The sequence below is a fragment of the Pinus tabuliformis genome, chromosome 9 (genome assembly GCF_031772625.1).
Source record: "Pinus tabuliformis cultivar Carrire ecotype Pingquan chromosome 9, CPIR1, whole genome shotgun sequence".
NCBI classification, from domain to species: domain Eukaryota; kingdom Viridiplantae; phylum Streptophyta; class Pinopsida; order Pinales; family Pinaceae; genus Pinus; species Pinus tabuliformis.
This window is the reverse complement of record NC_142307.1, coordinates 1,278,117,567-1,278,189,655: the sequence shown is the minus strand read 5'-3', so window position 1 is coordinate 1,278,189,655 and position 72,089 is coordinate 1,278,117,567. Positions and strand designations below refer to the sequence as shown.

The 72,089-nt window shown below is 37.2% G+C and overlaps 2 protein-coding genes across 2 annotated transcripts; one reads left to right on the top strand and one right to left on the bottom strand.

Moving 5' to 3' along the window:
- The first annotated feature begins 27,068 nt into the window (after nucleotides 1–27,068).
- LOC149153224 (adenylate kinase 1, chloroplastic-like) lies at nucleotides 27,069–41,360 on the top strand. Its single transcript, XM_089438865.1, has 4 exons — nucleotides 27,069–27,558; nucleotides 37,165–37,305; nucleotides 40,346–40,615; nucleotides 40,761–41,360. Exons 1-4 carry the CDS (start codon nucleotides 27,190–27,192, stop codon nucleotides 40,920–40,922), a joined length of 942 nt encoding a protein of 313 aa, XP_089294991.1. The 5' UTR covers nucleotides 27,069–27,189; the 3' UTR covers nucleotides 40,923–41,360.
- Nucleotides 41,361–44,332: 2,972 nt separating this feature from the next.
- Nucleotides 44,333–49,259, bottom strand: LOC149153223 (uncharacterized). The gene is made up of 5 exons (XM_089443740.1): nucleotides 47,528–49,259; nucleotides 46,503–47,176; nucleotides 45,418–46,290; nucleotides 45,213–45,330; nucleotides 44,333–44,934 (listed from the first exon to the last, which is right to left on the bottom strand). Exons 1-5 carry the CDS (start codon nucleotides 49,257–49,259, stop codon nucleotides 44,333–44,335), a joined length of 3,999 nt encoding a protein of 1,332 aa, XP_089299866.1.
- Nucleotides 49,260–72,089: the final 22,830 nt, after the last annotated feature.

The following is a 72,089-nucleotide window of genomic DNA, read 5'->3' as shown; positions in this document are numbered from 1 at the left end:
TGTATATACATCATTTTTTGTGAAAACATTTCCACATTGCAACATACTTTTTAGACATTAATTGTAGTTAAATTTGTTTGTATTAGTTGCATTGTATTTCTTCGTGTATAGCTATTCATTATTTAAATGATTCATTTAATTCCTTAGCATTAGTTGTTGTTTGTTTTATAAGCAGTAGAATACACTATTTTTCTTTCATTCTTTCTATTACATGTAATTATAATTTCTTTTCAGCTATAACAAATTTTTATAGCAAGCATTACTATTGGACTTACTCTTTTTCGGAATACATAGATTTTCATAGTTTACATAGTTGTTTTCTTGTTTTTTGGTGGAATTTATTTTAGTTTAATTCGGCCATGATGACTTTTTCTTTTATTTTTTATTATAATACATGTAAACATTGGTGTATAGATTGTTAATAATCTATTCATTAGCTTAAGTTAATAACAACATAATAACTGACTAATGCATATATATTGTTGTGTGGTTTATAAAAGTAAACAATCTTGGATTGACATCAAAGTAGGTTTATATAAGAGCATTGTAGGAACTTGTCACTACCCATAGACCATGCTACTCATAGTCTCTTAGCAACAACCTACCCTCAAACTAGGGCCATGACTCCATAAGTGCCAAATATTTCCTAAGCCAACTATGGTAGATAATCAATATCAATCATAAACATGACCGACTACCAAACCCTAACATCCTCCAACCAATAGTCTCACGTCCCCCTCTAGCCATGCAACCCAACATAATGCAAACCCTTCTCTGCATCTGCAATCCATAGGGATGTCCTACTACCCTTCTAGAGTTTCTAACTCAGGCCAACTAGGGATGCCTCAAATCCTTGTGGCTTCCAAGAGTTCCAATTTCCCTCAGTAGGGGTCTACTCGTACCTCTTTGGCCTCGCACTTGAGAACCTATCTCTTGCCTCCAAATCCACCTAGGATTTTATTGGGAGTTAAACATGTCATAGGGTCATCCCTTCTTCCCTTCCAAGGAGTCCATTCACCTCCCCCCAATTAAAACGATGTAATATGCCCCCTGAAGAACATTGAAGCCCTAAATTTTATGTCCATGTCCCTTTGTTGACAAATAACACTCCATATCGTCAATTTATGGACTCTAGAATAAAAACATTTGCGCTTTTTGACATAGGATTATTTTAATAATAACTTATCCCCCTCGGATTAAGCCCTTCATCACTTATCCCTTAACTCCCTTTCACACTCGTGGAGTCTTAGCCCCCATACTCTCTTATTTGACTTGGTTTATAACAATGGTGTCTTTTACTAATATGCATGTAAATTTATAAGTAAAAAAATAGGTTCTCTAGCCTCAACACATATAAGCACATGCACACTAGCCTAAAACACATGGGCACATCAGTCCCAAAATAGTCCTTGGTTCACCAATCTAAACATGATATGTACATCACACACAAATGGGTCATCCCAAAGGTGTTACAATAATGCTCCATTCCAACCATTATGAGTTGACAAAGTAACCTCCAAACCAACATTGGGAACATCCCCTTTTTACCTAGTCTATGGTCAAGAAGCCCTTCTCCCATCTAATCTTTTTCTTCCATCTCTTTGATTAACCTAGTTTGTCCAAGATTCCCCTTCCTCGCTAATGCATAATAAAATTGATACCTTGCTCAAAAGAGACAAATCCAAGAGTAAGTTCATTGACCATCAACAAGTGGTTAAAAGACAATTTGATAAACATAAGACCACCACTAAAGAATTCAACATGGGGGAATTGGTCATTCAATGGGACAAAGCCAATGAATAAAAGGGAAAACACTCAAAATTCCAACACATGTGGTTGAGCCACTTTCAAATCGTTGAAAAGCTAGGATATGGGACCTACATGTTGTAAAATTTGGAAGGGGATCTTAATACTCTTCTTGTCAATGGATAGTTTCTGAAGAAGTACTTCGCTTAGGCGAAAACTATGTATATATTGCACCATAATTTTCTTTGTATTCTCTTCTAGTTGCTTTATGAATTTCATTTTCATTATTTCCTCTTTGTTTTATGAAGCTACAATTATATTATTTTCATTTTGCTTTTTGACATATCTCAAATTTACCTAGTTTCTCATAGAATTTGAGCCTAACATCCCATAGTTCAATTATTTGTTGTGTGGGTTTGTAAAGGTATCCATATGATCATTTACTAACTGGAATCCATACATTGAATTTTAATGTTCCAAACTCTAGCGATATGAAAGCAAGATACATTATAGAAAATAAATCAAGAAGGGTCTCATTACAAGTTATTATTGTACAACATGCAAATAACTCCCTCTCCTCAGTTCATTGGGACCTTAGAAGTCATAGTAAGGTATCAAGCAATAAATCTTTAATATCACGTGAATTTATTCGTATGCACACCAATCATCTCTTCATATATCATAGCATGCCTCGGTATACCTTGTCTAGTTTATCTAGTTCTCACTTAATGGACATCATGCTCATGGATTTTAAATGTTGCCACCCCCCTCCCAAATTGGGTGTAAAGCAACCAAGCTATCTTGCCAAAATTATCAAAAGGAATAAAAATGGTAAAGGAAGGAGGGAAAGGATGTAAACATTTGGGCCTCAAGGAAATTCATATATCTTTGCTAGGGCTCTGGACGCTTGATAGCAACGAAACAAGGATTGTCATATTGATGTGACTCCATCAGGGCTATAAACGCTCATGGGAGGTGGAGAAAAGCCAAAAGATCTAAAAGATCTGGCGAGGGAAAGAAATAAATCTCATCCTTAAAGTATGTGACATTTCACATGTGGGAAAGGACATCAATATAAGGAAACCATGTTGTATTTATAAGATGTGATGTCAACTTCTTGATTTCCAATGAATGAATTGGGTCAAGGAGTGAAAACCAAAATACTTTGATTGGTTTGAGACCCTCTTCTTCTCGTGATAGAAACACAACACTTCATAACTACAAGTAAGGAGTAGAAATAATGCGGTCATATTAAATCTAATGTGTAGAGATTGAGGGGATTTTTCCAACAAATTATCAATTGTTGAAGCTTCAATAGACCCAATAAAATTGTGTGACTTTAATGTTTTCTTGGGTACCACTTGTGTTTGTGATTTTCATTGATATTTTGAATTAACCAATAGGCTCCTAATGTGTCATTTGTAATGGGTTATCTAACCCCCGTCATGTACTTGTGATATTTATTGCTGTCTTTTCCTAGCCACAGGCAATTTCAAGTGAAAGCAACATTGGCCATCAATTTATTTAACCTTTAGCTTCACTTATTTGCTAGTTCTCCATTTGTCAACCTAGTGGTCCTTCTTAGTTCATGGATTTTTCCTACGTCCCTCTAAAGTGTTCCAACTCTCGATACTCTACTACATCATTGATCGACCATGTGTAGGGTTAATGACTCTTCCTTCATTAAAATTCTCCCCAAGTGCATGCAATTCCCAACGTTTACTTTCATTGATTTGCCACTGATCGTCCATGTGGACAACCTACAAAGTTTATAGCACCACACATTCCTCTTCCACTTGACTCTCAACCTTTTGATGCCCTCATCCCCGATTCCCCATCAATTGTCCATGTGTATGGTTGGTAGAGATTTCTATTGGAGCATTCACCCTGCTTGCATCAATTATCCTCCATTGAGCCCTTTTCTCTGATTCCCTACTAGCCATCCACGTGTACAGTTGGTAGTGCTACCATTATTAGGTGATTCTATAATACTTTGAATGGTAATTCCTAGACGTTATAACTTTTATCTCCTAATAGTCATCCATGTGTATGGACCCGTGGAACCCCAAAGGTTGGGAAGACCATTACTACTCAAAGTGGATCATACTAATGATAGTTGTCCTCATGTATAGTTGGTGGTGTTTTACAATTAGAGTTCTCAAGCAACATTTCTCCCTTTTGCCTATAATACCCCTCAATTCATCTTCCATATTTGCTCTTTCCTATGAATCATATCCACCTCTTTATCAACCATACATATTATTAGCATTCTCTTGGTGTTTTGAGCCTTCCAATGTGAAAAGTGGCTTTTGTTCCCCTTCATGGTCCTAGTGCTTTTGTTCCTAGACATGTGCCTTGTGATGTGTTGGTGATGCAATCCTTACACCTCTAGGTTTCCAGTGATATAAATTTCACCTACCCTTTCTTTGATCTTGGATGATGTGTCTCAATTACATATCCCTAGTGGTATATTTCCTCACATTCCTTGCCCTGTGAACTTGTAATGTAGGCCTACATTAGTCAAGTGACCTAGAGACCAAAAAGCTTCCTAACGACATGACATGACATTATCCCACATCCATCTAGTCCATCTCCCATGTATTAGGTATTTGTTCAGGATAATATGACCTTAGAAGCACTCAAGAGGACCAAATGACTATGCCAAGTATATTTATGGAAGTGAACAATCACATGATAAGATTTGTTTGCTAAGTATGAGGTAACATTCCATAAATTAGTGAGTGACTAGAGGCATATTTTCATCCAAGTGAAAATGTATGATAAGGTGCATCAAAATAGGAGTTATAGATCATAAGCGTGCTCTAGAAGCTTGATATCCAACCTATAAATCACCCATTGATTCTCGTATAATTTCACTTCATTCCCCCTAAAGTGTTTGATAATTATGGTGATACTCCCAATATGTCCACCTTTTCCAAATCCACAAAGCTATCCCCTAAGATGCCAAGTCTACATAGAAGGGCTACACCTAGCTCAAAATTTCTCTTGGGTAAGAAAAGGAACAAGTTCAAGTGGTGGCACATGCACTTTAGCATAATTAAAAGAAATGGGAAGAAATGGAAGGCCAAGTATGCCCCCTTGGATTTATAAATAGGTAATGGGTGATTATCACCTCATTGCGGAACAAGAGCTCCACCTTCCTGCCCAAAAAGGAGGGACATGTGCTAATTTGTCCCCCAACATGTAAAGTTAAAACACATGTTTTGAAGGCAAGTTAACCATTCATGGGTTCGACACATCTTTCACATGGAAAAGGACATGCGCCTAGGCACAAGGCATCTAATATACAAGTGCATGTTACTTAAAGCATTTCCCATAACCTGTCAAAGCTAAGAAGAGAGACACACCAACCAATCTTTTGGGATTTTTGAAAAATCATTAGCATAAGTGATTTATTGCATGATAATAACTTAAGTTAGTGGTAGAACTTTCTTTTGCATGCCCCTAACTACAAATTCTCATGCAAAAATTGAATTTTGATTGCTATTGTTCAATAAATATTAAACACAAGGATACTCTGATAATGTGCCAAAGAGTGAGAATAACTAAGCATCTAAAAGTTAGAAGCATCAATCTAGTGAGGAAAAGTAAAAAGCAAGATTGGGCAAAGACAATGACCTAAAACATGGTAGCATAAGAAAGGGAAGTTAAGGATTAGCAACAAGAGGGTTTATGGATGAACATGCTTCAACAAGGTATCACACCAAAGATCAAAGCTATTTATTTGCAACATGACAATATATTATCCAACGACACATCAAACACGCCTTCATCACGATTGAGTAGTGTAGTTGATCCAAAATAACTAAGGACGCTACATGGCCAACATTCACAACATGACCACCTGACTTCCTTTGCGCAATTGAGATTGTTTTTAAAATTTAGATGTTAGGTCTAGGAACCAAATTTTGTTTCATGATTACACCCTTAGATTCTTGAACAAGAGGTGGGGGGAAGGGATATTTTGTAATGCTATATATATGGGTTGAGTCCTAGGGTTTAGGGGTTAAGAAATTTTGTATTGAAGGGAACTTAAGTCTTCTATAACAATTATTTTGGCTTCATACTTAATACCAAGACGAGGGGGGATATTTTGTAATGCCATATATATGGATTCTATCCCAAGGTTTAGGGGCTAGGAAATTTTGTATTCAAGGGAACTTAAGTTTGATGTAAGAACTATTTAAGCTTCATGCTTAATATTGAGAAGCCATTCCTTGGCTAATCATTTTTTTGTGGAGGAATTATGTGTATCTCTTAGACTATTTTAGTAATAGTATGTTTTTCTTCTTCAATCTAGATTAGTTTAGTTTTCCATTTCATAGATTAACTACTTTGCTTAAGAGACTTTCATGTTACATGGATTATTACATGGACACTAACCTCTTATGCAGGGGATAAAGTATTTTTGTTATTTCTTTAATTAATGTTGCTCCTTGGATTCCACATAAGGACTATTTTGAACTAAGAATCCAACTGGCTTGTGTGATAAGAATTTGTGTGCTGATAGAAAATTATGTATAGACATATGTTCCTTCACATGATAAATTGACCACACTTCCTTTATCTGTTTAACGTGGATTTATTTTCAGAACAAATTAATTATTTTCCATTAATTTAGATGTGTAAGTGGTCATCTTGAGACTCAAATTAATCTTATTTGCTAAATTACATCTTTCATTTACAATTTTATATTGTCCCACTCTTTTTTTTGTTTGCTAAGTTGTGCGAGTCATGAGATGGTTGCACACTTAACCTTTGGCTTGAGAAATCGCAACCTAGGGGGATCTAAGCTGTCAAAATCACCCGAGGATTGCCCTAAACCTGGGACACACCAACCCTTAACATGACTAGATTTTTGCCCATGGAGTTTCGAACTGGTGACCTTCACATCACAAAGTGCCTTAACAATACACCCTATCACCGTTTATTCTACACCCCATGGTCCTTGTTCTACTCTTTTTAATTTAATTGTTGAATTGTGTTTTATTGATTATGGACTAATTTTGTTTTTTGAATTAAAATTCTCCCATGTAATAGTTTCTATGATAATGTCTTGGGATTTTTTCAAATTTCTTCTCATTCTTCCCCTATTGTTAAAGTCAATTGAAACTAGTTGTTGGGCCACATAATTCATATGACTCAACTATCCCAAACAAGTGAAAGTCTAATTGGATCTCTCCTCTAGATTGAGTCCCGTGAATTGCTTGGTGGTGCATTCACACCCATTAATAAGTGCACTGGCACAAGATTGATAATTTGCACAATTATTTACTGTCTTTATAAGAAATCAATATGAAATAGAGTGAGTTAATGAACTGATAAACTTAAATTTTCTACTTCTTTTTTTCCAACAAGATAACATTCCACTGTGATACACTCATTTTTCAAAATTTTAATGATTTAGATTGCCTTACAATGGGCCAAAACCTATAAGATCAAAGTTATGTGACAAAATCTCCAATCAATTATGTGTTCTTCTATTATAAGTGGAATGAGTTTGTCCACTCATTAATTTACTTGATTTGAAGTGACCTCAAACATCATATCACATAACAACTATCAAATAAAACAAGTTAGATAGCTTTTTTTAACTAATTAATTAATGTTCATTCCACATATTGGAAAACTATACATTATAATAAATATAAATGCAACCATGCTTAACAAAACCCTAAACTTGTATAAAGATAAAACCCTACATTTCACATATAATAACTAAACCCTAATTTTTAATAATTTTAATATTATATATATATATATATATATATATATAAATATATATATATATATATATATATATATATATATATATATATATATATATCTTAAATTAGGAAAATTGGTAACCCTGCCACTTGTCATTGAGAAGATCAAGTTAATGGCACTAGAATTATACTTTTGAGCTAGGGCAACTGCCACAAACCTTGCTAAATAGATAAATAGAATTTGAAACCCCATTATACTTTTGAGCCTAGTGTCACTGCCGCCAAACAAGTAAACTAAGTTTAAAATTACCTGACAAACACTTTCTTACTAGTAAATTGAGTTTGAAACCCAAGTGGGCCTCCTATATTAATTAACAAACACTTTCTTACTAGTAAATTGAGTTTGAAATCCAAGTGGGTCTCCTACATTAAATAACAAACACTTTTAAACTTTGCTAAATAGATAAACAAAGTTTAAAACCGCATTATACTTTTGAGCTTAGTGCAACTCTTGCTAAACCAACCTAGATCCATCTTAATCTTGGATCTATCAAGCGTTGAGAGGGATTCAATCTCAAAAGGTGCAAACCTATTTTTTGAGTGTGAGGCTTGAGGAAAGGATTACACCTCGAGATATTTGATCCCTCTTGACACTTGATATATCCGGGGTTAGGATGGATCTGGGTTAATTATATAATACTATATAATATTTATATTTCTATCTACGCGTCTCTTTCTTATTCCCTCTCTCTATCTCACCCCAAAAACATACATACTCTCTATATATATCTATCTATCTCTCTCCCTCCCTCTTTTTCTCCCTTTCTCTCTCTTCCCCTTCTCTCTCTCTCTCTCTCTCTCTCTCTCTCTCTCTCTCTCTTCACCTTTCTCTCCATTGCTCCCTTGTCACTCCCTTTCTCTCTCCACCTTTCTCCCTCTATGTATTTCTTCTTCCCTCCCTCTCTCTCCTTCTCTCTCTCCTTTTCTCTCTTGATTCCTCTCTCTCTTCCTTCATCTCTCTCCCTTTCTCTCCCACCTCCCTCTGTCTCTCCCCCCCATCTCTATCTCTCTCTCCAACTTTGTCACTATCTCCCTCCCTCTCTCCATCTCTCTCCCCCCTCCATCTTTGTGTGTGTCTCTCTCTTCCCCTTCTCTCCCTATCTCTCTCCTCTCCTCTTCTTTGTCTTCCCTCCTCTCCTCTCTCCCTCACTCTCTCTCTGTTTCTCTCTCCATTTCTCCCTTGTCAATCCCTCTCTCTCTCCACCTCTATCTCTCTATGTATTTGTTCTCTCTCTCTCTCTCTCTCGTAAATTTGATCCCATTGTATTGTGTTTAAGAAAGTATCTAAATAAAAAAGAACTTAATTGGTTGTAAAATATTGAACCTATATTTTGGATCAATCATGTCAACTAAAATATAATAATGAAAAACTTAAAATAATCATGCCCTCTTTTTCCTCTATTATGTTAGTCACTGTCTTTGCTCTCATTGCTTAGATCCTTAGTTAAGATGGATCTATACTAGTTCTTAACAATATTATTTATATTATATAAATTTCATGTCTTTATATATAAAAGTATTCTTTATTAAAACCTTAATTTAATTTCTATGGGAATATTTTTGGTAGTCGTGAGGATATAAGGTTTAGATATATCTCAAAAATAATTATAACGTTTTTCCTTTTAGATTCAATTAAAAAAATGCTATAGTATTAAATTAAATTAAAATATTTTAATTGTGAAATAAGTTATAATTTTTGAGCATGTGGTATCAATAAGCCATGGTATTGGCCCATGATATTGTAAAAAAACATATTTATGAGTTAATAATATCCACAGTTAAGAATTTTGTCATATTGTTATAAAATATTTTGATTGTAAAATAAGCTGGAGTCTGATATTGATAACCCATGGTATTTTAACAAAGTCTATTCACAAGTTCATAATATCGATGACAAAGTGGGGGTCAATATCTATGGTTAAGAATATTGTCATATTGTTATATGATTGACAAAGTGGGGGGTCAATATCTATGGTTAAGAATCTTGTCATATTGTTATATGATTGGCAAAGTGGGGCTCAATATCTTGGTTAAGAATCTTGTCATATTGTTATATGATTGTGAATAAGTTATGTTTTTTGGGTTAAGCCATGGTATTGTAACAAAGCCTATTTACAAGTTAATAATATCCATGGTAAAGTGGGGGTGAATATCCATGATTAAGAACATTTTTTGTATTATTATAAATATTTTGATTGTGAAATAAGTTATGTTTTTTGGGCATGTGGAATTGATAAGCCATGACATTGTAACAAAGCATATTTGCAAGTTAATTATTAATATCATTATCCAATTTTAAGGATCTTGTCATATGTTATATGATTGGCAAAGTGGGGGTCAATATCTATGGTTATGAATATTTTCATATTGTTATATGATTGTGAATAAGTTATGTTTTTTGAGCACATGGTATTGATAAGCCATGGTATTGTAACAAGGCCTATTTACAAGTTAATAATATCCATGGTAAAGTGGGGGTGAATATCCATGATTAAGAATATTTTTCGTACTGTTATAAATATTTTGATTATGAAAGTTATGTCTTTTGGGCATGTGGAATTGATAAGCCATGACATTGTAACAGAGCATATTTGTTGTTATTATCTTATCCAATTTTAAGGATCTTGTCATATTGTTATATGATTGGCAAAGTGGGGGTAAATATCTATGATTGTGAATAAGCTATGTTTTTTGGGCACGTGGTATTGATAAGCCATGGGATGTCATGTGGTATTGATAAGCCACCGTATGTTATGCTATGAATAAGTTATGTTTTTTGGGGACGTGATATTGATAAGCCATGGGATGTCATGTGATATTGATAAGCCATGGTATGTTATGTTATGAATAAGTTATGTTTTTTGGCACGTGGTATTGATAAGCCATGGTATGTTATGTTATGAATAAGTTATGTTTTTTGGGCACGTGGTATTGATAAGCCATGAGATGTCATGTTATTTTTCGTAGTGAGACTCCCTACCTGCAAGTTAATTATTATTATCAATAAGCCATAGTATGTTATGTTATGAATAAGTTATGTTTTTTTGGGCAATAAGCCATGGGATGTTATGTGGTATTGATAAGCCATGATATGTTATGTTATGAATAGGTTATGTTTTTTGGGCATTGATAAACCATGGAATGTCATGTTATGTTTGAGACCCCATGGGATGTCATGTGGTATTGATAAGCCATGGTATGTTATGTTATGAATAAGTTATGTTTTTTGGGCATTGATAAGCCATGGGATGACATGTTATGGACCCCGTACCAGCAAGTTAATTATTACTATTATCAACTCCCTATCTGCAAGTTAATTATTATTATCATTATCCAATTACCAAGCGATCTGACTACTAAGTGAGGCATACATACTCTACACCCCTCTAATTTTGATCCTGTGACAAGAAACACATGCTCTTAACCATTATGCCCTCTCAAGATGTATAATATCCATGATAAAGTGAGAGTGAATATCCATGGCTAAGAATATTTTCATAATATTTTGAATGTGAAATAAGTTATGTTTTTTGGGCATGTGGTATTGATAAGCCATGGTATTGTAACAAAGTCTATTCACAAGTTAATAACAAAATCAAAATACAACAAATTGAATTTTATTATTTTTAGTACTTTAATTTTTTATTATTAATTGAGCCAACGTTTAAATTTAACATCTTTATTGTGTGGATATGCACTCTACAACCCAGTATGGGGGTATGGGGTAGATCTCAGGTAAATGTAAATGTAAACATTAACATGTAATGTGGGTAGATCACACGTAAACATTTAACATGTAATGTTCAACATTTAACATTTTTAATTTAATTCCGACCCTATTTAAAAATCAATCTAATTATTATTATTTATAAATACAATATAAATTTAAAATATAAAGAGTTTTATTAACACTAAAAAAATTAGGTATGGTAAATAAATAAAAATAAAAATAAACTTGAGGTATGGTAAATAAGTAATACCTCTTTTTATACTTACTCGAGAGGTATGGTAAATAAATAAAAATATAAATAAGCTAGAGGTATGGTAAATAAATAAAACCACTTTTTATATTTACTCCATAAACCTCTTTATATTTAAAGAAAACTCAAAAAAGAGGTTTTATTTAGGTGAAGCCTATGGGCCAAATAACATTTTAATACAATGGGCTAAATACCATATTTATAAAAGAGGTATGGTAAATAAATAAAAATATATCAAATAGGATTAGAAATCAACATCTAATTATATACCAAGCCTATAGGCCAAATACCATGGTAAATAAAAGAGGTATGGTAAATAAATAAAAATATAAATAAACCAAAGGTATGATAGATAAATAAAATCTCTTTTTTATATTTACTCCATAATCCTTTTTATATTTACGAACACTCAAAAAAGAGGTTTTATTTATGTGGAGCCTATTGGCCAAATACCATGGGTCAAATTATTATTATTATTTTTTTAAAGACACGGGTGGCATTTTCATTATATAAACTAGAAAATGGCCAAGTCCTGTACAAAATTCAAGATTGTGCACTCTGCCATTTTCATCCATTTACATTGGAATGGGACCTTCTTGCTACAACATTATTTACATATAGTCTTTGAACATAACTATAACTGTAGACTCTCTAGAAAACACCACTATATTATATGCATCAACATAACATGTATATAATATTAAAACAAAAATCTTCTAGCTGCTACTGGGATTGCATTCTTCACCTGAAGGTTCATCCACTGTAGTTGTCAATTCCTCCGTGACATCCTCTCCATCATCTAGAACCCGCTTAGCAACAACAACTTCGACACCAACAACGTTGAAGACCGTGGCTTCCCCAACCCCGAATACTTCCTTTAAAACCCCGATAGTAGCAGTTTCCACTTTTATTTCGATGTTATCCACCTTCTATTGTACGCTCAACACATCGATACATAGGCCTTCCATTGTCTTCTGCAATAATTCCATATCTTTACCCAATCCAGATAATTGAGCATAGAGAACTGCCATATTTTCGTTAATTTCCTTAACAATATCCTTTATAACTTGTTTACATGAATTCTCTACCAAATTCTCGATGCTTCCACCACTGCCATGACCAAACCCTGAGCTATCGAACCCTGAGCCTCCACCACTACTGTTACGCACGGAGGCCATCTTCACAACAATCTGGCTCTTGGACAATAACTATCCTTTAATTAACTGACCGTAATCAACTACAATATATAATAGTCTGTTCAACCCCAACATTCCTCCCGATCTTATCCTTCATAAATGCTAGATGATTCAGAGTCTTGTCAAGGCAAATTCCCTCCATTACCTCCACCGCCAGAAATAACTAGGAACGTATCGCGATGGTGCCATCTTCCCCGACAATTATAACTATATTGTATTTCCCGGTGAGTAACCGAGACCTCGACGCCCACCTGTCCTCGTACATGATCTGCATTCCAATGGTACCACACCTGTGCCTTAACTTGAAACCTACCATCCCAACTTCCAATGAACTATAGAGGAACATGTCATGAACCTTCCCATGATACATGAAAATAAATTTTTTTAACTTATTATAACCTTTACATTTTAACCCTTACATAAACTATATGTCGCACATACTCTGCCATTACACATAGCTATTCGGATTATTAACAATTTTGGAAATATATATCACTTCCACGACAAACTATACAAATGTTTAATTCATGGTTTGCTCGTATGCATTGTTTACACGTATACTCATTTGACAACCGAAATGTGTGTTGACATAACGTTTTGTGACCGGAGGAACATTTCCGGCGATGAGTTGTTGGGTTGCTATTAATTTTATGGGCAGTTGTTTAATGCCCCCAGCACAGTTGTCCTGTCTCTCCTGCTTGGCCATGTGAACACGCCGTTCTCCGTATCCTCGTCCCTCACGCCTTTGGTTCCCGCTTCTTTTCAATGGTGTGGATCTATCGATTCAGATCCGAGGGTGGAGATCCGTCTGAGGGTTTTAGGACTCTTATTAAGCACTCTGAGTTTCCTCTCGGCTCATTTGGTCCTGAAACAGCTCCCGGATTCTGTTTGCCTCTTCGCACATCGGATTTATTTCCATTCTCACCTCCTCCGGGGTTTCATTTGCAACTCAGGGGTTTCACGCTCGATTCCCCGGAATTATTCCACACAGATAATGTTTTCTTTTCCACAGTTTAACCCATAGTTTCGCTATTATGTTATTCTTTCATTACGGGTTTCACTGATGGTTCTGCATGCGTATTAACAGTTCTTGTTTCTTGGGCGTATGAAGGTAAAGTTATGGCGATGCAACCTTCCAATTCGCAGGTCGACGGGCCTTCGGCATCCCGACCTCCTTCACTGCGTACCAGGTATGCAATATCGGCTCATAGATTCCTGGTGCGATGATTGGGGTTTCCTTTTTTTGTGCCTGAGATGGCTGTGTGATTTATACATGCTTGATTTTTCACTGGCTTTCAGATTCCTATAATCTGATCGAGGTTACCCAGGATAGGGTCCTTGTGGTTTTGCTTTCGAGGCTACCCATGTGTTTTCGTATTCTCAGATTTTTGTGTTCCCGGCTTACCCTATTGGGTTGTGAGGAACAGTCGGTTCCTTTCGCGCGGGAGGTGCCTTAGCCGTTTTCAGCAATTGAATTATCTCGAAGGCAAATTTGTTTTTCTATGAATTGTTAATCAGATGTAATTATTTGTGTACAAATAGTAAGGACTACTGTTGAACTGGTCGCGGAATATGGACCTCTCTGTTTTCAAAGGATATTTTATTTACATCTCCGATGAATATTTTGTTTATACTTCCAGTTCGTCGTTTCCTGGAATAGATACTTGCTCTGTAAATGTTGCTTTATTTCTGGGTTTCCTCGGAAGGTTTAATAGCAAGCTAACTATATTTCAGAGTGCTTGACTCCGATATTCAATGGACTTGCCACTCTGAATCGGTTAAACGTTTATAATATTATCCCTGTTATTTGTATGTAATTTCATGGTTTCATGCTACAGCGGATCTGCCATTGTCTTTTAGAAAGAAAAACTATTGTCTGCTTGCTACTCGGATTCGACTTATTATTCCTTTTTGAGCTGATAAGGAAATCTGTTCTGTTTCCGGCATATTGATTCTTACTGTTGATATGCATTGATTATAATGGGAGAATTATGGTTATTGCTGAGATTATGGGTTTAGTTAGTTTGAACATTAGATACTCCTGCTGTCGTATCTACTACCGCGGCTACGGTGAATTGTGCGGTTTGCATTTTCGTTGTTTCATTGAATGGAAATACTGTAGAGTCTGGTTCTGGTTCATATTCTTCTTGAACCCTCTCTTAAGATTATTCATATTCTTACGGTTAACAGCTACCTCTGTCTGTGTATTTTTAGTTATATGTAGTTGCTTTACAGTTTATGCAGACTGTCTCGTTTGTTATAGTCTCATATGGCCTTCTAAACTCTTTAATGTATGTTCACACCGTAAATGTTAAGGTGTTTAGTTTCAGCGGGTTTTCTCACTTCAGTTCTGGTAACCCCAGCTTGAAGCCTATTATAGCTTGAGGCCTGTTATTCTTCTCCCCTCTAATGATGAACAAGCTCAAGTCGTTTAAAGATAACTTAATCATTTTCTTTATGTTTGTAAATACATTAACTCCTCGGAAGTCTATACAGTACAATTTGACCTCCGTCTTGTTGTTTGTTTTTCTTTTCTTGAAGCTACCAATAACATATCAACATCAGGTTTTTTTTCCTCAACAGTCATCTATTAATATTTCGGTAATATTTGCCTGAGCCAGGTATATTACAGCAAGCATAATAATGATATAAGATTGTATAATTTTAATTGGTTTTCACAGCCAAACTACTGTAATTTTAGCTAACAGTATTATCTACAATCACTGTTGAAATAATTTCCTCAGAGGCTGTTACATACCTGGTCCGCCAGATTTGTAATTATGCTTCAGAAGTTCACCTGTAATCCTTGTTTGCTCTTGTCCACCCAACCATGAGATCCATCGCCAAGACTGGAATCTCCCCCCGAGCTATCTTGCAGGCCTAAAGCCCTCAACAAGATACATGCAACTTGTGCTTGGTTATCTGGTCCTCACCAGACTTAACCAGCTTTCCTTTCTTTCTTTCTTTTTTTTCTTCTTCTTCTGTCTGTCCCTACAGCACAAAATTTTTGTCTCTACCCTCCCTTTTCCCCTGGAGGCCTCTCCAGTTAGGGAGGGTAGTTTCATGCAGTTTTCATAACTGATTTCCTCTTCCAATCTTCCTTTCAGAGGTTGCCAGCATTTCAAGAAGTATATATTCCTTTTCAATATATATTTAATTCACAATAAAATAATATGATTAGAGTTTTAAAAACAGTCTTTCAATTCTATCTTTTACTACAATAAAATTCCAATATTTACATTTTCCGGGGTCATCACATCTCCCCCTCCTGAGATTGGACATCGTCCCGATGTCTGATTTCCATAAACAATTCCGGGTAAGCCTTTTTAATGAGCTCTTCATCTTCCCAAGTGGCCTCATCAGGCCCATAGTGCTGCCACTGCACTTTAACTTGGGTAATAGCTCGCTTCCGCAGCTGCACTTCTCTCCGGTCGAGGATGTTCAGTGGCTCGACCAGAACCTCGCCTTCCGGTTCGACCTGCAATCAACAACAATTCCAGTCATTTCCTTTCTGGAATAAAAATTTTAATTAGATCAACCAGATTAGTTCTTACCCGTATATCCTGCCATTTGATCACATGTTTAGGGTCGTAAACGTATTTTTTTAGTATAGAAACATGGAAGACATTGTGGATTCTAATATGGCTTGGTAGGGCGAGTTGGTAAGCTACCGGCCCCACTCTTGCCAAGACCTGAAAAGGTCCAAAATAACGAGGTGCAAGTTTGGCACAACCGCTCCATTGCAGGGTACTCTTTCTGGCTTGGATCCTCACATAAACATGGTCACCGACCTGGTATTCTTTGAACCTTCTTTTCCGATCTGCAAAGCTCTTTTGTCTATCCTGAGCAACCTTTAAATTAGTACGTACCCTTTTTACCATGTCCTCCATTTCTTTGAGCATTTCTGGCCCCAATCTTAATTTATCCTCAGGTCCACCCCAGCTTGAGGGTGTGCGGCATTTCCGCCCATACAAGACCTCAAAGGGGCTCATTTGTGTTGACGTATGATATCCGTTATTATATGCGAATTCAACCAAATGTAAATATTCCTCCCACTGGGTTGGTTTCTGCATTACGCATGCTCTTAACATGTCCTCCACCACTTGGTTCACTCGTTCTGTTTGACCGTCGGTCTGGGGATGATAGGCTGTGCTGAAATTCAGCTGTGTTCCCAGTTCGGTAAACAATGCTCTCCAAAAAGTTGACGTGAACTTTACATCACGATCAGATATTATTATCTTCGGAAGTCCATGCAGTTTGAACACATTCTGCATAAAAATGTGAGCAATTTGCACAGCCCTATAAGTGGACTGCACAGGTATAAAGTGTGCTGCCTTACTCAGTTTGTCTACCACTACCATAATAGAATCATTGTTCTTCTTTGTCCGCGGCAATCCTGTTATAAAATCCATAGAAATAGTTTCCCATTTCCACTCCGGAATGGGTAAAGGTTGTAATAGCCCCGCTGGGTGCAAATGCTCCGCTTTAATCTGTTGACACTCCAAACACCTTGCTAAGTACTCAGCTACATTCTTTTTCATTCCCGGCCAATGGTATTCTTTTCGAAGTGCGGTGATCATTTTTTGGTACCCCGGATGTCCTGCATAGTGGCTGATGTGAAATTCATCCAACATCAGATTTCTAAGACTATCCTTATTAGGTACATACAGCCTCTTATTATAATACAGCATTCCAGCATCATCCAATTCATATCCTTGTTGATTTTTCCCGCTAGAAGATTGTTGTACCTGCTGTTTTATTTGCTGGTATTCAGCGTCTTGATCTGCTGCTATTTTTATCATTTCAATCAAGGGATTCTTCCATTTACTGGACGAAATTTCATACAAGCATTGCGCCTTCCGACTTAATGCGTCGGCCACGCGGTTCTCCTTCCCTTTCAAGTGCTTAATTTCAAAATCAAATCCACTTAAAAAATCCGCCCAGCGGGCTTGCCTCGTATTTAAGGTAGGTTGGCTGAAATAATTTGTCAAACTGTGGTGATCCGTTAGCAACAGAAATTTTCTCCCCATGAGATAATGCCGCCACATCTTCAGTGCGTGTATGACGGCTGCCAATTCTAAATCGTATGCAGAATATTTCTGCTCATGCTCCTTTAGCTTTCTTGATTCGTACGTGATCACTCTTCCTTCCTGCATCAACACACTGCCCACACCTTCCTTACTTGCATCAGTACATACCACGTAGTCCTTATTAGGATCAGCTATACTCAAGATGGGTGCGGTGGTGAGTAAATGTTTAAGTTGCTCAAAACTCCGCTGACACTCTGAGGTCCATTTGAATACCCTTCCTTTTTTCTGTAATGAGGTGATAGGGTATGCTACCCTTGAAAAACCTTCCACGAATCTTCTATAATAACTAGCTAGCCCCATAAAGGACCTGATGTCTGCCACATCCTTTGGTACGGGCCATTCCATTATAGTCCTTATCTTTTCAGGGTCCACTGCAATCCCTTCTTTTGTGATTATATGGCCTAAGTACTGTATTTCCTCCTTGAAGAAATCACACTTGCTGAACTTAGCATACAACTGGTGTTCTCGGAGAGTTTGTAGCACTAACCTGAGATGCTCCTCGTGCTCCTCCTTAGAACGAGAGTATATCAGAATATCATCAATAAATATTAGCACAAATTTATCCAAAAACCCATGAAACACGTTGTTCATTAAACACATAAAGGTGGCGGGTGCATTGGTCAACCCAAAAGGTAGCACTACAAACTCGTAGTGCCCATACCGTGTCCTGAAAGCTGTTTTAGCAATATCTTCCTCCTTAATCCTAATCTGGTGGTAACCTGATCGCAAATCGATCTTAGAGAACACTGTCGCACCCTTCACTTGATCAAAAAGTTCATCAATCCGAGGTAAAGGATATTTATTTTTGATCGTGAGCTTGTTCAGCTGACGATAATCTATACACATTCGAAGAGTTCCGTCTTTTTTCTTGACAAATAACACTGGGGCTCCCCATGGAGATACACTGGGGCGAATATAATTTTTGTCTAGTAGCTCTTGCAGTTGCATTTTTAATTCTGTCAATTCAGGTACGCTCATTCTATAAGGTGCCCGCGACACTGGTGCTGCCCCCGGTGTCAATTCGATGGTAAAGTCTATATCTCTTTTAGGTGGCAGCCCGGGTATCTCCTCTGGAAAAACATCCGCAAATTCTTGTATTACGGGAATGTTTTCCAGTGTGGCTTCTTTATCCTTTGAATCTGCATAGCCTACCTGAATGGCATAAATTTGAAATCTTTTCTTGATACATTTAGCTAGTTGGGATGCAGTGATTGGCCGGATCTGCATGGGGCGCTTAATCCCTTGCATTTCCTGTTTCTCTCCAAAGTCATCTTTGTAATAAATGGTTTTCGTTTTGCAGTTTACTAGTGACCAGTGTTTCTCTAGCCAATCCATCCCAATCAGAACATCATATGAGCCCAAAGGAAGTACATTCAAATCTGCTACTACTGGCTGTCCTGCTATGGTTAAAGAGAAATTATTAATTTTTGCCAAGACCCGTCTCTTGGCCCCCGTAGCTAGCTGTACCAGCCATGGATTCTTGAATTTTTCAGATTGTAACTTACATTGTTCTACTATCTTTGGGCTAATATAACTTAAAGTAGCTCCTGGGTCAATTAGAACAGCTATAGAAAGATCCGAAATTTTACCTTCAAATTCCACCATAGTCGGCTGGTATTCCGCCTGACGATCATCCAGGGCTGCGTTAATCCTTGGTACGCTACGTCCCACATCGCCAACGGTCGACGCTTCATGAATCTGAGATATCTGATCAGTACCCTTTCGCTGCGGGCAGTTTTTGACGTAGTGTGGTCCTCCACAACCCCAGCATTGAACTGGAGGTCTGGCCATTCCTTCGCCCTCCAGCCTAACAGGCTGTTCACTCACTCTAGATTCACTGATTGGCTTAGACCTGAGTGACCCTCTTGGTATAGTTCTGTTGTTCTGCCCTTTACTAACTCCCCTACTTCCATTGCTGCGACTTCCTTTACTGTTCCCAACTGTTTTGTTACCTCTTCTTTCATTCCATCTTTTATTTGGAGCATCTCCTTTCTGTTTATTCTGCTGGTAGCAGATTCTAGCCTTGCGGATAGCTTCATCCATCGTCCTAGGATTGTCAAACTCGATCCTTTCTCTTATATATAGAGGTAAACTACTAACAAATCTTTGCACCTTGGCTTTCTCTTCCTTAATATAGGGCACATAGCGAAGCAGGGAGGTAAAACGGTTGATAAACTCGTCCATAGTCTGCTGTCCCAACCGTAAATCGTGGAATTCCCTTGCTTTTTCATCATAGAAGCGCTCAGTCAGATATCTTTCTTTGAAGTATTTCTGAAACTTCTCCCATGTTATGGTCCGTTCGCTTACCCCCTTGACGATCTTAACTTCCTCCCACCACAGGGTTGCTTTACCTTGTAACTGGAAGATGGCCAATCGTGCCTTCAGGTTGTGGTCATATTCATACAACTGAAAATATTTGTTCATGTTAATTAACCATGCTTCAGCCGCTTCTTCCTGTTCCCCATCAAAATGTGGGGGTTTAATTTTTCGAAATTCTCCTTGTAGCTCCACTCTCTGACGTTTTGAAGTCTGCTGTTCAGATACATTATCAGAATGGTCCTCCCTTTCTTCTGATTTTTCAGGTTCAGTTTGATAATTTCGTTCTTCTGTCATCCTCTGCTGTTCCGCACTGGGATTAGCTAGTGGTGGGTTCTGCCTATCCGACAAACTCTTCAGAATTCTTTCTTGTTCCACCGTCAGTCGTGCATTATCCTCTCGTAATCGTGCCATCTCATTCTTCAGTTCCTGAACCGTCTCTAGTATTGCAAGGTTTGTGCTACGTGTCTCCTCGCCAAGCTGTACCCACAGCTCTGGGTTATCCCGAGGATTTACTGCAGGTTCCTGACCTGCCATCGATCTATGCGAAGCACTGCCAGCTCTCTGCATATTCACTGTTTCTGTCTATTGCCTATTTGCTGTTGTTTTCCCTGTGTCTCAACCCTAGAAATGGAACAAGAAGAGGAGTTAGTTAAATTAGTTCTCCTTCTTACAAATATAATGAGATGGTTATCTGTACATTGTTTTTTTTTTTGACATGTTGTTCCAGAGGTCACAGTATTGTAACCATGCTCTGATACCAATTTGTCACGATCCTTCCCATGATACATGAAAATATATATATTTTTTAACTTATTATAACCTTTACATATTAACCCTAACATAAACTATATGTCGCACATACTCTGCCATTACACATAGCTATTCGGATTATTAACAATTTTGGAAATATCTCGCTTCCACGACAAACTATACAAATGTTTGATTCATGGTTTGCTCGTATGCATTGTTTACACGTATACTCATTTGACAACCGGAATGTGTGCTGACATAACGTTTTGTGACCGGAGTAACATTTCCGGCGATGAGTTGTTGGGTTGCTATTAATTTTATGGGCAGCTGTTTAATGCCCCCAGCACAGCTGTCCTGTCTCTCCTGCTCGGCCATGTGAACACGCCGTTCTCCGTATCCTCGTCCCTCACGCCTTTGGTTCCCGCTTCTTTTCAATGGTGTGGATCTATTGATTCAGATCCGAGGGTGGAGATCCGTCTGAGGGTTTTAGGACTCTTATTAAGCACTCTGAGTTTCCTCTTGGCTCATTTGGTCCTGAAACAGCTCCCGGATTCTGTTTGCCTCTTCGCACATCGGATTTATTTTCATTCTCACCTCCTCCGGGGTTTCATCTGCAACTCAGGGGTTTCACGCTCGATTCCCCGGAATTATTCCACACAGGTAATGTTTTCTTTTCCACAGTTTAACCCATAGTTTCGCTATTATGTTATTCTTTCATTACGGGTTTCACTGATGGTTCTGCATGCGTATTAACAGTTCTTGTTTCTTGGGCGTATGAAGGTAAAGTTATGGCGATGCAACCTTCCAATTCGCAGGTCGACGGGCCTTCGGCATCCCGACCTCCTTCGCTGCGTACCAGGTATGCAATATCGGCTCATAGATTCCTGGTGCGATGATTGGGGTTTCCTTTTTTTGTGCCTGAGATGGCTGTGTGATTTATACATGCTTGATTTTTCACTGGCTTTCAGATTCCTATAATCTGATCGAGGTTACCCAGGACAGGGTCCTTGTGGTTTTGCTTTCGAGGCTACCCATGTGTTTTCATATTCTCAGATTTTTGTGTTCCCGGCTTACCCTATTGGGTTGTGAGGAACAGTCGGTTCCTTTCGCGCGGGAGGTGCCTTAGCCATTTACAGCAATTGAATTATCTCGAAGGCAAATTTGTTTTTCTATGAATTGTTAATCAGATGTAATTATTTGTGTACAAATAGTAAGGACTACTGTTGAACTGGTCGCGGAATATGGACCTCTCTGTTTTCAAAGGATATTTTATTTACATCTCCGATGAATATTTTGTTTATACTTCCAGTTCGTCGTTCCCTGGAATAGATACTTGCTCTGTAAATGTTGCTTTATTTCTGGGTTTCCTCCGAAGATTTAATAACAAGCTAACTATATTTCAGAGTGCTTGACTCCGATATCCAATTGACTTGCCACTCTGAATCGGTTAAACGTTTATAATATTATCCTTGTTATTTGTATGTAATTTCATGGTTTCATGCTACAGCGGATCTGCCATTGTCTTTTAGAAAGAAAAACTATTGTCTGCTTGCTACTCGGATTTGACTTATTATTCCTTTTCGAGCTGATAAGGAAATCTCTTCTGTTTCTGGCATATTGATTCTTACTGTTGATATGCATTGATTATAATGGGAGAGTTATGGTTATTGCTGAGATTATGGGTTTAGTTAGTTTGAACATTAGATACTCCTGTTGTCGTATCTACTACCGCAGCTACGGTGAATTGTGCGGTTTGCATTTTCATTGTTTCATTAAATGGAAATACTGTAGAGTCTGGTTCTGGTTCATATTCTTCTTAAACCCTCTCTTAAGATTATTCATATTCTTACGGTTAACAGCTACCTCTGTCTATGTATTTTTAGTTATATGTAGTTGCTTTACAGTTTATGCAGACTGTCTTGTTTGTTATAGTCTCATATGGCCTTCTAAACTCTTTAATGTATGTTCACACTGTAAATGTTAAGGTGTTTAGTTTTAGCGGGTTTTCTCACTTCAGTTCTGGTAACCCCAGCTTGAAGCCTATTATAGCTTGAGGCCTGTTATTCTTCTCCCCTCTAATGATGAACAAGCTCAAGTCATTTTAAAGATAACTTAATCTGTAAATACATTAACTCCTCGGAAGTCTATACAGTACAATTTGACCTCCGTCTTGTTGTTTGTTTTTCTTTTCTTGAAGCTACCAATAACATATCAACATCAAGAGTGAGGATAGCAAGAAGAGCAGCAGATTTTTACTTCTCCGCTGCTCTTCTGTCATCATCATTCTCTCATCCTGATGATGGATCCCACTTGGGATTTGAAACGTTGGTTCAAAAATGATAAAACTGTGGATTCTCCGGTCAATGATTCAAAAGATTCAAGCCACAGATCTCTGAAATCCATAATCTTATCCTAGTACGGAGGGGATACTTGGAGTGATATCCTTTTACTCGAAAAATCGAGAGTGAGGATAGCAAGAAGAGCAACAGATTTTTACTTCTCCGCTGCTCTTCTGTCATCATCATTCTCTCATCCTGATGATGGATCCCACTTGGGATTTGAAACGTTGGTTCAAAAATGATAAAACTGTGGATTCTCCGGTCAATGATTCAAAAGATTCAAGCCACAGATCTCTGAAATCCATAATCTTATCCCAGTACGGAGGGGATACTTGGAGTGATATCCTTTTACTCGAAAAATCGAGAGTGAGGATAGCAAGAAGAGCAGCAGATTTTTACTTCTCCGCTGCTCTTCTGTCATCATCATTCTCTCATCCTGATGATGGATCCCACTTGGGATTTGAAACGTTGGTTCAAAAATGATAAAACTGTGGATTCTCCGGTCAATGATTCAAAAGATTCAAGCCACAGATCTCTGAAATCCATAATCTTATCCCAGTACGGAGGGGATACTTGGAGTGATATCCTTTTACTCGAAAAATCGAGAGTGAGGATAGCAAGAAGAGCAACAGATTTTTACTTCTCCGCTGCTCTTCTGTCATCATCATTCTCTCATCCTGATGATGGATCCCACTTGGGATTTGAAACGTTGGTTCAAAAATGATAAAACTGTGGATTCTCCGGTCAATGAATCAAAAGATTCAAGCCACAGATCTCTGAAATCCATATCAACATCAAGTTTTTTTTCCTCAACAGTCATCTATTAATATTTCAGTAATATTTGCTTAAGCCAGGTATATTACAGCAAGCATAATAATGATATAAGATTGTATAATTTTAATTGGTTTTCACAGCCAAACTACTGCAATTTTAACTAACAGTATTATCTACAATCACTGTTGAAATAATTTCCTCAGAGGCTGTTACATACCTGGTCCGCCAAATTTGTAATTATGCTTCAGAAGTTCACCTGTAATCCTTGTTTGCTCTTGTCCACCCAACCATGAGATCCATCGCCAAGACTGGAATCTCCCCCCGAGCTATCTTGCAGGCCTAAAGCCCTCAACAAGATACATGCAACTTGTGCCTGGTTATCTGGTCCTCACCAGACTTAACCAGCTTTCCTTTCTTTCTTTCTTTTTTTTCTTCTTCTTCTGTCTGTCCCTACAACACAGAATTTTTGTCTCTACCCTCCCTTTTCCCCTGGAGGCCTCTCTAGTTAGGGAGGGTAGTTTCATGCAGTTTTCATAACTGATTTCCTCTTCCAATCTTCCTTTCAGAGGTTGCCAGCATTTCAAGAAGTATATATTCCTTTTCAATATATATTTAATTCACAATAAAATAATATGATTAGAGTTTTAAAAACAGTCTTTCAATTCTATCTTTTACTACAGTAAAATTCCAATATTTACATTTTCCGGGATCATCACAGAACATCGGGGAGCTAACCTTCTTAAATACCAACTTAATTCTCAAAAGATCCGTACCCCTGTAGTACAACGCCGACCTAGTGCTACAGATAAGGGGGCGTGACGTGAGGTTATGTCTTGATTTATACATAAACTACCTTGTTCCAACAACACCCCCGTGTTGGCCTACCCATCCATGAAGTGATTATTGGCATGCATCATATGGAACAAATTTACCTTTTCAAATTTTGTTAACATATAAATAATCCTTACCATGATTGAGGAGGTTTCATCATCAAGAATATTGACGTTCTCGAGGAGCTTCATATATTTTTGAATAATCATCATGGAGTCGCCAACTATAGACAATATTTTGATGCCATTAGCCAAAGTGATATTCAGACCTCATCAAAGAGAAAGGACTTGTCGCTTGATTATTCTTCGAGGTTAACAATTACCCCTTCCGCTCCAGCCTCCGTGCATGGGCCAAATTATTATTAATACCATGCAAAAAAACATTATTAACCCTATTATTATTATTATTATTAAATATAATATTCATATTAATATATTATAATATTAATATTATTAAATTTAATAACTTTGGAATAATACAATATTAAATTTGTTATATTGTAATATATATTAATATATCATGATATATATTAACTATAGATATATATGGGAGGGAAGAACACAAACATAGAGTGATAGAGGTGGAGAGATAGGGAGAATGACAAGGGAGAGATGGAGATAAATTAAAGGAGAGAGGAGAGGAGGAATGAAGAGAGAGAGGGGGAGAGGAGTCAGAGAGGTAGAAAAGGGTAAGAGAGGGAGAGGGAGACATAAAGATGGAGGGGGAGAGAGATAAGGAGAGAGGGAGGGAGATAGTGAGAGGATTGGAGGGGGGAGAGAGAGAGAGAGAGAGATGGGGGAAGAGAGAGGGAGGTAAGAGAGAAAGGAGGAGGAAGGATGAGAGAGATGACTTGAGAGAGAGGAGGAGAGAGGGAGCAATAGAGAGATGGAGTTGGAGGGGGGGGAGAGGGAGGCAAGAAGAAAGACATAGAGAGTGAGAAGTGGAGAGAGAGAGGGAGTGACAAGGGAGAGATGGAGAGAGAGTGTGTGTGTTTAGGGGTGAGATAAAGAGACAAAGAAGGAGAGATGGAGAGAAGGGGGGAGAGAAGGAGAGATATAGTAACATAGTTGGAGAGAGAGAGAGAGAGAGAGAGAGGAGAGGAAGGATGAGAGAGAGAAGGAGAGCGATGGGGGTAGAGAGAGGATTGGAGGGAAGAGAGAGAGAGAGAGAGAGAGAGTGATGGGGGAAGAGAGAGGGAGGTAGGATAGAAAGAGAGAGAGAGAGGACTTGAGAGAGAGGAGGATAGAGGGAGGGATAGAAAGTTGAGGGGGAGGGGGAGAGAGGGAGGGAAGAAGAAAGACATAGAGAGTGAGAAGTGGAGAGAGAGAGGGAGTGACAAGGGAGATATGGAGAGAGAGTGTGTATGTTTGGGGGTGAGATAAAGAGACAAAGAAGGAGAGATGGAGAGAAGGAGAGAGGGAGGGATATAATAACTGAGTTTGAGAGAGAGAGAGAGAGAGAGGTGGGAGAGAAAGGGAGAGAGAGGAAGGAAGATACAGGATGCGAGAGAGTGGAGAGAGGGAGGGAAAGAGAGATGAAGTTGGAGGGGGAGAGAGAGGAAGGTAAGAAGAAAGTGATAGAGAGAGAAAGGTGGAGAGATAGAGAGGGAGTGATAAGGAAGATGAAGAGAGAGGGAGAGAGGAGAGCATGAGGAAAGAGAGAGAAGTGAGGGAGGGGGAGAGAAGGGGAAGAGAGAGAGAGAGAGAGAGGGAGAGGAGGATGGAGGGATATGTAGATAGTTTGGAGAAAGAGAGTGTATGTTTTGGGGGTGCACTCAAAAAAAAGAGGTTTACACCTCGAGAGATTTAATCCCTCTCGGTACTTGATAGATCTAGAGTTAAGATGGATCTAGGCTAGTTTATTACTTTTAACTTATTATTATTATTTGAACCAACATTATTATTACTTTTTTTTAATTACGCTAGTATTTAAAATTATTTACATACTTACCTTACATGTAGATATCTAACCTCTACTCAATTATAGACGCCTTCCACTGGAACAAGTAAACTAGTTTAAAATTACTTGAGAAGTTTGAAACCTAGGGCCTCCTATATTAATTGACAAACAGACCACCATTCAGCCTAGGTCAATACACTTAAACCCTAAAATTATTACTTAAATCGATAGATGCACAAACACCTAGGACAACTCCAAAAACGTCACCCTACGCAATGTTGAGGGTTGTGAACCCTATACTTATAACTAAGTATTTTCAACTTACCATTTATAAATTTTCTATGCTAGTTCTCACAATTTTTTCCTAATTAAGGGAGCAAGAAGATTGTTATGATAGTAACCCAACCTTAGTCGTTCAACCAAAACCCTGGCGCTCTCTCAAAGTTGCAATAGGGTTTAAGAAGTATCTAAAGAAAATGACTTTAATCCGCCGTCTCTGCAGGCGTGAGATGTTGAATCCAGGCATTGCAGCGGCGCCTTTGCTAAGGTATGGGGCAGCTCCTGGTATTGCAATGGCGCCTCTGCGAAGGTATGGGGCAACTGCCGCTGCTCTGATAGATGACGACGATGATTACTGGGAGAATGATCGTGCGTCGTCGGTCATGGCGCCAGAAGCCGACGGTCATACGATTGGCAGGGGTGTTCAGTGGGTTTTTATTGGGAGCCCCGGCGTGGGGAAGAGCGCCTATGCCAGTAAGGTTTCCAAGCTGCTGAATGTGCCTCATATATCCATGGGCAATCTCGTCAGGGCGGAGCTTAGAGTAGAGTCCTCTCTCTCAAAGCAGGTTAGTTAACAAGTCAGAAATTGAATTCCTTTTTTGGCATATGAAATCCATTACTGGATGTGCATTTCAGGCATTTTCAGTTGTATATCATTTTGAAAGTCAACATGTGTGGTCATCAGATTCTAGATCTTAGATCCTCTGCATGACCTATGAGTTGTTTTCATATATATTTTAGTTTTTTTAATAAGTTTAATTCATTCTATGGTTTCCAAAGTTCCTATAAGGTTCCTACTGCACCACCGGCGCTGTAATGAAATTATTTACGATTCGATCTTTAGTATATTTTGTTGTTAGAATGCTATTTGGAATTTGAAGTTTAATTTTGAACTATATCAGGTGGCGCTGTTGATTTGAAGTTATGTTTGGGTTTGGGGAAATAAAAGGGTTGTATTACTTTTTTTTTTTAACGGTACCTGGGGGATACTTGTATAAGTAAAAGCTTTATGTAGCCAAGGCTCACGTCAAGATTATAAAAATTACTGGTTTTGGATTTCAGACAAAATCCAGCTCCTTATTTGCCTATACATAAAATACTTATGTATACCAAGACTTCATCTGGATACTTATTACCTGAGTATCCTGATAAATTATTGACATAATAGAAGACAGAAATCTGGATTACAGACCCGATTTCTTGTCACTATTGGCTGTGCTACTGAAGGAGATTTTTTCTCCGTTGTTATTGTTGTCCAAGTTTCATTTGTCTTTGATGAAGTCCTTGCTATTCTTGCCAATCCCGATTTGTTTTGATATGGGGGGATCGAATTGTTATTGTATCTCACCTTCTTCAGCCTGATCTGCCGAATTCACTTTAGATGCATCTTGATCTGGATCTGACTGAAAATTATGCTCTTCCAGCAATCCTTGATCTACCGATCCTTGCTGAGATGGAGGGTTTTCTTTTAAAGGAGTATCTCTAGCTTGTTCTGAATCCATTACTGTGTCCCTAGTTTCCTCTGTTTTCTCATTTGGCTCTTCCATGGGAGGGTCGAATTCAGGTGGATCTTCCTTGGTCGTTGGAGGATCTTTTTGGGGTGGTGTTCCACTGGCTTTCAGGTGGATCTTCCTTGGTTGTTGGAGGATATTTTGGGGGTGGTGTTCCACTAGCTTTCAAAGAGACCTCTTTGGACCACTCCTTGTGTGGGTTTGAATCAGGTGAATTTTCCTTGTAGATTAGTTGATGTTGCTATTTATAGCAAACCCACCAAGTTGATTTATGTTGGTGCTTCTTAGCCTTCCTTGGTTCTTTAGGGAATTGTGCTGCAAAATGCCTTGTTTCAAAACAGGCTCTACAACATAAAAAATTATTTTCATAATCCAACTTTTGATTCCCTAAGTAGTTTTCACCTGTCAAAATTATTTTTGTCAGAAATCCTTTGTTGAAATCCATTTCGACACATATTTGAGCATATGTAGATATGCTTTGATTCTTTGATTTGAGCATATGTAGATATGCTTTGATTCTTTGATTTTGGACTTCCATAATGTAACCTGCCTACAAGTTTACCAACGGCTAGAAGAGAGGGTAAACCCCAAAAATGCAAGGGTAGATTTGGGAGTCTAACCCAAATGGGAGTCGAGGTTAAAGTGTTAATCAGAGGATTTACCTTGAAACCAAACTCCTGAATCTAGGGTCAAATCCTTGTCTTGTGGAAGATTAAACTCAACAATAAAACACCTTTTTGCATAGGACTAAATGAAAGCTTCTTTCATCTCTGGCTTCCAAGAACTCGAGATCTAATTGTGAAGATCAACTAGTTGAGGCCAACAACCATTAAAACATCACACTAATGCATTGGCACCACTCGATTAGCAACATCTTGCACCATGGGTATGGATTAAGCCAGGGCCTGCTGCACCAAAAAGGAATTAAAAGAGGGAGGACAAGTAGTGGCATCTTTCTTGACTATCTCTGTAGGACGAACCACCCTGATTGCCAGGAGAACCATTGATTGCACCCTTGAAAGAACTTGCAAGGGGCCCTTTAGAGGGCCTGATCTGATCTGCCCTGCAGATTGAGATACCAACAAAATTGAATGGAGACCCTTGCCGTACAGGAGCCTGAAACACAAAGAAAATTGCCCAAGTCGTGCCTGTGCTTGCAAGAGAGGACATTTGCAAGTGGGCAAGACTAGACCCTAACCACTACTGTTTGTTGCAGGGGAAATGGTCATATTGATTCAACCCCAAAATTAAAAAAGGTTCGTATTGCTTTATAAAGGGAAAAAAATACACTTCACTATATGCCGTGGTATTTTTAGCTTTGTTCTCAAACCTCACTTTTTTTGAGTGTTAGAGCCATGGCTTTCAAGCCAACTCCATCTTTGAAGACTTTGAAAATAAAATTAAGATGTGCAGAGTTTGTAACTGAAGGTATTAAAATATCAGTTCTAGCAATGGCTATTGTGTTAGATCCACCGTTTGCCTTCCTACATGCCAGACAATTTACAAGCTTTAACAATCATCCTTATCAAAATCTTCCTTCTTCTTAGTGCGATCACTATATACCAAGTGCTATAGCAGCTACTGTTGTCAAACTTATATATCGATAGTTTTACCTTTGTAGAAAGAGCTCAAAAAGGGATATTTTGCGAGAATCAAATGTCATTCAGTGGTGTTAAAGCTTCTCGGTTCTGATTTGTCATCTCTGTTGGGATCACTACTTGTCTTCGTTTGCCAACCAGGCAGTTGACCCTAACCTTTGACAGGATGTATTGGGTTATGATTCTTGAATCAACTGTGATGCTTTTGATGGACGGCATTGTTGAAGGCATCTCGTCTTTGTCTGTGAGCAGGCCCGTTTGCTCTCCCTTACAACCAGATTTTTTGTTTGTTGCATGAAAGCCATGATTTGAGACATCTTTTCCAGCATCAGTACCTATTTTTTGTTATCTTCACCCATTTGTTGCAGAAGGATCTGAGCCAAGAAAGAAATCTTCTTGCCAGTTTCCTTCAGTATTCTCCTTCACTATTCTCTCTACTATACCTTTACTGCAATTTTAAGTCCACGTCTTCCTTAAAGACATTCCTCTTGCTTCTGGTATGTTTTGGTCTTGTTGACGAGAAGGTAGTGGGGCCTCCCAAGCCTTTACCTCCAAACATGGCTCTTCCTTAAGCTCTTCCTAGTCTCCTTTATTCTCCCTACCTCCTACTGATGCCATGACCTCTGTCCATAAGTCTTTCCATCAGTTTCCCTGGTGGTGAGTGTCGTGTTACCTCACCAAGTTCTCTGTACAGATCCAAGACCATTTGCCTTCCCCACTCTCAACGATGGAGTATAATGGTTTTAACTGCAGAGATTTGGTATAAACCAACTTCACATCTGATTGAAACATCTTCTTGCCTTGCCTGTTGTAGGTTATTAAGATTCTCTTCATTCTTTTCTTATCACTGTGTCATCCATACTCCAGGTATACACTTGATAGACTGCCTTTTACCACTTTCCATCCCCTCTTTATTCAGTCTTTCCTGCCACTATTTTCTGTCATAAAAGCTGATGGCAATCGATACCTCCTGCAAGCACTACAACCTTGCCTTGAGGTAATCATTGATATTTCTGTTAGTTGTGTCAACCTTAATGTCATCTTAGTAATTCTGTTCTACCTGCCTTGTTTGTTGAGTTGGCATACCTACAAGGCTCCTCATCTCCTTGCTCCCCTTCCTTAGCATCCCCATGATCCCTTCAGGTCACTTATTAAACATTCTTTGAGAGATATGGTCCCTTCTACCTAGCAATTTTGATCTTTTTTGTCTTATTGCTCCGAGAGGCGCACCACAACCCAATATGGGGGAGATGTGTAGATGTTAGATGTGTACTAGTTAAATATGTGAATATTTTTTAAATATCAGGCTCATAAATATACATATGTTATGTTATGTAAACATTTTGACTTGGTCAAATTCCATAAAAAAAAAATAAAAATAAAAACTAAAAAATTAAAAAATTAAAAATAATAATTAAAATAAAATTGAGATAAAATAGTAAATTTACTGGAGTTTTTTGGGCTCTAGGTTTTCACAACCCATGGTTTTTCCCATGAATCTCCTCTAATGATCTAATTACATAATTAATATATCTATATATATATATATATATATATATATATATATATAATTAATTAATTAATTAATTGATTAAAAAAATTATAATTATTAATTAAAATAAGATTGAGATAAAATAGTGAATTTATGGATGGAGGTTTTTGGGCTCTAGGTTTTCACAATCCGTGATTTTGCTCTTGGTATTCTTCTCTAATGGTCAAATTACATTAAAAAAAACTAAGAAAAAAATTAATAATTGATTGGGCCGAGAGGCGCTCTACAACCCAGTATGGGGGAGATGTGTAGGAGTTAAATATGTAAATATTTTTTAAATGTCAGTGTCATAAATATACATATGTTATGTTATGTAAACATTTTGACTTGGTCAAATTACATTAAAAAAATTGAGATAAAAGAGCCAATTTAAGGGAAATTTTTGTGCTCTAGGTTTTCACAACTCATGTTTTTGCCCATGATATTCTTCTCTAATGATCAAATTACATAAAAAAATAAAATTAATAATTAATAATTAAAATAAGATTGAGATAAAATAGAAAATTTATGGATGGAGATTTTTGGGCTCCAGGTTTTCGCAACCCATGATTTTGCTCATGGTATTTTTCGCTACTGGTTAAATTACATTAAAAAAATAAAAAAATTAATAATTGATAATTAAAATAAAAGTGAGATAAAATAGTAAATTTAGGGATGGAGGTTTTTGGTCTCTAGGTTTTCACTACCCATGTTTTTTCCCATGGTATCATTCTCTAATGTAGCCATTCATTGCAATAAAAGCTCTTGGCTAGATCAAAGTAAATCCTAATTTCCACCACAAATGTCATAACCCTGAGCAATTTTCATATCCAATTTGGCAAAGAAAATCGCTCAATAAAGGCACACTACACAAAGACTTTATACCTCTGTAGATGCATGTCTTCCAGGTAAACCTTGGAAAAAACAACCTTGCTTACTTTGTTACGTAGTCTTCAAAGGTTAGATTTTTCCAAGTTGTTTTGTATGTTATGCATTTATTTTATATGTTCAAAATTTTACTCTTGAGTTTGAAGAGAAATGCGAGCACGAAAAAAATAAAATCTGGTGCATGCAGTCCTACATTTTGTTTATATTATGTTTTTCCGCATTAAAATTTATTGGAGTTGCTCAGTTTAGATTGTGTCGGCCATTGGTTTTAACCTCATGAAAATTCACTAGAATATGTCTCTCAGATGTTCATAACAACTTAGTTTAGATACAATTATTATTGAGTTTTATTTAGGAGATCAAATGATAACATTAAAAATAAAATTAAACTAGGGATAGTTAATTTCCTAGACTCCTCAGGTTCGTGCTATGTGGAAGCAACAAAGAAACAGCCCAACATTTATTCTTGGACTGCCATTATGCTAAGTAAACGTGGGGCCTCATCCTATTGGCACTACAGATTCCTCCCTTAGCCCAGTGTGCTGCACCTGACCTTTTTGCCTATTGGAACAAGCAATACCTGCAAAGCATTCCCATTAAATCCTTCTGGAACAAAGTCTGGACAGCCATTCCAAAATTTGTCTGTTGGCAGATTTGGTTGGCCCGCAATGATCAGATCTTCAATGGACATCAACTCTCCCCTCTCCAGGTTGCAGCTAAAGCCAAAGCCTTCCTTTTGGAAGCAGCCCAACAGCAGTTTCACAAAGAGGATCCTCTTCTCCTCCCTGAAGAAAGGAGATGGCTATGCCCCCTGGAGCCTTCTCCTCGAAAATCCCCTCTCACTCCCCAAACAGCAAATCCGGAATGGCGCAGAAGAGATTCCGAGGACACCTTCTCAAACTGGTGGAGATCCAAAAAGCTAACCACAATCTTCTTTGACGGGGCCTCCAAAGGAAATCCCGGAACTGCTGGTGCAGGAGGGATCATCTATTCCACAGATGGGACACTAAAAGACTGTTTTTGCTGGAGTTTAGGCCAGAAATCCAACAACCAAGCTGAAATTTATGGCCTTCTCAAAGCCTGCCAGATAGCAAGAGATCAGGGTGTAAATGAGCTGCAAGTTTTTGGAGATTCCGAGATCCTAATAAAGAAATTAAATACGGAAGATCTTTTTAACAATGCTGCTTTAAACAAAATCGTGGGCAGATTGAAAAGAGTGTTGCAAGAATTCAACACCTATAAGTTCTACCATATCCTCAGAATCTTGAACGGTGAAGCTGATCAAATGGCGAATAAAGGATGCTCTCTCCCGAAAGGGCAGCTGATTGTAAATGGCAACATCTCCTTCCAAACACCATGAAATCGATGTAATCCAAAATCTGAAGCAGAAGGCTGCTCACTTTGTAATCGGGGCTGCCATGGCAAAGTCCCCTCTTATCTTTTCCACGTAAATAAAATTCATAACCGTTTCAGTTAAAAAAAAAAATATCCTAGACTCCTGCAAAGACAAAGGTATATATTCTTATTGGGTTTTATGGTATAGTAGAGAAGCATATTACGTTTTACAGTCTAACAACAGAGCTTCAAGTAGACTGTCTTAACTACCGAGCTCATATGTATCAAACCAGCCTAGATCCATCTTAACTCTGGATCTATAAGCGCTGAAAGGGATCAAATCTCTTGAAGTGCAAACCTTTCCTCAAGTTTTGCACTCAAAAAAGAGGTTTGCACCATGAGAGATTTTATCCCTCTCAGCGCTTGATAGATCCGGAGTTAAGATGGATCTAGGCTGGTTCAATTATGGTTTTAAGCATTTGATAATACTCTCCTTCTCTATGGTCTTGCCTATCATCAGCTCTGTTAGTTGATTTTCAAAGCTCTTAAAATATTTAAGCTTTATTTATTTATAAAATTTACTTGCTGATCTTTTTCGAATTTTCTACTGACCATGTTAGTCATTTTTTCTGCTAGTCTAGTCTCTAGCAGCTAGCTTTGAGATTTCCATAGCCTGAGAAGATCTGTTTAGCCACTGTTATAAATGTGCTGAGCTTGGTCTTCTGAGTGTTATTCAGAACTTTGCAAGCCAGTTGTCATGAGTTGAAGATCACACGGGTCGTGGTATGATTCATATTACAACCTAGGCAATAGAGGCTCCTTGCTCAATTAATGTGTCAACACACTTTAACAGCATGAAAAAAATTAAAGCTTGCTCAGGGTTTAAAATATTAATTAATGAAGCTCTTGCATCACTTCAAAAAACATGCCCTGAGGGCCTTCATTACATATGGTTTATTTTCTCATCTCAGATGCCAGGTCTGAGGGTTACCTAACCTGCCAAAATCACCCATTAGTTGCATATGGCCATATAGTTGTAGCAGACCAGAACAGGAATAGAACCCTATTGGATGGCTCAACACTCTGTTGGCCTCGCAAATGAACCAATGCCCCTTTGGCTTTGATTTACACATTTGGAAAAATATAGAAAAATTTCCCAAGAAAAATTTCTGAAGGATATGTTTTAGCCTTCAGGCGTAGTAGCCATGTTTAGAAGAAATGAAAAATATTGGAACCAAAAAATATAAACTAAAAGAAGATCAAATAATGACAGAATTTTGGCCAAAAGAGCTATGGCTGACTATGGCTGAAAAATGAAAAAAAATTAAAGTAAATCCTAACCTGCCAAACTCCTTAAGGCTTACACTGAAAAAATAAGAGCAATGCAACTCAGCAATATATTGAACTGTTTTAGATGAGGAGACAGTGTGAATCTATTCAGTAAAGCCTAAAAATGCTTGCCATGCTGGCGCACACTGATTCAGATGACTATCATGGTTTATGGATCCAGACTCTATAGTCAAAATTGGTGAGTCACAAAAAATGTCCCTTTTAAAACACTCTGTTTGGAAAAACAACTTTCTGCTGGCATTTTTTTTACTAAGATTCAGCAATTATTCTTTGCGATGGTACTACAAAATTCGTGCTTTGAAAAATGTTTCATATCTATAATATGGACTTTCTTTGTTGTTGCTGCCCCCCTCTGCTATGCTTTATAAAGACAACCTTGATTACTTTGAACATGAGTGAAATGAAATATATTTTTGTGTTTTAGAAGTCCAGAATTGTTGGCAATTTGCTTCTCTCCCTCAAACAATGAAATAAAAAACTTATGTTCATGCAGGTTGTCTAGTTGTTTAAGCTGCCAGTGTGTTTTTGCATCCAAACTAGCTCTGGGTTATAATCTAATGAAAGCAGAGTTAACTATGCGGCGATTTTGATCTTTTCCAAATCTTTTATTAATGCTGTGGTTTCAGATAATCATGGGTACAAGGATTTGGCTTACTTTTTTTCAATAAAGGCCACAAAAAATACCTGCTTTGTTAATCTTTCATGCCATATAATATTGGGTTATCTTTGTTGTTGTTGTGCCGCTCTACTGTGTTTCTTTTTTGAGGGGAATCAAGACTACATTGAAGATGAATGAAATTAAGTATATTTTCATGTGTTAGAAGTCCAGAATGTTTGAAATTTGTTTCTATGCATCAAACAAGGAAATAAAAAACTTATGTCCATAAAGGTTGCCCAATTGTTTAAACAGCCAGTGTATTTTTGCATCCAAACTAGCTCATGCTTATAATCTAATGAAAACAGATTTAACTAGGGTGTAATTTTGGCATTTTCCAAATAAGAGAACCCTTCAATGAATCTAATGAAAACAGATTTAACTAGGGTGTAATTTTGGCATTTTCCAAATAAGAGAACCCTTAAATGATGCATCAATTTTATATATTGATGATTACAAGGATTGGGCTTATTATTTTCTGTGAAGAGCCACATAAGTCATATGATTATTTAGTTCACATGGCGAGTGTGCCTCAAAAATCTCAAGATAGAATGACATCTGATTTAGTACTAAAGGCTGTAGGTCTCTGAAACACATCACAGTACATAACATCTTCTGATTAGTTCGAAGAACTTTAGTCTATGGTGTATTCCTAATTTTGTTTTGAAAGGGCATGATATAATAATGACTGAACATGTCTCTGGTGGCTCTGGTATGTTACTCTGTTACAAAACAATCATGGGAGATATTTCATTGTTCTACCATCTTATGGGGCTATGGTTACATGCAGCAAGCATAGTGTGCAATTATAAGATAATAGTTCTCTTCAGGCTCACATGCCTTTAAAGTCTGGAGGGTTTCTATGTGGGAGTCTTCCTCTGACTGTTTTGAACAATTTGAAATTTGTTTTCAAACTGGGTGCCTCTTAACGCTTGTGTAGAGCATCATCATCCAAAGATAAGCAGGAACCAATTGTCTCAAGACTCAGGATGATGCAAGAGTACTTTTCCAATTGTAACTTGGAGAGTTGTTAGTTGGTTAAATAGGCTTTAGATACACAGTTAGTTTGAGCACTATAAATAATCATGTGATTATGGCATTTGATAATAATGCACTATGTATGGTGCATTATGGCATTTGCATTTATATCATTGCTCCTTTTCTTTTGATCGTTCTTGCTTTTGTCATTAAAGAGAGTCCTATTTTGAGAAATCAGGTGAAAATAATATTGTTCTGCTACAGTAAGTGATGACTGGTGCTCTTTCAATATATGCATTGCTGATTGATTTCAACATTTCTTGTAGCTGTCAACCGCTGTTAGTCAAGGGAAGCTCCTTCCAGACGACATAATCTTCGACTTGTTATCCAAACGATTGGAGCTTGGAGTCACCCTTGGAGAAAGAGGATTTGTTCTTGATGGCTTTCCACGAACGAGACTTCAAGCAGTAAGCTTCTGTATTCTTTAGTACCAATCAGCTTAATTTAGATTGTAGATTCTTGTCAAATCTGTCTGCTTGTTGAAAGACTGGACTGGCTTCGTTGTGAAAAATTGGACAAGTTCATAGATTGACAGTAATCGGTCAGCATCGTTTAAGTACTTTGTTATTAAAGGATGAGTATTATTCAATGTACACATAGTTGTGATGGGTCTCAGCTTCAACAAAAGTCAGAATCTACATTCTCTAAATTTTTTAGATATATTTTTTTTTCAGCATAACAAGATTTTAGCCCAATCAAGTTTTTGTCACTGACCACTCTGTTCCCGTCTATCAATTGTCAGTGCGAGCCCATATATGCTCAACCTATCCAGTGTAAGATTTCAACTATCGTCAACATGGTCAGAGCAACCATTCACTAGCTGGACTACAGTAGGCACACGCAAATATGGATTGTATTAGTTGGAATGAATTATCATATTAGGGTCATTATTTTATCCCGAGAGTTGCTTTTTCAGTGTGTAGTGGAAGCTGAATCATTGCATGTTATTACCTTGTTTTATTGGAACTATAAAGTTTCATGTCTTGATGATTAAAACCAATCAAGCAATTATAGTAATCGAAGGCAGTGTAAAGGGCATCTGTGTCATTTCTAATGCAATGCAATTTACGAACTTTTGTAATGAATTGTAACTGTAGTAGTTGAGGTACAGTTAGAAAATGATATAAAGTACACGATGGCAACTCCTTCGTTTATAGCTATAAGATGAATTGAAGCCTGTTGGAAGGAATCATTTGACCAAGATCACCCACAACTGGTCTTTCATTGCCTGGTATTGTACGGTGGTTACTTGTTTTCTCTCATTATGATGTCCTGTCTAGTGCTTTGTCTGAACTCGTTCAATATTGAACCAATTGAGATATTATTATTTATTTTTGTGGCATGGCACACAGGTGGTGGTGGTTGGGGGGTGGGTGTTAGTTATATGCTTCTACTTGTGTGTCTTTTGCACAGTAATTGTGACACGCCATTAGCCATATGGAAGAAGCTTGTTCTTAACTTAACTTACTGCTTCCCTTTTGTTTCTTTAAGGTGAAGAACCATGTGCTAGCTAGCGATATGCCATTATGGATAATATTTGCTTCTGTTCAGAAGGGGCATTTCTGCTCTATAAGACCTAAAGATGGATTGACAGAATGAAATACTTGTGTTACTCTGATAAAAAACTTTCCATCAGAATAAGCACCTTTTGGCACACAAAATAGTTGCATGCTTCTATTCAACCTAAAAAACTATTAGCAATGGCCTACCTAGTCCTATCGAAGAAGCTGGTTTCCATCTTGATTGCGCCGAGAGGCGCTTTCCAGTCCAGTGTGGAAGAGATGTTGTAATGTCCTACCCTGTAAACATTTTGACTTGGTCAAAATACATAAGCTTTGGACTAAGGCTTAGCCTCCTTAGTCTGAGAGGGCTCTCTCACAGATTATGAATATTGACTAATGACAAGAAAAGATGGCTAACTCTTATAAGACACATGAAAAATAAGCTGGCTGGACAACATTGAATTGATTCCCATTGGGCTTATGGAGTCTCTCATATCTCAGCAAACAAAACACTATCTTTTCATAGAAATCAGGGCACTTTACATCTATATGTTCAAACATAACTTTGAAACCACAGTTTGCCAAGGCATACAGGAAGTCAGAGCATGATTCATGAGTTCTGAGTGATTATGCATTAACAAAACTGTAAAAGAACCTTAAAGAAAGAATACCATCACACATTTGAACAAGAAGATCCATTGTGAATCCTGAGAAGAAAACACAGTCATTTGCATTACTGAAATTTGTTTATACATAAACCAAAAACAGTCTTCTCCAAACATAAAATTTTCAATAACTCTGTACAGTGATATGGGGTTTAACGGTAAGTTTCGTTGGGTGAAACCCACGAGACGGAGGTTCAAATCTCGTTGAGTACATGGCCTGTTGTGTCTTGGCTAGAAGAGTAGGCGACCCCAGAGTGGACGTCTCGGCTCTTGTTGAGGCATAAGTTCTTGCTATGTGTGGCTTGCAGGTTGCTGCACCTAGCCTAGGTTTATAGTGGCAGCCAGTTGGATTTGATCCTGGGCCTGCCCAGGATAACTCTCACCAGTTACCGATTGTCCTAGTGTTAAAAAAAAAAAATACATAAAATAAAAATAAAAATACAAAATAAAATTAATAATGTGAAAACATTTTTACTCGGTCAAAATAAAATAAAAATAATAAAAAAACATTAAACTAAATTTAACTTCATAGTATTGACCCATGGTATTCATGTGGAATATCTCCCATTTAAAGGGGGAAATTAAACCAGCCTAGATCTATCTTAACTTTGGATCTACCAAGCACGAGAGGGATCAAATCCCCTGAGATGCAAACCTCTTTTGCATCTCTTTTAAAGTGCAAAGAGATTTGACCCCTCTTAGTGCTCGGTAGATCCGGAGTTAAGATGGATCTAGGCTGGTTCATTGCTTCTTGTTAAGGTTGTCCCTTTTGTGTCTGTTAAAGTGAACAACCATGCGCTAGCTAGTGGTATGCCATGATGGACAATATTTACTTCTGGATGGCATGAGCATTTCTGCTCTGTAAAAGCTAAGATGGATTGGGATATCGAAGTATGCCATGTTGTCCCATGTGCCAAAGGGTGCTTATTATGATGGGAAGATTTTCTGGGACTAAGAGTACGTTTGTGTGCCAAAAGGTACTTGACACTTGTTATTATGGGAAGATTTTATAGGGACCACGGGTCGAGGAAGTGACAAATGTACATTCTGGTCAATACCCAGGTTAATATCCGGAGGGGAACTCATTGCATCTAAATATTACACACAAGTCTATTCAAAGATGTAGCATCTGATTAGAGCTTTTGGAAATTTAGTGCATTCACAATTGCTTATCAATGTTAAATTTTCTGTCCAGCATCGCTTGCCTTTTAAATATTATGTTACATGATCTCTTTTACAGGGGGAACATAGTAGTTATTTTAATCTCTTTGTTTTTGCAGGAAATCTTGGATCTTGTTGCAGATATTGACCTTGCTATTAACTTGAAATGTAGAGAGGATATTCTAATCAAGAGGTGCTTAGGAAGGAGAGTCTGTACTGAATGTGGTAAGAATTTTAATGTTGCAAGCATTGACGTGAAAGGTAATGGAGGGTCCAGAATTCACATGCCACCTGTTTTGCCACCATACGCTTGTCTAGGAAAGCTTGTTACTAGTACGAGTGACACTAAAGAGATTCTAAAAGAAAAGCTTCGTGTCTACTCAGAGCAGGTATTATTGATAACCATCTTTTTGTTAGAAGTTTTTTTATTATAAGCTTGTTAGTAACCGAACAGCAGCTTGTTGGCTGACACCTTTATCTTCTAAATCATTTCTCATGTCTACATCTAACTTTGCTCTTATTTTGGTTTGCCAGAGCAAAGCACTCGAAAATCATTATTGCAAGCAAAGGAAGCTGTTAAATTTTGAGGTACCAGGAGACATAAAAGAAGCATGGCCGGGGCTTCTAGCAGCATTGGATCTCAAGGATATAAATACTACTTTCCAGCGTTTAAACAGCTTAACATCTTACAACTAATTGTGGGAAAACGTGAGGTGGAATTACTCTTTTATTTCTTTTCTATTGGTGTTTCATATCATCTTAGCTTAACTCGCACAACACTGGCACTTTAGGTACACAGTACACACGAAGTTCAATTTTGCTAGCTTAGTTTTAGTACAAGTAGGTCCTATTCCTTGATCCTTCTCCAACAGGGATGATGCCTTCCAGTTGCAAGCTTAGGGAATTATTGCCTAAGCAATGCACGCTCAATTTTGGAGACACATTATTCTTGCCCTATAGGAATGTGTAACGTATACCACTTTTTCTCTTATTCCAATGGAAACTTTGTAGTGTTGCATATAAAAGTCTATGCAGCTATACAGTTTTGATAAAGACGGAGACGTGAAAGCTGGCTGTGCTTTTGTCAAATTTTAATATCCTATTTGAATAGTGATTGTTTGGACTTCTTGATTATTCTGTTAAAGCTGTTAAATATTAAATGCTTTGGGGGGGCTATATCATCATATCATTAAATCCTCGTAAGAGTTTATTCAATATATTGTAACCAGTCATAACCAGTCAAAATGCATATAACCTTCTACAATAAACAAACAAGATATAACTAATCTTGAAGGCTTGGTCGTAGGTACTATCAGATGCCGTTAAATAAAAAAATACCCCTTCGGGCCCCATTATGTAATATTCATATGATTGTTTCTTTTATAAAGCCTCAATGCCAGTTGGAGTTCCCAAGCAACTGCACTCAAATGGTGTGAGCAGCAAATGCTTGCTCAAAACATGGATACTTGAGACTGCATTATGATATCCATATTGTTATTATGGAACCCATTTTAGATTAATAATCCCATTATTTAATATTCATATGATTGTTTCTTTTATAAAGCCTCAATGCTAGTTGGAGTTCCCAAGCAACTGCACTCAAATGGTGTGAGCAGCAAATGCTTGCTCAAAACATGGATACTTGAGACTGCATTATGATATCCATAATGTTATTATGGAACCCATTTTAGATTAATAATCAAATACGAGTGAATTGATTACTGTTGATAGAATGCTTATTTTGCAAGGGATTGAAACATAATCAAGTTAAACATGATTCGTGTTGCTCATTCTGTTCATTACATGCTTGTTTCTAATCACAATTCAATTTTCTTGATTGTACTTTTAAACATTGTGTTTTAGAAATATGATAATTGTATGACAAATAACATGACAAAGGATTATCTATCAAAATTTTTATATTGCAAGTCACAAGGCAAGGTCATTTCAAAGTTTTATGTGAATTCTAGTTAACGTTTTTGACAAAATATTTCCATGTCAGATGTTTTCACAACATAGTGTGGTTTTGAAACAAAGTTGAAAGGATTAAATAGAAATTGTACTATTATGTGTTACATGAAATATGGAAGGAAAAAAACTATTCTTTTATGTGATTCAGTGATAATGAAAACATTTATTTGCTTGTGAAATAAATGCAAAAATAAAAACAATTCTTTTATGTGATTCAGTGATAATGAAAACATTTATTTGCTTGTGAAAGAAATACAAAAATAAATGCTTTTCTTTTATGTGATTCAATGATACATGAAAACTTTTATTTGCTTGTTTTTAATCACAACTCAATTTTATTGATTGTACTTTTAAACATTGTGTTTTAGAAATATGATAATTTTATGACAAATAACTTGACAAATGACTATTTATCAAAATCTATATATTGCAAGTCACAAGGCAAGGTCACTTAAAAGTTGTGCGTGAATTTAGTTGATATTTTTGACAATGTTTCCATGTCAGATGCTTTCACAAAATAATGTGGTTTTGAAACAAAGTTGAAAGTATTAAATAGAAATTGTACTATTATGTGTTACATGACAAGGAAGAAATAAAAAAATAAATGCTCTTCTTTTATGTGATTTAGTGATACATGAAAACATTTATTTTAAGAAACATTTATTTTTTTGGCAAATCCTACCCAATATGTATTATAATATATTGATTGAAATCTGATATGTTGTAAGAAGATGAGTTCCAAGATATGTCTCTGCTTTAAGATTGTATCATGCAAGGATAAAAAGTAGCTATCGCATTTGATGATCAAAATTAAAGTTCTGAAGGGAAATTTATACAACCTTTCAATTTAGACAAGTTCATGATGACGTCAACCTATATAACTTATGAGGAAAAATAAGTTGTCCTATACTGCTTATGTATTTTATTATGTTATATAGTGAGAACCTAAGAGCAAAAGTAGACATTTATTTCTTCGTTTATTAGACAATAATCCTCTTGGTCACTTGGTTTGCTATATTTCTTTATCACCATGACATTATCATATTCAATACATTTCATTGATCATATTCAATACACTGCATGTCAAATTTGAGCTACAAATAGTATATGTTAGGGAATATTTGGATAAGACCTTTACCTTTTCCACTTTTATTTTTTTTGATATCTTTGAAAGTTTTTATTATTTTTGTTTTATATGTAATAATACATGTTTCTAGAAAGTTATTCACTTTAGATTCTTGTAAGCTAAAGTGCTTCAGCCTTGCTAGAAAGATCCAAAAAGAAATAAATTAACTAAATAAAATTTATAACTTAATTTAAGTTACCGTAAATTTTACAAATATGAGAACCATATAAATGCATGGAATCATTGCAAAAACCAAGTAAGAAAAGTATTCAACACAATATGCATGGTTTCACAAATTATGAAGGGGAAAATGAAAATCGTTATATTGTTCTAAAAAAATCCTTTGGAGTCCAAATATAAGATTTTAAGTGTTTTATTATAAGAAAGTGTTGTCTGTGAGTGCAAATTATCTAAACTTCATGTTATTGTTGATATTTGTAGTTATGGACAAGTATTTCTACATTGGCTAGGTTTCAAGAATGCAAGAATGATCCAAAGTTGAAACTTGCTTAATTTTTTGTTTTTTTTGGTTTTTTGTTTTGTTTTGTTTTTGTTTGTTTTTTTTAACTTAGGAAAAACACATTAAGTTAATTAATTAGTGTTGGTTATTGAGTTAGGAAAACTAAGGAATGTTATTTTAATTACATTAATGAATTTGCTTTATCTCAACCATTTTTTTGTGTAAATCAGCATTTTATATTAAGACAATAATACATATTTACAAAAGGTCTGCTCGTGCAGACAGAAGACTGCTTTCCTAGTCCGAATACACCCCGTCATGACCAAAATGATCTCCTACAGAACCCCAGGGCACACCACGCAGGGCGGCAGAGAAAGTCAGGGGTTGACAAAAAAACAAACAGTGAACAAACTGAGACCCACATAGAGCCTTGGACAGCTAGAGAAAAAAAACCAAAAAAACTGACAAAACGGATAAGTTCCAAGGTCAATGATCGAATATACAGACCCATGCCCCAGGAACTCATCCAGTGCTTGCAGCAAAGACCCATTACATCTCGAGAACCACATAATTCTTGGAGGATTCCTGACCAGTCGGAGCCTTGGCTCTGCCCGCCTGAGGTAGCGATGAGAGTGTGCCCTGACTGTTGCCCGTTTTCTCCTCCGCCCTTTCCCCAACACTCATAGCTTCCTGACAAATGGAGTGACGCAGAAGACTGATCAAGACTGTTAGCTTTTTGGAAATGCTATCGAATTGCTGCTCCAGACCGCTAATTTTAAAGTCCAAGGCTTCCAAGATCGCCGCATGCTCCGCAGAAGTTACAGAAATAGCATGTTGAGCCTGTCGTGCCTGGCTGATATAATCACCTTGCATGCTTATGGCTTTTGCCAGCATCGTCTTCATCCTCCACATTTCTGCTTGCGTGCGGACATATTGGGTGGCCCGAGTTGTAGATGTTCCAGGGTCCTGGACCCACTCCATATCCTTCTCCAATTCATGCTCCTCCAAGTTCTCCTCTTCCTCAGCCACTATAGCCTCCAGCTCCTCAATCTTACGTTTTTCCCTCTGAGAGGTCCTTGTTTCATAAGTTTCCCGAGCTTGCTTGAGATCTCGGTTGGCAGAAGCATTTCTGCTGCCCTCGCCGCCATTGTCTTGAAATCAAGCACCGAACAACACCGTATTCTAAGGGCCGAGGAAAAGAGTTTCTGCAGACTAACCGAATACACAGTGGTGCTGCCGTTATTGGGGACTGAAGATATAGAGGAGAGAGCGGGTGAGTCACTTGCTGCGTTCCATCTTGTCACCTGCTGACCGCAAATCCCTTCATAATTATCCTTGCTTCGTGGTTCACACTTTCGATGATGTCTCGGATTTTTGCTCTTAAGTTTTCCCCTCTTGAACCTCTCCGATGCGTGCCAAGTGTCCATACTTTTATATGGGCGCCGACGGAACTCATACTTTTCGTTCATGGAGCTGATGGGAGTGACTCCTGCCTGCTTGTGCATTGAATGCCCATTTCCTGCCTGTCCTTCATTCTTCTGCCGACCCTTAATTCTCCCAGTAGTACGATTGATAATAATCATATCCCAATACCTGCATAGAGCGCCGTCCCTTTGGCCTTATCTTTCATTTACCATATCCTGCCTCGAGAGCAGGGTACACTTGTTTCTTACTTCCGGGCAGGTGACGTCCTGCCAACAGCTGTCCATGATGATAGTGGGGTTCTCTATACCATAATTTGCCAGATGATCCGCAACGGTATTAGCTTTGCGGCGAACAGCTTGAAAGATTAAACCATTCAAACGCCCAAGATGTTCGGCAATACTCTCTGTCACCTTGGCCAGTCTCCAATGCTGTGTAACTTTGCTTGCTTTGGCTCCCGCATACATCCTTCTCGCTGCTGTGATTGCGAGCTGGGAGTCCCCTTCTACCACTGCTGCGCCCGCCTGTAATTTCCCAAGAATTCTCAGACCCTGTTCCAGCGCTGCGAACTCCATCTCATTATTGGTTCCTTCCCCTAAGGCTCTGCTATAGATGTACTGAATTTCTCCTTCGCTGTTCCTGAGAATGCCTCTGATGCCGGCCAGACCTGGATTACCCCGAGAAGCACCATCGAAATTTAGTTTAAGGAAGCCTGAAGGTGGCCGTTTCCAGATACTTAAAGTGGTATTTATCTCCCGTTGGTGATTCACAGTAGCCGCGAAGGTTCCTTTATCCAGGTTGAAAGCTTTCAAGATTTGTAAGTCCCCAGTTGATGCTTTAGTATCTTGTTCTGGTCTTCCTTTGACAAGAACCAATTGCCTGATATTTTGTATAATAATTTCTATAGAGTGATTTATATTTCTGGTTTCGTTTAAGAATACTCTCCTATTCCTTTCCTTCCAGATTGACCATGTAATGAATCCTGGCATGGTTTTCCAAATGATGTTAACCAATTGATTGCTGGAGAAATTGCCTCGCCAATTTTCGATGGTTTCTTGAATGGAATCTCTTATTCTGTCTGTTTGCTGCAAAGTGGTTTCCGCCCAATTCCACAGGAGGTTTGCCAACTCACATGTGTTGAAGAGATGATTCATTGTTTCTTCTTCTTTTCACACATGGGGCATCTAGATGGGCCACAGAACCCTTTCTTTCGGAGATTCTCCCAAGTGAGAGTTTTCCTGTGCATTAGGAGCCAAAGGAAGGTTTTAATTTTCGGCCAGAACTGAGAATCCCAGACCTTGTTGCTCCATTTAACTTTTTCTTCTTGCTCCGAATCTTCGATGAAGTTTCTGGCTTCTTTGAGCGTGAAATTGCCCCCTCCTTGCTTTCCCCATCTTAGTTGGTCATTGTCTTCCGCCATTCTAATTCTTCTTTTGTTTAACAGTGTTTGCAAGTTCCTAATGTCATTGTTTGCTTCGGTCATGTGCTCTGTTTCATTGACTGCCCAAGTTCTCCACTCCTGGTCCCTATTATTAGGAGTCCAATAGTGATTCACCGTCATTCTCCCAAGCTCCTGGTAATTTCTTTGAAGACCTGCAAACTCAGGCCTTTCCAACTTGGGGAGTTGTTGCCAGGCATCCTCCCAAAAAAGGGCAGTTTCTCCATTGCGAATTTCCCAGAAGCTATTCTCCTGTATAATGTGTCGGTTTTTTCTTGCTAGGTTCCAGATCGGTGAGCCTTCTGGGTTCTCTTGCATTCTGATCAGGTGCTGTATACTATGCATTGGAGCGTATTTTTCCTTCCAATGTCTAGCCCAAGGAAGTTTGGGTTCCTTCAGCCATTTCCACCACAACTTAGCACCACAGGCCCTATTGATGGTGGAGGGGTCTAGCAAGTTTAACCCTCCCAGTTGTTTGGGCTTACACATTTTATTCCATGCCACTAGTGCCCACTTTTTCTTCTCTGAATTTCCTGACCATAAGAAAGTTCTCTGAATTATCCTCATTTGCTGAAGGACTCCTTTGGGAGCAGGAATTATGGAGAGCATATATTGAGGAATAGCTTGCAGGACTGCTTTGGTTAAGACTAGCCTACCAGCAAAATTGAGGGCCCTATGGGTCCAATGATGGCATCTTTTCTCCAGGCTTGCTAGGATCTTCTCCCAATGAATTTTTTGCCAGGGTTTATCAGTTAGAGGAGCTCCTAGGTACCTAGAGGGCAGGCTGCTTCTCCGGAAGCCTAGGATGGTAGAGAGATTTTTTTGCACTGCTAAATGAGTATTGAAAAAGAAGATGGTGGATTTAGATAGATTAACTTCCATACCTGAAGCTTTGCTGAAAAGATTGAGGATCCTTTTGTAGCCCAAGGCTTCTTTGACTGTGGGAGTACCATGTAACATCGTATCATCAACAAATTGTTGGTGAGTGGTCGCTGGAATGGAAGGCAGGGGCTGCAATCCTTTGATACTTCCTTCCTCTTTAGCGCTGCGAATGAGTCTACTTAAACCTTCCATCAGGATTACAAAAAGGAAAGGTGATAATGGGTCTCCTTGCCTGAGCCCTCGTGAGGGGGAGAATTGATCGGAAGGGGCACCGTTTACCAGAATAGAAAATTTAGTAGATTTGATCAGAGCTAAAATCCACACTATCCATTGATTGGCAAAACCGAAAGCTTTTAAAATTGCTTCCAGGTAATTCCAGTTGACTTTGTCATAAGCCTTTGATAAGTCAAGTTGCATCATCATACCTGCAATCTTTCTGGAGTGAAGAGTATGAATCATTTCTTGAGCTAGTAAAATATTGTCCAGAATTTGTCTCCCCTCAACATATCCCGATTGCTCTTCAGAGATGAGGCCCGGAAGAATTGGTTTCATTCTGTTAGCTATGACTTTAGAGATAATTTTATATATAACATTGCACAAAGCTATAGGCCGAAATTTTGCCGGGGTGTTGGCTTCCTCTTCTTTTGGAATCAGGGCAAGGAAAGTAGAATTGAGGGACTTGAGGATTGAGGCAGAACGCCGAGAGTCTTCCACAACTTCCCAGACCTCTGTTTTAACAATGTCCCAGCAAGCCTTGTAGAAGTTGATGGTAAAACCATCAGGCCCAGGAGCTTTATCATTTGGCATATCCTTCACCGCTTCTTCCACCTCTTCCAAAGAAATTTCTCGAGTTAGTGCCAGGTTTTGCTCATTAGTGATTGTCTTGGGGATGGATTTGATGAGTTCATCAATTGCTTCTGTCCTGTCAACCTCTGGCTCTTGAGCTATGCTGCTGAAATGCGTAGTAAGAAGGGTTGAAACTTCTTGATGTGTCTGTAGAATGGCTCCCTGTTCATTTTTGAGACTGAGGATTTTGTTAGCTCCCCTGTGGTCCATTGCTGATCTATGGAAGAATTTTGTATTTTGTTCCCCTTCCTTGAGCCACTGAATCCGGGACTTTTGTTTCCATAGGGTTTCCTCTTGTTGGCAACGAAGCTGCCATTGCTGCATCAACATTTTTTCTTTGTTTACTGTTTCTGGATTAATATCTCCAGTGATCCAACCTTTGTGTATCTGCTCTAATTGCTCCTCTAATTTGGCTTTTTCTTTGAATATGTTCCCAAAGACTGTTTTATTCCATATTTTGATCTTGTTTTTGATGTATCTCAGTTTGCCTTGTAATCTATACATTTTGGTACCTCTGATGTCCACCGGTTCATTCCACCATTTTTCAATAAGTTGAGTGAAGTCCGGATGGGTGAGCCAAAATTTCTCAAATCTAAACGGCTTGTTTCTTGGAGTGCCCTGGATAGCAGCAATCAGAGAAATGGGCCAATGGTCTGACCCTCCACTAGGGAGTATATCTGATTCTACTATAACTCCCTCCAACAGAATACTTTCGGAGATTAGAAATCTGTCTAGTCGAGAAGCAATTTGTCTTTCACCTCCCCTTTTGTTATTCCAAGTGTAAGCCCCACTCTTGGGGTGGACATCCACTAGTTTAGCTGTTTTGATGAAATCTAAGAAAGCTTCAGAATCTTTGTTGAGTTTCCTTATCCCTCCTTTCTTTTCCATGAGGGTAGTTATCATATTGAAATCCCCTCCTATGACTGCCTTCGCTCTGGGATATCTTAGCTTCAGATTCAGCAGAGTTCTCAGAAAAAGAAACTTCTCTTCTAACTTCTGAGGCCCGTAGACATTAGTACACAAATAGGTTTCCGAATTTCCTACCACCTGAGCTTCTACAGCTATGAAAGATCTGGTCGCTTCAGAGGAGAGGATTTTGATTACTTGCGGATCCCACAGGGTGATTAATCCTCCCTCCCATCCATGGCTGGCAGTTTCCAGGTATTCCATATGTTTGCCTAATTTTTTGCTTACATTATGAATAGTACTACTTGCACATTTGGTTTCTTGCACAAATATAATGTCTGGTTTTTCCTTTTGGACCTTCTTCTTTAAAAGTCGCTGTTTTATTTGGCTATTAAGCCCTCTAGCATTCCAAGAGATGACTTTCATTTTAAAACAAGATTTAGTAGTTTAGAGAAAAAACTTCTAGAGCTTTCATCTTACCAGAGTTTAAGAGCATTTGTCCCAATTCCTGCAGTGCCTCATTATTGGTTCTGCGCCCTCTCTTTTTCCTTTGTTTGGAGCTTGTGGAGGTTTGAAGTAGACCTTTTGTTCGGAGTCCCATTCCTTTGGCTATGCCCAGGTTCTTGCTTTGCATTTCGATTTCTTCTCTTTGTCGTGCTATTAGTATATCATTAATTCTCCTAACTTCCTCTTCCGATATGTGTTCCATCCCCTTCTTTTTCCAGTTTTCCACCATGTCTGGTAGATTAACTCCTTCTTGCTCTAGTATGTCAGTAAGTTCCATCTCATCACTTATGAGCATTTCTGAGTCTTCATCTACCCCTTCTGTTACCTCTTGATTCTGTAGTATAATGCTTGGAGGATTTTTCTCCATTGTTTTAGTTTCAGGCTCTGTTGTAGTTTTGTTTGCTTCAGAGGTGTTTTGTTCCTTATTATTGTCCTCTGATTCGGTCTCAGTTTCCAGAACTTCGAAAGCATTGCTAGTATTACCTTGTGATGTGCTTGCTTTGGTCGGGCGTTTCCTGTTGGCTCTTTGTCTCGCTCTTGGTCGAGTGAAGAATTCCCTGTTCTTCTCTGCCTTATCTACCTTAAGGTCTTCCGCTGTTTTATTTAATGGGCATTCTCTGATTAAATGTCCATGCTCATGACATTTTCTGCATCGGAATGGGATTTGCTCATAATCAATGGCTTGGAAATAGTCCTCATCCCTATATTCCAGCCACAGTCCCTCATGCAATGCCCCCGACACATCCATTTCCACACAGATTCGGGCACAGGAGGTGTATCTTCTCTGCAGAGTGGCTTCTGAAGCTTTGATGAAGGTCCCTAATTTATCACCTATTTGTTTTAGAGCTGCATATCCCCAATAGTCTATTGGCAGGGAGAAGAGGCGTATCCAGACAGGCACCTGCTTGAAGGTTTCTTTTTCTGGCACAAAATTGGGCTTCCAAGGCCTAATGTATAGGCCCGCAGAAGCGAAGAAGTAAGGTCCGCCATCAAATATTCTATCCTTATCCTCTAGATTTGAGAAAACAACAGTGAAAAAACCTTTGGCTCCTAAGTGCAGTCTAACATCACCTTTGGGTTTCCATTGCTGCTTTATCCATTGGCACAACGCCCTTTCTGTTGGCCAGAGTCCCATGAACTTGCAGATCACTGCATGTTCGGTCATGTGATCCCGGTAGGCTTGAATTTCTGGGTCTGTTATCACCACCCTTAGGGTTTCTGCCGCCTTAGGTTTACATGGGCCTTGAGTCTTTTTGCCATTGAATGTTTCTGTTTTGTCTCCTTGTTCCTCGTTCTCTTTATTCAGAGCCCCTTCTTCTTCTTCTGTCTGCTTCTTTTCTTGTTTGTTTTCATGGGCGGGATGTGCTTGCGTTGCCTTCTCCCTGCCTCTGTTTTCTGTTCGGCCACCGTCCTCCTTTCCTTTCAGCTTTTGAGTATTGTGTTCCTCCTTGCCCTCATATCTTTTCCTTCCCTTGCTGGTCCCGTCCTCTTTCTGTGACCTTTCATACCCAGCTATTTGCACACCTTCCTGTGCTGTCTGTTTGTGCATCATTATTTGTTTATAAGATGGGGTCCCTATGGACCCCTCGTTTACCATTTGTCAGGTCAGGATCTGTCCTCTTCTGTATAGCTCTGCCACTCTGACCCTGTTCTTTTCCAGTTTCGAACCCTAGATCTGAAGAGTCCGTGAACTGCAAACCCCCGTTTTCACCAGGTCGCGACCATCCTCAATCCTTGAGCTGGGGTTCTATTTTCAACCTTAAAAGAATAAATAGATTGCTTTATCTCAACCATTGATTTCAAGTGGATTTGGATTTAATTCTAGTCATTCATCACTTTGGATATTAGGGTTATGGATTTAGTTCATTGAGAAATTATAAAAGCAAGCCTAGGGAGAGGTGAGAAACAATTGACAAAGATTTGAGAGCAATTTTCTCTCCTTGAGTGTGATACTCAAGCCCAAGAGAAGAAAGATGAGCATGGAATTTTTTTGTGGTAAAGGAGAACCCTAGCATAGGTCGTACAACAAAAATAGGAAGGCCAAACCACTCATGCAAGTGTAAGAGGGCATAGGAGCAAGTTGTGGCCTCGCACGTGTTGCAAATCCCTAGTGCAATTTATATGTGTGAGAAAAGAAGGTATAACGTGCGTAGGTCACATGCATGGGTGATACAACCATAAGCGTGTGACTTGATAGGTGCAACAAGAAGGTTGGAGGGTGTTGGGGTCAATCCAATTTTCTTTAGGGCTATACAAGTTGTTTAGGTGCTCGATTTATTTCAAAAAAATTGTTGTTGCTTGTAATTTTTGCAGTGGGCCAATTTTGGTTAGGGAGCCCTCATTGTTATAATAAATAAAAGTGAAGGTTAGTTGGAGGACAATTTTCAGTGTCATTGATTTTAGGTATGTGTTTTTGCTATTTAGTTTTCCAAGCTAAATATTCTAGTGCGTTTTATTCAATAATTGGATGTGTATATCTATATATATATATATATATATGCATGTATCTTTTTTAATTTCTGGGTTATAAAAATTATTGGGAATTAAAAGCAGATCTAAAATTTAGAAATAAACATGTTATCAAAGCTTCAAATTTGAAAAGGAGTAATTAGAATTTATACATGTTTATAGCGAATTTAAATTTCTGGCAGCAAATTTTTCAATAAAATTTATGATTTGGGAGATCGTTACAATTAGGTTAAGATTTGGGGACAAGTATGAGGGCACATTTAACTTTATTCCCTAGAATGCAAACGTTACATTGATCCTATTGGAGAATGGTTTATGTTGATGATCATGTGTCACTTTTAAGCATGTCACTAGTGAAAACAATTTTGTATTTATCTTGCAATTGAATACTGACAGCCCAACAATCCATCCATGAAGAACCAAACCTCATGGCCAACACATTCATCAATAATTTGTTCAATGAATGATGTGGGATAATTGCCTTTGGGACAACCTTTGTTTAGATAATGAAAGTTAGTGTAGGAATGAATAGTGCCTTTTTTTCATAACGAGCACTGGGTTAGAAACCAGAAAGGTATAAGCGACAAGGAATATGAACCTAGCTTTCTAGAGATTATCTATTTTAGCCTTGATGACATCTCTTCTAGTGGGGTGAATAAGCCTTTGCTTATGACAGATGGGAATGGCATCTGACCATGTGTCAATTTGGTGTCAATAATCGATGGATCAAGTCTAAGTCTCATAACAGGACCACGTGAAGACATCTTAGAATTCCTTAATCAACTTTATGGAGGAGGCAATCTCTTTGGGTGAACAATTTGCCCCTAGCGAGACATATTCCTCGATTCATACTTTCGTAGAGATATTCACTTGAATAGTTGGTGAAATCTTGGCCATATTCCCCTCTTCAAGGACATCTAGAGTGGGGATGTGGTTTTTGAACCAATCCACTTAACCATGAATGAATTCTTTCGATTCCACAATATAATTGTTAACGAGACTTGGTTGTTGTGGCAAAAAGTAGGAACAATGATGCATTTCATCCCATGGATAGTCTAGTGTGGTAAGGAACTCCATGATGTCTTCATCTGAATGAAATATGGGGAGACGAAACCTTGAGGTACCACTTCATAGGAAAGAGGAAGTGAATCTTGAATCATCATAATGGGAATGAGAGATGTGGTTCACATTCATAACATCTACTGTGGGGGAGGAAGACTACTGGACTAAAGTTCTATTTATGTTGAGATTGAAGTGACATGTGACATAGAGGGAATGCTTGTATGTTTGCGATTAGATGCCAAAATGGGATTTAGAGATGTTGATCCCGTAAGTGATGAAAGTAGAGGATGTGCATAGTATTCTCATCCATTTCCACATCAAGGGGATCAATGTTAATGATTCGTTGATTGGTTCCATACCTTGGCAGTGGAGAGGCACTAGGGATTGCAATTAGAAAAGTGGAGACTCCACTATGAGAATCTTGCAATTTTCACACAACAATAGTGTATTAGGAAAATGTGGAAGTTTAGGGCAATAAGGGAGTAATGACCATGTAACAACCCCAAATTAAAACATACAACTAATTATATCAATTTATGTGATTAATAATTAACACACAACTATTCAACTATTTAGCATAGAATTTTTGAAAAACACGAGCAAAGATGACTTACCTATATCGACGATATTTTTTGTGATTTTGGATTTGAATACTATTTGAATTTCACTAACCGCAACAAAATTTTTGGGGACGATTCTCCGCCCAACTGTAGGATCAATTGCACATAATCTTTCTACAACTAGCCACCCCCGAGCCCTCAATTAACATACTATTGCTAGGGAATCCTTTGTCTCACAATACTTTCATTTCAAATGAATAAATGAATCACTTTCTCCTCATCGTCCATTAAATAGACCAAATGGTTCCAAAGATGGAAAGGGATCTGCATGCACACATTTTATGCGTCAACATGCCAACTTTATTTATTTATTTTAAGTTTTACTCAATACAATATTTTTCTTAATTTAACTCTTTCTTTTTTATTATTTATTATTTATTTTTTTGAACTTTACTTATTTTTACTATTTTTATAGCTATTTATTTAGAACTCTAGTTTATTATTTGCTATTTATTTATTTATTTACTATTATTATTCTCTTCATTATTTATTATTTATTTATTATTATTATATTTTCTTTATTCTTTATTATTTATTTACTACTATTATCTTTTCTTTATTGTTTAATATTTATTTATTTATATATTAATATTATATTTTATTATTAGCATTGTTATTACGACACATTACATACTCCCCCTCTTTAAGGAACTTCATCCTGGAAGTTAAGTTGAATCATTTAACTTTTTATATTGTTTTATTTAGATATTTATTACTTCACGTTTTCCTTACACTCTTTGCTGAATTAGTATAACTAGTAGGCATTGAAAGTTTCCACAACACCCAAGAAATCCCAAGGAATCTCTGTCATTTTTCCCAACTTTCGAAACCAGTCATAAAGCCTCATCGGTCTATACCGTCTATACTATAGCCCAAGGTTGGCCCCAAGGCTCACGCCAAGGCTTAGACCTCATCTGCCCCAAGGTAAGCATCCAATCCTAGTACTCAATGACTCCAAGCATCTCGCAAGGTTGTCCCACTCCCTCCACACTCATTATGGTGCAAAACCCAGAGATCGAAATCCGTACACCCCCACTATACTTCAACATCCCAATAGAATATCAGGCACTTGACCTCCAATATCAGACACTTGGCCTCCTCAAGATGGTCCCCATAGCCCCTTAAGAGTTATCCATCAAGAGCTATACAAGACAAAGGAACTACTAGCATATGTAGTGTTGATTGAGTTTGTCCCCAACCCATATGGTGTTACATATTCTTCGTCGCACGTATGGGCTCCCACAAGATCATTAAATAAACCGGCCCTCTTGACTCATTTGTGGATTTTTGGCCAATCACCACATTTCAACATACAACCAATGCATTAGTTATAATCATAACATCATAAAAATAATTGACATGTCAACACATGCCATCATGAAAACATAACATCATTGTTATCATAACATTATGAATAGTAAAAACTGCATGCAATTCCACATGCTTCACATCATGAAATACCATCATAAGTTATAACATCAACATATATGCATCAAAGATATATCATGACATCACATAATAAATGAACCACATGTCAATATACATCATATCATAACATCATGATCACTGCGCATATCATATCCATCATGAGAATACAATATCATTATCATAACAAATAAATAAATAAGCACCACATATATATCATTAACCTCTCATCAAAATTATATCCATTTACCACATACCATCACATCATGAAACATCATTAATATGAGAATCATCTCAATACTTATCAGATATAGAACAATAATACACTATAAGCATTCTTATCATGGTTCATCAACAACAATCAATTTCATTGCCTAAATAAACAATGAATACCAACTATGAACTAAGATTATTCAACATCCATTTAAGGTCTAGGCTATCACATCAACACGATTAATGTGGTGTTCTCAATAGGATGTCTATTGCTTTAAATAATCATCTCCCTTCTTTCAATAAGAAAGTCCACAATTTACAGGATAGACATAGCTACACTATCAATGTGCTATAATTTTGATACAATCTCTTTACTTGCAAGTTTCACCATCTAGAGCTTTAATCACTAGTTAAGTTATTACTAGTCTTACCATTATTCCTTAAATAATTGTTTCATTTCCAATACATTGACTCATTTAATCCAAATATATAACTCATCTACGACATACCAACTTCTTACTCTTCACATTAATTGTTTTCTCATTAATCTTTAAGCCTCAACTTATCACGAAATGTATCTCCTTTACTAATGCTAGACAATTATTGTCTTTGATATTTACCTTTAAACATTTTCCTGAGCATTTTGGTTCAAAACTTCCCATCTGGGATTTTTAAAATTATATAGGTCATCATTGTTTAAATCTTCTATCATGCTTAATCCACTTGTACAAGGGATGGTTTATCCTTGGTGATTTATCCATCACACAACCACTCTTGTTGTTCACTTTAAAAGGATTAACTTATATCATTAATTTCCCATCTCAGTGTCACTTGATATCTTTTATCATAGATTCACTATTATTTAAGTTGGGCCAGGAATTCTCCCCCTTAACTTTTGACTTGCCAAATACCATCTTTAATTTAGAATCAAAAGCACTCTAAATTAATACTACCATTATCATCCACAAAAAAGTTTGTATGCCTAATGTGCTTGACAATAACTTCTTTCAATACTAATGGCACAAACTTGATAAATTGTTTTATATGAAGTCTCATTATATTGTCAATTCCCTCATGAAACAATAAGTGCAAATCAGTCCAATACCCCTCTATTAGTTGATTCTCACTTCTTTTGTCAATTTGTACATAATCCTTCTCAAGGTCTCATTATATGATTTTTAGCCACATTCCTTCTTACACTTCATGCTAGGTGATTTCTCATTAGTATACATCATCTATTTCCTTTGCCAAAAGGTAGAAAATTGTGATCCTTAAACTTTTAAACCTTTTCCTTAGTCTATCACATGTCATCCTTACTGAGTTGCGAGTGTTTTTAGTTTACAATTCCATATCTTGTCACCTTAAAATTATATAGGTTATCACTATGACCCTCTAAGTCATTCCTAATCATCATTCATGTTGCTCAATCCACTTAGTGCATATCCTTAAGAGAGCTTCCCATTAAGAGAGAGGCATTCCTTCACTATCATCACATTAGTCGGTCATAGGCTTTATTATTATTATTATTATTATTTTTGTAGTTCATCCTAGCACTTCAATGCTACTCACTAGGTATACGCTCCAAGGAAGTGGTCTAAGCTTTAATCAACTTCTTTAATCTAAGAATTTCCATATTAATGTTATTCAATGGGGAACCTCCCTTAACTATCAATAATAGTTGACTAAGTAGGAGATTATTTTGTTTATGCTCAGGTGCTTCCTCTTTTCCTCATTATGTCTTCTTGTTACCATGCTATGGGTGTTGACTTGGTCTAGTTACAACATACTTCTATGGCTCCTTAAAATGACCACCATTAACTTCATTAACCAATATTATGACTATTCCAAAATCTTCCATCATTTTTAGGATAGGCTATTGCATCTTTTTGATTTCTTACTCTTTTTTTTTTGTTACAAATCGAAATCTCATATTTCATTTGTGAACATCCATTCAACTTTCCTTAAAACCCATTATCTTGGGTGAAGTATTTATTTATCATTATTTTGTTTTCATCTCATCCTTATTACTTATCAACAAGTTCATCATTTTCCCTTCCTTCATAAGGTAACTTTATCCAAATATCACTGCTAACATTAGGAACTAAACCTTGAAAAGTCTCCTTCCTTTCTTAAAATTGTTGTCTCTTTATGCTTACATTTTTTTGTCATCTCATTCTAATAATAGGTGTATTGTCCTTCCATGTTGGTGGCATACTATCTTAAAGTATATTGCTTCCAATTTTGACTTCCTTTGACATGTACTTTCAAAGAACTATATTATTATTCTCTCAACTTGATCAAATTATAATTTCTCCATATCTTGCATGAATAGCTAGTGTCTTCATTACTTCTTTAGGTTATCTCGACTTTTTTAGCATATTACATGATTTATTACTACTTCATATCCAATGGCCTCTTCTTCATATCATGGTCAAGCCCCTAACTTTATACTATCTAACACATATGACACATTTTGATGTGTATCATGTACTCATCAATGTAGGTCAACAAAATTGGGTTAACTCCTTAATTTGATTATAAGTTCCAACATGCTATAATAAATGTGCCACAAGGTGTCATAATCCCACTTAAACTAATTATAAGTTACTTTGCTTCTTTCCCTCACTTCATAACATATGTTGAGTTTTGAATTTTTGTGTCCAACTAAGAAGTCTTGTTGCAAAGGTCACAACAACTAACCATACATACAACCTTGGATAAAAAGAAAGAAGGAAAAATGAATTTTAGTGCATGTAGAAGAGATCTAGGTTAAGGTGGCACTATTTGTTCAAGTTGATCAATTTGTTCTAATACCATTCTTCCTCACTTCCAAAGGTGATGGCTTGAAGTGAGGTTGACCCAAAAAGCTATTCACATTTCCAATAATAACTATGAATTCATCTTATATTTTTCTTAATTATTCACATCAATATGGTACCAACCTAGCCATACCTTGATAAAATTAAGGTTACTATACCATATATGTATTGCTAGGAAAATCAGATTAACAATCCAAAATAAAATCAGCCTCTTAATCTATCTTAAACTAATATAATCTATACACATAACTAATAATATAATAGTATAATTACCACTTATATTACAATTAAATAGAAAATTCCATTTAATTTCAAATTATATAAATACCATATCTAGATTTTGTTCATTTATTATACATCTAATTATTATTAAAACTTAATAAGAATTTAGATCAATACAACTCGAGTGGTTCCCTTGAGTGAACTTAATGGTTAAGAGCATGTGTTTCCTCCTAAAAGGTCATAAGTTCAAAACCAGAGGGGGCAGGGTATGTATGCCTTAATATGCTTAGCGATCAAATCGCTCCATGGAAGTGAGTCCCTTGTCCCATAAACAAGAAAGTCTCATACACCAGTTTACTGTCTGGCTTAACCATAACCTTAAAATTAAATAATAATAATAATTAATATATTAAATTATTATCTATTACATATAATTTTTAAATATTCATCTTTATTAATCACTTATTAAATATTAAATATAATATTTAATAATCTTATATATCATTCATTCCCTTATAATTTAATTCATAAAAAAAATCAAATTTAAAATTTATAAATAAGTTATTACCAAACCAACACAAATTGATAACACGACGGATGGTATTGTTATTTAATATCATAACAACATGATACATGTGGGACATTCTTGCAGAGTACCCAAAGATTTGCAACGATCCAACATTAAAGTTTATTTAATGTTCATTGAGGCTCCCCTCACTACGGCGATTATTGTACGACTATATCGTAAAAAATTCTATTGGCTTCGGCCATATTGATTGTAAAAATCTATAGGCTTTGGCCATATAACAATTTTTCTCAAAAGAAAAAAAAATTATTTAATGTTTCTTTAACTTAAAACGTCTCAATAACCATGACCATGCAAATTATATAAACGGCTCACAATACGGCTGTATGAATTTCCATATGGCCATGAAAATAAACGAAACATAATTGTAAAACCAAAACGAATATTTTTTAAATTCATTATACAATTACATTAATTAATACTAATAAAAAAATCATTATATAATTGTATAAATTAATATATAAATATTGTCAGGTGTAATATTTTTGAATAGTTTTTCAAACATTATCTAAAGTTTCAAAATTCAAAATCAGCTTGGAATAGCTAAATAGAGATGGAACTAATTTTTAGAGAGAGATGAATATTGATTTAATTGAGATTCAAAATCAGCTTGGAATAGCTAAATAGAGATGGAACTAATTTTTAGAGAGAGATGAATATTGATTTAATTGAGATTTTAATATGGTATTAGTGTGAAACGTTCTTGCATACTGATGGCACGAAAAGAGTTTTCACATTCTTCTTAGGAAGTCTCCAAATTTACTTAATAAAGTATAAATATTTAAGAATTCAATTTTGTTTTTTCACTTTCACAAAATATATAACTATTAACCCATGTGTTTATACTCAACCTTCAAACCTAATAAAGTAGACATGTGTTTATATTTTTATCAAATATATGGTTTATAATAAATATTTATAAGATTATATAGTAAGAATTAAATCCAAATAAAGAAAATAATAATCATTTGTTTAATTAATAAAACCAGACTCAATTAATTATGGATATGATAATCATAAATTAAATCCAATTGAGTAAGTTGTTATAAAAATATTTACTTAAATTAGACATTGAAATAATTTCTTAAGTATTTATAAAATTTTAAATATCACATTACACATGTAACCATTAGTACATAATCTATTTAACATAAGGAATATGAAAATTGGTAACTTGAGAAAGAAACCAAGTTCACAATGCAACTATATTCAAAATTATTACAACTACATTTAATGGCAGCATGAACAAAGATAATAAATAATAAATACATCAAAGACTACTACTTTTTCTTGCCTAAATGCAATTATCTTGTTATTGCAAGATGGGATATATGCAATTTTGATTCTTCTTTGTTTTTTATTTCAATTCAACTATATTTAAACTAAGCGACATGTACTAGCTGCTATGTAGCGCTTGTTCTTTATGGATTCAATTTTATGGAGAATAGAAAAACCATTTTTTAAAATTTGGTAAACAAATTTAGTATATCTCTTAGGCTAAACCAAAGACTTAATTATTTTCTTACTAACCCGTAAAACAAATGTGAACAACTTATACCAATATTATCTCTTTGATAGATAAATAACAACATTCAACCAATAAAACATATTAATTGATATTATTAACCTATTTTTAAATTCCCATATCTGACCTGCACAAATTCCAAATATAACATGCAACTCCTCATCCATATTCACTATGCATGTCAATGCCACTTTTATAACTCAATTTGTTTTTTAATAACTAGTCCAAATTTTGTGTGGGGAAGGAAGAGAAGGAAGGATTGTGGTTGACCTAACGTTCAGCTTGTGTGAGGCACATCTTTCCATTGTTTGCATACCAGAGGCCGAGAGGAGACTGAGTATCTCAACCAATAAACTAAGTTTAGGAATCAGACTTCAAAAGCAAAGTGAAACTCCTAGGGATTTGAACCAAATACTTTTCTTAAACCTCATAAATTATGTTAATATTATCGTTATTCATAAAACGATGGAATAACAAACAACTTGCATTTATATACACAAAATTTAACGATGGTTAACAACTTGCATTTATATACACAAAATTTAACGATGGTTGTCAGGTAGTTATGTGGTCTACGCCACTTGTCTCGAGTTCGTTGATTTTAATTCCAAATTCTATTACATAATTTACACTAGGAGGCCGTTTTCTGATGTGTACAAAGAACATAAACTAAATTCAAAACACTTGCAACTATATCTCATTTTTCACGACAATTAACTAAGAGAAAATTTATGCAAACAATTCACTACGAAAATCACAATCGGTCATTGCATGTTAAATTGTTAGGCTTTTAGAACGTTAAGAATACAATTAACTAAGAGAAAATTTATGCAAACAATTCACTACGACAATCACAATCGGTCATTGCATATTAGATTGTTAAGCTTTTAGAAGGTTAAGAATACAATTAACTAAGAGAAACTACGAAAATCACAATCGGTCATTGCATATTAGATTGTTAGGCTTTTAGAAGGTTAAGAATACCAATGACAAAACTATTTGATTTCTGAACTAAAACAAGTAGAAATGAATCATAGTTTTTTTTTTTTTTTAATAACAAAAAATATAACTTATAAGTATTAGTGGACAAGAACATAAAAATCTAAGGGTTTAGCAAAGTTGAAGTCTGGATGATACCATATGTAGCAACCTCAAATTAAAACATACAACTAATTACATTAATTTATATGATAAATAATCAACATATAACTATTCAACTATTTAGCATAGATTTTTTGAAAAACACGAGCAAAGACGACGTACATGTATCGATAATATTCCTTGTCATTTTGGAATTGAATGCTATTTGAATTTCGCTAACCGCAACAAAATTTTTGGGGACGACTCTCCACCCAACCGTAGGCTCAACAACACATAAGTTTTCTATGGTTGGCCACCCCTGAGCCCTCAATCAACATACTGCTACCAAAAAATCCTTTGCCTCACAACACTTTCCTTCCAAAGGAATGAATGAATCTCTTCCTCCTCATTGTCCATAAATAGACCAAACGGTTCCAAAGATGGAAATGGATCCACAAGCTCACATTCCATGTGTCAACATGCCAACTTTATTTCTTTATTTTAAGTTTTACTTAATACAATATTTCTCTTAATTTAACTCTTTCTTATTTTATTCCATTTTTAAACTTTTTATTTACTTTACTTATTTTTACTATTTTTATAATTTGTTATATCAAATATATATATATATATATATATATATATATATATATATATATATATAACTCTAGTTTATTATTTACTATTATTATATTCTCTTCATTATTCATTATTTATTTATTATTATTATCTTTTATTTATTATTTATTCATTATTATTGTTTTTTTACTGTTTAATACTTATTTACTTATATATTAATATTATATTATATTATTATATTATTATTATTATTATTATTGTTATTATGGGGCATTGGAGAGGCACCAGGGGTCACAATTAGAAAAGTGGAGACTCCATTATGAACACCTTGCAATTTGCACACACCAATAGTGTATAAGGAAAATGTGGAAGTTTAGGGCAATAAGGGAGTAATGACCATAGATGTCACAAAAAGCATATGGGTGATTTGTGCATAATGATTTGTTACATTTGGATGCTTTAGGAAGAGTGACTTGCACCACTAGAACATTTAGGTCTGATTCCATGTTATCCAAGCTAATAAGCTCCTTAATCTCTGGAAGAGAAGGAAAGTTATTGTGAGCATGGCTAGGAAGATTACACAATGTGCAAGGAGGTGGAGACTTTGGTGAAGTGATTTGCATTCCCACAACTTGAATTGTCTTCTTAGTGCCCCTTTTTTGCTTGTCCTTGCCTTGTTTTCCAGTTGCTTGCACAACTAGAGTGGACTTTAGTTGGGGTTGGACTAGAACTAAATTAGTGGATGAAGCTTTATGAGTAGCTCAAAAGGGTGTCAATTCTTGGGAAGGCTATAGTTGAGAGGGTAGGCTAGGAGTTGAAGGATCTAAGTACCATATTAGAATCCCAAACGTAAGGTTTGGAAAATTCAACATGAACATCGTTGGTGTGCTAACAACTATTATAAGAGTGGGAATAAGAAAGGAATCTCTCCATATGGGTAGTGACCAGGGGGGATGCCCCATTAGAGAAATTTTGAGGTAAAAAATGAGTCTCAAAACAAAAATGTACAACCAAAATCAACTTTATAAGAATAAAGAGGATTCAAGATAATGATGTCAGCCATGGGGGGATGATTCACTATTTTTGGAGTAAAAAAAGTAAAAATTAAAAAAAAAAAACTATTTTTTTCAACTTGTATTTTCAACTTATCTCTCTACGGTTTTACTCAAATTTTGAGCTGGAGCACTCGTTGAATGCAAAATTTAATTCCTCATCCAAGGAGTACCCATGTTGCATACTTTTGATGGAACCTGCTACATGAAAAATGAGAAATACAGGAAAAAAATGTGATTGCAATCACATTTTTTTCATGTATTTCTTATTTTTCGTGTAGCAGGGTCCATAAAAAATATGCAACATGGGTACTCCTTGGATGAGGAACTAAATTTTGCATTCAACGAGTGCTCCAACTCAAAATTTGAGTAAAACCATAGGGAGATAAGTTGAAAATGTGGGTTGAAAATGTAGTTTTTCTTTTTTCAATTTAAAATTTTGATAATGTAATGTAATATTATTTTATTATTTCCAATATTATTTTATAATATTGCTTAGGAGGCCCATTTTAGACCTCAAAATTTCTCTAATGCTAATTGCAGTTGTACCTAATAAGATATTATAGTCAAGTGTGGTATTGATAACCTCCACATATAGTAGGACTTGCTTGTTGGTGAGCTCGTTGGGACAATTCTGGTATAAACCTCCTGGCTACGAGTGGCGACCATTATACACTTGTTAGGTGCTTGTAGATGTTATGATTTGAGGGGATCCAAGTTTTTGCTAGAATTGGGTGGACGTGACACATGCAAATGTGCCTTCATCGATAATGTAGCATTAAATAACTACATTCTTGATCAATATTGGGACTTGGAAAGATATGAAAGGGGCATGATGTGGATTATCTGCTTTGTCAACATCAAAAACAATCATGTGACTATCCGATGGGTCCATAGTGTCCAAAGTAGAGAGTCAAGTCTTCCATTGTGAAAGACATATTCGGAGGACTTCCAGAGCTGACATGGTAGTAGGGGATTGTGCCAAATTATTTACAATGCTATAAATATGGGCAGCCCATGCATCAGAATTAGGTGCATTTCAACATAATAGGCCCTCAACGATCTTAGGTTATGCATCAACTAATGGGATCTATTGGGTTCCATTGGGTGACAAAAAAGGATTTGTGGATGGAGTTAGTTGAGTCTCAAGTGGGGGACCATATAGACACAAATGAGTGGCAAGGTTAATGTTAACCAAATCCAACATCAGGGTTTGGTATGTGCCATTCCTTGGTTGATTGGGAGTTGGAGCAAGATGAACATTTTTGCTCTTACAAGTGGCCACATAGCCTTGAGAAGGAAATTGATTCCTAATCACAACCAATTGTGAAGGAGGTCTGGGTTGAGTCAAGGATGAAGGTGGTTGGTTACTATGCTTAGCATTCTCCATCACTTCCCATGCACGATTCATTTATAGGAGAAAAGGACACTCATGGGTATAATGACCATATGTACTACACCAAGCACAAGGCTTTTTCATTTGAATAACCTTCGCTTTCTTAGGTTAGTTACCTTGTTTTTGGGTTGTGATATTTTATTTTCGTCCTATAGCATTAGCATTGGGCTATTGGCTCTAGTTTCCTGGGTTTCCGTGGTTTGGGGAATTTTGTTTTCCCTTCCCCTTATTATTTTTATTCAAATTATGGGGATTATTTACCTTTTTATGTGTAATACACTTGACCTTGTTAGGGTGATGCATATTGAGCCATGGGACCTTGAGGTTCTAGTGCCAAAGGGGCTACAACACTTGGCTATTGAAAATGATAATATGGGCCCTGTTAACCTTGTGGGCAAATGGCCCAAAAATGGATCCAAATATGCCCTTAAAGTCTCCATAAGCCAGCAAAATCATGCCAATGGATCCAAAAATGCTCTTGAAGTCTTCAAAATCTTCTTAAGATCATCCAAAGAGAGAAACCATCACATGCAGAGAGCCCTTGGATGGGCGGAAAAACACTATCGGGAGGCTAAAACACTCCAGAACAGTGAAAAAACAGGGTATTACAGGCTTAGACAATGCAATGCACAACAACCATTAGATTTGGCCGATCAACGGCCCAGATCTAAGCGGCAAATCGCAAGTGGTCGAGCAGAGAGGATGACTTAAGGTTGGGTGGAGGACACCCCCGATCAGCGATCTCTGAAGATCGGATCGGCGGAGGAAGCAGGCGGAGTAAGTGCGTAGAGCAATGGCAATCAGCGATGCAATGTGGACTGCCGATCAAGCGCGCACAGATTGACGACCCACATCGCGTCGCAGGATCGCAATCGGTGGGGACATATGCCGCGTTATATGAAAGACATCTGACGTGGGCGATATGCGATTGCGACAAGTCACATCGCTATATCGCAGCAGAGCAGCATTAAGGGGTGGGGCCTTTACACATTCATATGAGCGATGCGATAATTAGACTCGACATTATATACAGGATAATATATAATATTTGAGATCCGCGCCAAAGACTTTTTCAACGCATTTTTGTGTATTTTCGTTGTATAGCGAAATACAAAGGGAAGCTTGGTTTGCGATATGTGGGAAAGGAAATATATAATATTTGAGGTCCGCGCCAAAGCCATTTTCAATGTATTTCGTTATTTAACGAAATACAAAGGGAACATGGGAGCAGCGCCGATGTGACCTTACGGACCCGAAAGGGTTTATTAAGGCGGTTGAACACCATTTCAAGTCCGATAAAGTGGGATTTTCACATTTTTATGTATTTTCCAATATAAAGGGAAAATAAAAAAACCGATAGGATTTCGGGAGAGACAAAGGCGATAAATGGTTTAGGCCGAGCTTCACCCGATGCCATACAATGGATGCCACGTGTATAGGATGAGGAGAGAGAAAACCACCCTTATCGGGTGGTTAGCTCGAGTACAAAAGAGCCGCCCAAAATGGATCACAATCGTTGGATCTTGAACTCCCAGATCAACCGTGGAGAGATAATATCACTACAAAGGTGGATCCAATAGGAAGATAGGCCATGATTAAGGACTTTTGAAGTCCGAGAGAGTAGAGCTTGGTGGGATTTTTACAGTGTTTCTGTGTTCTCTGTATTAAACAACAAAGAATCATTATAAAAGTTTAAAAGATAACAGGGGCCCAAAGACTCATCCTATCACATAACAGAGGCCGGGAATAACTTCCAGGCGACAGAGGCCGAGAAGTGGTCATGGAGCAGCACATCGCAACACTGCATGCACAACACATCCAAACAAACAGAATGGTCATGGAGCAGACAACGCAGCTTGCCCAAAACAAACAAAAACATCATGGGGCACTGACAACACTCAACCCAAAAACAATAGAATCAATTATGATGCATCTCTGGCATGAGAGAGCTCCCTGCCATCACAAAAAACCACCGAAATGCGGTTACTCTTCTGTTAGAAGAAGGAACCTCCGAAGCCCATGCTTGCCTAGTCAGGGCATCAGTCAGTTAACAAGACAGATAGGATAGATTAAGACTCCGAGCCTTTGAGAGCTTAAGAGCATTGTAAAAGGCCTATAAAAGGCTGAAAACTAAATGTAACAAAGGTTCAACTTTTGGAGATCGTTGAGACTCTGTTCCTTCAAGATTCTCATCTTCATTCTAGTGAATACAAGCTTCTTTTGCTGTTATATGTTCAATGTCCATTTTCTCTTCTGTTCTAAGCTTGCACTTGAACAGTTTGTTCATGTTTTCTTTTGTGTCTAAGGCCAAATAACTATCATCTTATCTCTGCTTTGATAAATTAGATTTGCAAGCTTCTTTTACTTCTTGTAGCTGTCCATTCATATGTGTTCATATATGCATCTGCTGGTATAGGCGGTATTCTCCATCTATTCATTGAATTTACAAACTATTGAGCATTAGTGGTCTAAAGCCTTGTAAAGCTGAGGGTGTTCATGCATGTCTTGAGTTAAAAATAGAGTTGAAATGGTTATCTGGCTTGATCCAAACCATCATTCATTCCAATAGTTCAGAGAACAATATTGAAGATTATATGTTACCAGGCATCTCCAAGATGCAACCTAGGAGAGTTTCCTGGAGTGATAACATAATTGGCGCTGTTGCCGGGGAGAGGAAACTGAAGCTTAGCTTCCCTGGGAAATGACACAGATCCAACTTTGATGATAGAAAAAGTCTGGGCACTTTTTGGTTGTAATCATCTATCTGGCGACTCTACTGGAGGCCGAACCTTTGGCGATGCCACTTCATAGTTTTGGCTCAGTTTGTGAGGCATACTCGGAGAAATCCTCAGAAGCTACAAGCTGACCCAGTACCTGATCCTGAAAAAATCATCAGAGAAAGAAAGGTATTGCAGAAAGGAGCATCAGGTTCAAGTAAACCTAAACAATCTTCTATATCTCTTCAAGAAAATCCTGCAATAGAACAAATACATGTTGAGAGTATAACATCTAATACTAGCAGTGAAGAAAAACTCTCAGAGATTCATAAAGCTCCTTATTCTTTAGGTTCTCCTTTTGTTGTAAGCCCAAAGGAAACCTCACCTCCTATCCATCATACTCCTTTAGTCTTGTCAGTCACTCCTCAACCCTCTATCATTCAGACTGCCAGTACTCTTATAGCCACCATAGCTATGGCAGGTCCACAAGCACCCACCAAAATGGAAAGAATCATAGCTGCTAGGTATGGACCTCTAATACTGCCCACTCCTTTGAATGCCATGCCTACTGGAGAATATCAGAAATATAGGCCTAAGTTCACTGGGACTGAAGGTGTTACAACTGAAGAACATCTTGAGTCATTCTATAGCTATGCTGATAACTTGGACATTAGTGAAGATGATGTGTGGATGAGAGTCTTTGTCCAAAGCCTAGATGGAGAGGCTAGAAAATGGTTCAGAGAACTAACCCCAAGATCTATAGCAGATATTGAAGCTTTAGATGATGCATTCCTAAAGCATTGGGGTGACAAGAAGGATCTCCTCTACTACCACACTGAGTTTGGGAACTTAAAGAGGGAAAATGGTGAGTTGCTGTTTGATTTTAATAAGAGGTTTAATCGTATGTACAACAAGATACCAGCTGAAGTAAAACCCACCACTACCTCTGCTAAACTCACCTATGCTAGTGCTTTTGATTCTGACTTTTGCTTACTGTTGAGGGAGAGGCGATGTGCTACTTTGGCTGGTATGCAGGATGCAGCCTTAGAAGCAGAATCAAACATGATGGCTACAGAGAAGCTCAAGGGAAATGTTGATAGAAGAAGACAGAGGGGTGAGTCTTCATCATCTTCAGATCCCAAGATAGATAAAATGACTAAAATGATAGAGTCATTAGCCTCTGAAATATCCAAATTAAAGGTTGAGCAGCACCCTAGGAAAGGAAGAGTTCCTAATACCTTTGCTCCTAGAAATCCAAATCCAAATCCATATAGAAGAACTAATGAGCAGTTGCAGATTTTGCAAAGAAGCAAAGATGCCAATGAAGACCAAAGGGTGAAGACCCCTTTCCAGAATGTAGTCATGGAAGAAGAGCAGTTTGAAGAAGATGATGAGATCCATTGTCTGGAAGAAAAAGGCAATGCCTCCTTTTTGACCTCAGCTTCATATGAAAAGTCATTATTTAATGACCAGATTAACCAAGAATGGGATGGTGAAGCTGTTCTACAAACTGAAGATCAACAAAGATATAATTTGAGGTCGAAGATGAATAATTCCAAGGAAACCCCTGTTCAAAGAGCTGCTATCCCTGCAATACAACAAGCTAATAAGCAAAAGTGACTAGCAGTTGATCCTATCATCCTCAAAATTCTAGATCAGGAGGTAAGAGGTCTTGACAAGTCTCCTTCTCCTTTCAATTTTCAATCAGAAATTCAAAAACTAAGAATACCTATGCCTCTGATTGAACTAGTGAAGAATGAGTCCTTCAAAAGATCCATCCTCGAGGCCCTTGAGCCTAAAGCCATCCAAGCCTCCACTGACTATGTAAATCTGCAAGATGACAAGCCAGCTGTTATTCTCAGCCCAATGATTGAAAATTGTGAAGACAACTCCCCATCATTCTATGTCTCTCTGACTATTCATGATAAAATCCTTCACAACTACCTTCTGGACACTAGAGCCAGCCATAATCTAATGCCCAAGGCTGTCATGGATGAGTTAGGTCTTGACATTACCAAGCCTTATCATGACCTATTTTCTTTTGACTCTAGAAAAGTGGAATGTCTAGGATTAATTAAGGACCTAGCCATCACTTTGTCTCAGTTGCCCGTGAAAAGCATGATGATGGATATTGTGGTAGCAGATGTACCCCCCAAGTTTGGCATGTTACTTTCTAGAGGTTGGATCAAGAGATTAGGTGGATCATTACAAAATGATCTGTCCTATGCTATTGTCCCAGTTTTCGGAGGTGAGAGCAAGAGATTATATAGAGAAGCTCAGTTGGCTTATATCATCAGCGATGAAAGGAATCCCACTAATCATCCCATCTATGTTGTTGACACTGATTTTGGAGCATGTATTCTTCATATTGAAGAATCCCAGTTGGCCTCCACATAGCTTAAAAAACCAGTTTTCTAGATCGCTGAGGAAGAAGGCCCACAGATTTGGGACATGTTCTTTGATGGGGCTTGCTCTAAGGAAGCTGCAGGGGTAGGTGTAGTCCTTGTGTCCCCCACACAGGAATACATTCATTTATCTTTCAAATTAACCTTTCAGGTCACAAATAACATAGCAGAGTACGAAGCTTTGATTTTGGGCTTAAACGCTGCTAAAGAAATGGGCATCAAAGGCCTGAAAGTGTTTGGAGATGCAGACCTCATCATTCAACAGGTCAATAAAACTTTCCAAGCAAAGCATCCAAGGCTGAAAGCATATAGAGATGAGGTATGGAGGGTCAAGGATTCTTTTAATAATTTCAACATTTCTTACATTCCGAGAATGAAGAACCAACTTGCCGACTCCCCTGCTGTGTTTGCTAGCACGTTTATTCCTCCTTTGCCTCCTAAATTGATGTATGAAGTTCAGGTGAAACATAGACCATCTCTACCTGAAAATGTCAAATACTGGAAATTTTTTGAAGACGATGATGAAATTAACAAGTTTTTGCAAGTCGTTGAGGAATTTTCTGAAACGCACATCGACCCAGAAAATGAAACCATGGAAGAATGTGGCCAGTCCAAGCTAAAAAACGAGATTGGCCGAGGAAGCATTGTCCAGCTGCCTAGCAACCATATACCAAAGGGATTGGTGCCTCTAGAGAGATGTTCGATCATAACGATGTGCCTTATAAGCCCGCCAAAACAGAAAATGATTATGCTGTTCGTAAACACAATATAGGGAGCCCAGCCCATTCGAAATACATAGATCTATCCACTCAATTGTCTTTTGCCCAGAATTCCGAGTATTGCACCCTCATGAAGCAATTCGCTGATATTTTGCCTGGGAATACAGTGATCTTAAAACCTATGACACAAACATCATTCAACATAAGATTCCACTGGAAAAAACACCATCCCTTTTAAGCAGAAATTATGACATATCAGCCCTCTCTTATTGCCTTTGATTGAGAAAGAAATCAAGAAGCTGTTGGATGCCAAAATCATACTTCCCCTAAGGTATTCATAGTGGATAGCTAACCTTGTGGTAGTAAGAAAGAAAAATGGAGAAATCAGGCTTTGTGTTGACTTTAGGAATCTGAACAAGTGCTCTAAAAAAGATAACTACCCCCTGCCTAAGATGGAACACTTGCTGCAAAGAGTTTCAGGGGCTAGAGTCATGTCTTTCTTAGATGGATTTTTAGGTTACAATCAGGTTGCTATACATCTAGAAGATCAGGAAAAGACTGCCTTCACTACTCCTTGTGGCACTTTCATGTACTCTAAGATGCCTTTTGGACTGATGAATGTTGGGGCTACTTTTCAGAGGGCCATGGACATAGCCTTTGTGGGAGAGAAGGACAAGTTTGTCCTTATTTATCTTTATGACATAATAGTCTTCTCCAGCAGTCAAAAATACCATTTGCAACATTTGAAGAAGGTCTTCCTAAAGTGTAGACAGTTTGGAATTTCGGTGAACCCACAGAAGTCACAATTTGCTCTACAAGAAGGCAAACTTCTAGGACATATTGTTTCTGCTGAAGGTGTGAAGATTGATCTAGCAAGGGTTCAAGCCATTCAGACATTGTCCATTCCAAGGTCAAAAAGGGACATTCAATCCTTCCTGGGTAAGATTAACTTTGTAAGGAGGTTCATTCCAAACTTTGCAGAGCTAGTAAAGCACATCACTTCCATGCTGAAGAAAGGATCAGAAATAAAATGGACAGATGCTTCAAGAAGCTCTTTTGAAGCCATCAAGCAAGCTATCATGGAAGCTCCCACTTTAATCAGCCCAGATTACACTGAGGAGTTTTGTATCTTCTCTTTTGCCTCTTATGATACACTTGCAGCAGTTCTGTCACAGAAAAATGATGAAGGCATAGAGCACCCCGTGGCCTTTTTCAGCAAAACTCTAAGGGATGCTGAAATAAGATATGACCTTATTTAAAAATAAGCTTATGCTCTCATAAAATCTTTAAAGGCATTTAAAATTTATATTCTGTATTCCAAAGTAGTTGCATAGGTACCTTCAGCCTCAGTAAAAGATGTCTTAACTCAGCCAGATATTGATGGAAAGAGAGCTAAATGGATTGCAAAATTCATAG

What these genes read in the sequence shown, in the direction of transcription:
- LOC149153224 (XM_089438865.1), top strand. Translation starts at nt 27,190, where the DNA reads ATGACTTTAATCCGCCGTCTCTGCAGGCGTGAGATGTTGAATCCAGGC. An exon ending in AGTCCTCTCTCTCAAAGCAG is followed by an intron (nt 27,559 to 37,164) that starts GTTAGTTAACAA and finishes CATTTCTTGTAG; the next exon opens with CTGTCAACCGCTGTTAGTCA. An exon ending in TTCGTGTCTACTCAGAGCAG is followed by an intron (nt 40,616 to 40,760) that starts GTATTATTGATA and finishes TTGGTTTGCCAG; the next exon opens with AGCAAAGCACTCGAAAATCA.
- LOC149153223 (XM_089443740.1), bottom strand. Translation starts at nt 49,259, where the DNA reads ATGGAAAAGAAAGGAGGGATAAGGAAACTCAACAAAGATTCTGAAGCT. An exon ending in TGCTCTCGAGGCAGGATATG is followed by an intron (nt 45,331 to 45,417) that starts GTAAATGAAAGA and finishes GGGAGAATTAAG; the next exon opens with GGTCGGCAGAAGAATGAAGG. An exon ending in CCGTCGGCGCCCATATAAAA is followed by an intron (nt 44,935 to 45,212) that starts GTATGGACACTT and finishes CTTGATTTCAAG; the next exon opens with ACAATGGCGGCGAGGGCAGC.